General features: G+C 41.7%; 2 protein-coding genes across 2 annotated transcripts in view; one reads left to right on the forward strand and one right to left on the reverse strand.

The window, feature by feature from the left end:
* Nucleotides 1-4,238, forward strand: part of sccpdhb (saccharopine dehydrogenase b) — an 8,322-nt gene extending 4,084 nt beyond the window's left edge. The window contains exons 8-12 of the mRNA XM_085770649.1: nucleotides 1,275-1,394; nucleotides 1,738-1,794; nucleotides 1,979-2,090; nucleotides 3,066-3,147; nucleotides 3,323-4,238. Coding sequence (XP_085626775.1) covers nucleotides 1,275-1,394; nucleotides 1,738-1,794; nucleotides 1,979-2,090; nucleotides 3,066-3,147; nucleotides 3,323-3,416 — 465 coding nt within the window. The 3' untranslated portion in view covers nucleotides 3,417-4,238. The remainder of the gene's footprint in view (nucleotides 1-1,274; nucleotides 1,395-1,737; nucleotides 1,795-1,978; nucleotides 2,091-3,065; nucleotides 3,148-3,322) is intronic.
* Nucleotides 4,239-12,687: 8,449 nt separating this feature from the next.
* On the reverse strand, nucleotides 12,688-48,241 carry snap25a (synaptosome associated protein 25a). Its single transcript, XM_085770101.1, has 8 exons — nucleotides 48,017-48,241; nucleotides 31,857-32,000; nucleotides 30,071-30,112; nucleotides 26,096-26,144; nucleotides 22,804-22,921; nucleotides 17,406-17,525; nucleotides 15,249-15,393; nucleotides 12,688-14,276 (listed from the first exon to the last, which is right to left on the reverse strand). Exons 2-8 carry the CDS (start codon nucleotides 31,926-31,928, stop codon nucleotides 14,208-14,210), a joined length of 615 nt encoding a protein of 204 aa, XP_085626227.1. The 5' UTR covers nucleotides 31,929-32,000; nucleotides 48,017-48,241; the 3' UTR covers nucleotides 12,688-14,207.
* Nucleotides 48,242-62,823: the final 14,582 nt, after the last annotated feature.

The following is a 62,823-nucleotide window of genomic DNA, read 5'->3' on the forward strand; positions in this document are numbered from 1 at the left end:
GTGTAACCGACTCACTGTGTTGAGTCTATGACACTTCAACCACAAAATTCACCAAATTCAAACATTCATGATTTCTATTAAATTCTTTTTTTTTTTTCCAAATGTATTTACTTAAAAGGGACAATGCACAAAAATCAACTGTGTCTGATTTAGCCTAAAAGCTCATTTTCATCAACGGTATCTGATGCTGTTAGGCACCCAAAGAATAGCACACAGTATACAATATTAATATTACTTGTGATTACCACTTGTTCATAAAAGGTTAAACAGTCTGTATCATGTCATATTTTTGTGTGAATAGCTTCACACATCAGTGTGTAATGTGTTCCTGTTGTGGTGCTGATGGGTGATGTAGGTTAAGTGAGCTGTACCTATTGGTCCCACTGAGGTTAGAAACATGACTCTGAAACCTTTTAGTTCAAAGTGGACATAAACGTACACACAATATTTCAAGGTTATGAATAATTTGACAGACCCTGTATGAGCCAGTAAGCAACATGCAGGAGTGTCCCTCAGGAGAGGAGCAGCTATTATCTCAGTACTATCTGTGTCCCTGAGGAACATGGTTTGCTGTGCTGTATTAAGTGACACAAAAAGGTTTAATATTAACAGCGCTGTCCTTCTTATCTCAGGTATGTGGAATGTGGAAGACAGTGCATCCTGGCAGAGAGAGGCGAGACCCTTTTCCCTGCTGTACCTGTAACTAGGTCAGCCGCTCCGGCAGCTGTCACTGTTTTGATCACAGCCAGAGACGCAGGCCTTAATGAAACTATCTCATTATGTTGTTTAGACCGCCATCTACCAGCGGAGTGGAAATATGATGAGTCATCTGTAGTGATTCATCACTTTCTTCCCCGGTGCTCATTACTCCCTTTGACATCTCATCTCGTCTCACTCTCCCTCCCTCCCTCCGTCCTGCTTTTCTCCTGTTTTTTCCCTCTTCCAAATGTTTCTCTTTGTCACCTCTCCCTCCTGCTCTTTCAATCTGATTCCATATTTCTTCCCACCGTAATACTTTCTTCTTCCTCACACCATCTCCTCTCCCTCATCCCCCCAGCTTGCATCTCTTTCCTTTTATCACCTCCCTTTCGTCTCTTATCCCTTCTTCCATGCTATTTCTCCCTCAGCTTACCACTTCCCCTTCATCTCTCCTTTCCCCCCTCACCTGCAACTGTTAACTGCGACCCCTTATCTTTCCCCTGCCTGTCACTGTTAATTTCCCTTTTGTACAACATACACGTACAACATACACGTTCTCCGTTCTCTGTCCACAGGTCCAGTACAGTGCCTTTGTTGGGGTCGGTGGGGTCTTCTCCATAGTCAAGCTCTTCTGTGGCGGCCTACTTTTCTGGTTCATGGTCAAATTCAGCCTGGGCAGGAAGCTCCTCACTACGGTACCTCCATCGTTCTTCAAACAGCAGTTTATTGTTGCTGTGTTGGTCCCTTGGTTGTGGACTTGGAAGCTTAAAGACACTGACATTAACTGGTTATTCCTAACATTTAAGTAGGGAATGAATGTCACAGTTATATGTGGTTGTCGAGCTGAAAGGCTTACTCAGAGCTACAGCAGCAGAGTGTCAGACTATGATGCTTGCAAGTAGAGAAGTGTTACAGAAAACAAGGATTATGCAGTTTAATGCTTTTGTTTGAATCCAAGACAAGGTGTTAAAGAGTCTGTATTGGATATCGTTTGTAGCGTTGAAACTGAACTCTTTGCTTCTTTCTCTTTCCCCAAAGTTCCCGTCATTCTTCTCCTTTGGCTTGTTCAGTAAGGCAGGTCCAACTGTGAAGCAGGTAAGAGTTTATTTTTCTGCCAATTTCATCATCATTTCCATAAACAATGTGGAGTTAATGAAAATGTGGTGGTGTTTTACTGTTCTTGCATTTAGGATCTTCAACATCAAATGTAGTAGTAACCACCACTAATATGAAATTCTCATTGATCGCTCCGTCGCTCACCGGTCTCCCCTCCTCTCAGATTGAAGACACCAGTTTCAGCATGACGTTCTACGGGGAGGGGTACTCAGAGGGCACTGACCCCTCACAGGGCCGACCCGACGCTAAGATCTGCACTCAGGTCATTGGAGCGGGTAAGAACACCATGACGGAGCTCAGTTGCTATGGTTATCGGCCTCCATACTGTAGAGTATCGGCGCTATACAATGTCTGTTATTTTGTAAAACTGCAGGATAAGAGTCTTGAAGCGATAGTTCACTCAAAATTGAAATTTCACTCATTATCTACTCACTCATGTCGACTAAGGGCTGGTAGAAGTTTCAGAGTTATCCGTGGCTTCTCTGAGTTACAGGGGGTCTCGGCGTAGCAGTGCATGTCCACATAACGGTTGCAAATGGATACCAACTGTCTTCGTAACAAAAAGACACACCAAAAAACATCCAAATACCTCCATGCTGTTCGTATGTAATGTCCGTCTTGTATTGAAGCCCCGAAATGCGAAATTGTCCCGAAAAAAATTAAATAAGTCTATATTTCAAGCTTGTTTGTAGCGGAAGCTGTAGTGGAGCTCCTCTTCCCGGCTTGTCAAATTTGGACAAACCAGGGTCTGTCCTCTTCCCAGTTGGTCCAAATTTGACGAACCGGGAAGAGGAGCTTGAAGAAGCTTCCGCTACAAAACAAGCTTGAATATATACTTATTTAATTTTTTTCGGACAATTTTGCATTTTGGGGCTTCAATACAAGACGGACATTACATACAAGCAGCATAGAGGTATTTGGATGTTTTTTGGTATGTCTTTTTGTTACGAAGACAGTTGGTATCCATTTGCAACCGTTGTATGGACATGAACTGCTACGCCGAGACCCCCTGCAGCTCAGAGAAGCCACGGATAACTCTGAAACTTCTCCCAGCCCTTAGTTGACATGAGTATGAGTAGATAATGAGAGATAATGAACTTTAAATTTTGGGTGAACTATCCCTTTAATGCACCATTTACTCCTGTTGCATTTATGGGGACTATTTTCAGCTGTGGATTGCTTGTGCTTTGTGTTGTTTTTGAACAGTTAGAGTTTTTGTCTTTTTTTTCCTCCCTGTTTGTTTTTGACAGAGCCTGGTTATGTAGCCACAGTATCTGCTATGGTACAAGCAGCTGTAACTGTACTGAATGAGCTGCACTCTCTTCCCAGGAGGTCAGTAGTATCTCTCTTTTTGTTGTTGTTGTTGTTGTTACACTTACCCCATCTGTCATAAATGGGAAGATTTGTCATTTTGTCTTTCCTATATCTGTCTCCCTCTTTGATCCAACTGTCATCCCACTCTCGTTCTGCATCTCCCTCCCTCTCTGGTCTGTCTTGTTATTGCCAGGGGAGGTGTGTACACTCCGGGAGCTGCCTTCTATAAAACCAGCCTCATCGACCGCCTGCAGAACCACAGCATCAAGTTCTCAGTCAGAAACTAACAGCGGCCCTTTCAGGGTGACCACCAAAGCTCACACCACCTTCCAGTTAGGTTGATATCAGTATAAACATAACGCACTCTTTCATCCAGGCAACACCATGACTTATTTACAGAGATTGCCACTGTAGAAAGCCTGAACCTGCGTCTGTTGTCTGTCAGTTGAGCAGCTCCCCCGTGAGAGCTGTGATTCATCACATGGTTCAGAGAGTTGTGGCTGCAGCGAACAGATCCACAGGGGCAGGGAGAGGTGTGTTGTGTTGCTCAAGGACACTGGAGAAAATGAACACACACACACACCAAGGCCATGGCTGTGCCTCTGTTGAACTCCTTTGTTTTCCCTCTTTGCAAAGAAGCACCTGTTGTTGTTTTCTAGTTTCAGCATTAGAAACTTCCCTCAGCAGCCCGAGGACTGAGAACACTCATTTTAATCTCTACCTTTTGTAAACACTCAGGTGGTTCACAGATACAGAAATTAACAATGCCTTCCGGAAAGGAAGAAAAAACTTCTTTTTAAAAAAAATCTAACTTTACAAAGATGCACATTTGTACTTTAAATGAAAAACACTAAACTTGAGATTTAACACAATCTATGGCAAAAACTAGAAAATATTGTTTACAGTAATATTTTACTGTGTATTTATAATGTAGTCATGAATCAGATGTCGTACTGCGGTGGAGTAATGTGCTGATTTTAATTTGTGTCACATATGTGATTGTTGTATGATCCCTGTCAACACTCTACGTGTTTGTTGTGCATGTGTGAAACGATGTGTGTTCTCGTGACTCACGTTATTTCAGATTAAAGCACAGCGTCGCTACCTGACACTCTGTCATCTCAGTTGTGTGTGTATATACACTCGTGTACAGATACAGACTCAAACACCAGACTGTGGTCTCTTTTGTCTTCAGTGCTGAGGTGATCACGTTTAGCTTTGGTTAGGTTTGTGGTTTTACATTAACTACATCCACAGAAAAGCCAGTGGTTGCTAGGAGACCATTGTATTGTCAGAACAGATATCATAGGTAAATCACATAATACACAACAAAACAGTGGCAAGAGAACGCAAATACTCTGAATGACCTGGTTTTCTGCTTTAACTGTGATCTGATCTTCATCCAAATCACAAACACAAACAGTTGAAAGTGATCTTTCATGTTTAATCTTAATGGTGACGTCCTGCCATGATTACCTCAAGCCTTTAGTTGTCACTCAGGAGTTGTCTTAGCTTACTGTACCTAAGAAGAGCCACAGAACTAAGTCATCCCATTTATAGCCCCCTTTCTAGCTTAATGCATGTATTTACATTCTCTGTTCAGTCCTTGATTTAGTTTGTTTTCCAAAAGCAGCCTGTGAAACCAGTGGTCCTACAGTAGCCTATGTCTCACTGGCTCTGGAGGCAAAAATAAATCACATATTGACAATGTAAACAACAAGCAACATAAAGCCACATTTACAAGAGAGTCAAGTGAGTTTAAGCTGCCCTGGGAACACATTTAGCCAAAACATGAACATGGTTGTGTCAGGTGATGTGCAGGGATTGTACTGTTCATCAGACAAGAGTCCTCAGATCTTCTCCATCATGTTGTCTGGTGAGCCAGCCTGGCTGCAGTCCTCCCTCCTCCACCACCAGGTGCCACTGTTCACTCTGCTCTTCATTCATGACAAATATTTACACACGAAACACAGCCCGACACGACAGCAGAGGTCATTTGGTGCCTTAGAGGAGACGGAGACGGTGCGTGGCCTTGATTAACAGAGTGTGTGGTGCAGCGGTGGGAGCAGGAGGAAGGAGGTCACGGTCACAGGAAGGAGACGGAGCAGACGGAGGGCGTCAAGGTGAAGGAGGGCTACAGTACTCTCCCTCCTGGTTGTGAGTCATTGTGAGTCCTCCTCTCTGTCTCATGTGCCCCCCTCCCCCCAGCTGTCACCACTGCTCTCACAAAACACAAACACACGCACACACAAAACTGCTTGCAGCTCTGTGTGTGCACTGAAAACACAGTCTGCTGACACAAAATGTCAGTGGGATAGTTTGTATGTTAAATAGCTCCTAAGTACAGTGTGATGAGAAGCAGTTGGAGGGAGCGGTGGGGTGGGGGTTATTTATTTCTGCCCTGTGTGAATGTACAAGAATGAGAGGGGGGGGGGGGGATTGCAGTGGTGTCCCATTGCGTAACAGTGAGCGGCCCCACCCCTCTCGCTCACCCATGCACATCTCCAGTCCGCCATTGTGGCTGTGCAGATATTCATGTCATGTCCCTCACCTCAGACTGCTCCACTCTCTCTCTCTCTCTCTCTCCTCCTCCTCCTCCTCTCTCTTCAGATCTGTCTGTCAGACCAATCTGCTGCTCCTCACTAACTCTCATTAGTTTTATTGACACGGTTTAATTAAGAAGAGCATGTGGTGTCAGCTTTACAGTCAAAGTATAATTAAGTCAGAGCATCAAACAGCAGCCGTCTTTTACCCACCACACCTGTATGAATGTACAGAATAGACAATAGACACGTCCATCCAAGTAATTATGTAATATTAATGTGCTGCTGTTTTGATTTCTTTAAAAGATGGAAACTCATGACGCTGTTTTATGATGCAGCAAAACCTAAGCAAATATTGCAGTTATAAATAAAAGGGAATATTAAAACAGATATGAAAATAAAATACAAAAAAGATAAGAGATGAGACACACAAACATACAACGCTGCTTGCGAACTGATGTTCCAGTGAAATATTTCCCTCATCTATTAGTTTACTGTTTACTTTATGAGCTATTATGCGCCTGATATATAGATAAGGCACTGCCTCCATCTGGTATTGTTGAAACCATATAAAACATCTGCTCTGTAGCCTACGATTAGGCAAAAAAGATTTTTCTGTGTGATCCTAATCTTTATCAATATGGAAACAAAGGAGGAACAAATCTTCAGATCTTCAGTTATTATTTACTCAGAATGTAAAAGTCACTACACAGTGCACAGTCTTACAGCAACAACACAACAGTTCAAGTGACAGAAGAAAACACAGAAAATAGAGTTGAAGACTTGAATTAAAGCCTGGTTAAAGCAGAGACATGGAGCAGCAGTGTGAGATGTGTCAGATGTTGAAGCTGGGTTAAAGTCGTGTGTTGTTCTGCTGCTTCCCCTCAGGCTTTACACACTCTGACATGTTTTCCTGCTACAGTGTCAGTAAATATTGAATTTTGTTTTGGTCTGAGAGTCTGAGACTGTGTCTGTGTCGCACTCATCCTGCGTGGGTTTTTCTTTTTCTTTTTTTGTCTTTTCTCAGTCTGTGTCAGAGGAGCAGGATGTGCTGCCCTCACTCCTCTTGTTCATACAGAAACTGTCTGTTTCCCTCTGAATCTTTCATTATGTTTCTGCTCTGCTCTCTCTCTCCCACTTTGTCTCACTTTGTCTCTGTCTGGCCTCGTCTCCTCTCTCACTCCACTGGGATGATGTGACAAATACACACTCGGAGATCCATGATCCAACTGTTTACATTCACACCGAGCCTTTACTACTCATAATTATAATGATCTAATCCTAACTGCCCATAAAGCAGAATGATGGTACTGTACGAGCTGCAGTGTAAATAAAGTGATGCTGATGCTGCATGTTAGATCGTTATAATGAAAATGATTATAAATCAGCTCTATTGAAATCAGCCAGATTACCATAACAAATAAACAGTATTTTCCTTGTTGTTTTCCCAGTGTCTTTGTAAATGAGATGCATGTGTTGTAAACCTGCAGCTGATAATTGTGGTTCTGCACTCAGTTTGTCTCACATGTCAGTGCCTTCGTCTTGTTGACTGACTGTGGAGAGTGTACACCTTATCTTGTTTAATTAACATCATTAGTTTGTATTGTCCATCACAGATTTGAACATGCAGTCTTTCTGGCTTGTGTAACTGCAGCTGAGGTGACTTCTCTGTGTTTTGGTTTCTAACCCATGATGCACTTTGTTAGATCTCACATGTTCCTGAACCTGTTGTCTGACGCAGGTGAGCAGGAGTGGCTTTTATTCAATATCACAATTGTAATTGTAATTGATACTAATGTACAAGGTATGAAGAGGCGCAGCCTTCTTTAAACTTTGCTCAAAACTTTGTCTATCCTGCTCAAAGATGTAGAAGAGGCAGGATCAGTGAACATTTTTAGACTACAGCTGAAATTCTATTTATTCAACTTGGCTTTTAATGAATTCTCTCAAATTTTGCTTTTAATATTGGTGTCTGTTTTTATTTTCATTTACATGCTTTATCATCCACTGTCCATTTTCATTGTCCCATTCTTCACCCTTATTTTATTTTTGATTGTGAAGGACTTTTTCTTTTATGACAAGTGGTCTATAAATAAAGTGTATTATTATGGTTATGTTATGCAGCTTTCAGACTACAGATGATAGCCTAGTAACATGATAGCCTATACACTGTAGTTACATACATTTTTTCATCTATCAGGCTCACAGCAGAGCTTCCCATCAGGTTTAAAATGGCGTATTAGATTAAACACTGTTATATTGTTGTGGCACACTGTGGGGAGCTGCTGCATCTCAAAGAAAATAACAATAACCCACTTTATCACAAAGTGAACCACTCGGCCCTCTTCAGCTCCACAGCAGGCTTTGTGCAGTGTCTTATTAATGTGTGTGTTTGAAATGTGTCTGTGACAAATCATTTGATTTGAAAATTTGCCCATGCATGAGATGACGAACGTTTCTGTAGCCCTTCTGTTGATTTGTGTGTGTGTGTGTGTGTGTGTGTGTGAGATGAAGTGTTGCTTCTGCAGCCTTTATTTGCTGACTCTGACAAAACTGTATCCCAGACAGTGTCAGCGGCTGAGAGGCTGCAGAGCAGACACCACTCGGCTGAGTTGGGAATAGAGATTGAGGAGAGACAAGTGGAGAAGACACACTGATAAAAAAGAAATGATGGTGCTGGAGATGACACTGAGAGGAGGGAGAGGCTGAGAGTCTGAGGGAATCAGAGGAGAGAGAGAGGAGGGAAGGATGCATCTATCTATCTATCTATCTATCTATCTATCTATCTATCTATCTATCTATCTATCTATCTATCTATCTATCTATCTATCTATCTATCTATCTATCTATCTATCTATCTATCTATCTATCTATCTATCTATCTATCTATCTATCTTTTATGACATGTACTATATGTACTGTACATATAAAATAAGACATACATTCAAATAATACATGGAAATTGGAACAACTTCATATACATATCCCAATAAATATGTATAAGTGATTTTACATTTCCATTACAAACCATATTACTGTAATATGAGCTGATATCATAAACAGGCAGGTCCTAATGTCCGAGACCACTCACCTAGGATGAGTAGATTTGTTTAGAACATTTCTATGTATGTTGGTTTAAGAAACATACAAATGAAATATACTACAGTATATGGTTACTGTAAAATATGGATGCAACTTGTTACCATACATCTACTATGGATATTTAATACATAATTTTGCATGTTCACATGGTACAGTAATATATATCCACTCTTGATATAAAAACACATATGTCATATATTACTGTAATACAGTAGCTACAGATGCTTAACCAGCAGCTAAACACCCTGACAGTTGGCCAGGAGTTGGAGGAGACCAAGCTGAGCCACAGGGAGAGGGAGGTGCTCGGAAACTTGATTCCAAATTATTCTAACCTTAGCTGTTTGCTGACATGAGTTTTGGGGAGATAAAGTGTGCTGTGCTCATTAGTGTCTGTATGAATATGCTGACAGAGCAGGAGTGTTTCTGTGATCTCCCTTTTCTCTCTGTCTCCCCCCTTCACTTTGAGAGACAGACTAGCACAGGTGTTAATGGCTGCATAATACCTTCAATTATATATAAATATATATATTTAATGCATAAAATCCTACAAAAAAGAATCCTTCCTCTTCTTCTTTTCGTAAGCAACATAAGGAAATCTATACTGTTTAAAAGTGAGGACCTTTCATTCTGCAGCTCTGTGATGAAACTGTGGTTTCCCCACAGCAGGTTATTACTGTAAAGTGAAGACTGATGCTCTGTGTTGAACCTCTCAGTCTAGAGTGCTGCATCAACCTGTATCCGTGCCCATGTGTCAGCACTTTGAGACTGGGCTCTGGTCTCATCTCACCTGTGTTTCTCAGGCCTTAGGAGGCTGACGGATTCATGAAAACAGCAAACTAACTAATGAAACAAAGGCAATATGATACGATGAGGCAGAATGTATTACAGCCGCTCCAGAGACCAGAACAGTCCATAATGTTCCAGTACTATCCTCTGGTCTCCTTCAAGGGTATTTTTGTTATCCTGCTGAATAATGGATGAACTACAGACACAGAGAGAGAGATAGTCCTTTGGCGATTGAGCCGTATTGCAGCACTTGTTTTTTACTTTCTTTGCTCAGGAGTTTTCTTAAGTCTCGGCCTCCTCTGAGCCAAAACTCTCCTGTTTGATCTGAAACAAAAGGAAGTGGCCCCAAAAAGGAAGGTTTTTATACTGGAGCTGTGGTAATTAGGATTTCTGCATGAAACTGTCTCAACAATTCTTAATGTTTGAATGGGCTCCTGACAGATGATACCACCATTACCTGGTGTTTTTCCCTCTGAAATACTATAGTTTAATTTTAAACAGCAAAAATATAAGCAAAGACCATAATTCTTCCAATTCCTGCATCAGGTCACAGGCACAGAAAATACTTTTGTGTAGTGGCAGTCTCATTGGCCAGTAGAGGCAGGGTTAACACCAATGTGTATACTGAAAATGGTAAGATGAGAGAAAATGTATCAGCAAAATTAAAAAGTACTTGACTGATTTCACATGCAGAATTTGAGCTAGCTTGACCAGCTGTAATTTATTATCTTTTTCAATAACTCTGTGATCAACCCAACGGTGTCTAAAGTAAATGATGATACCAAGAATCATTGGATATCACAGATAATCCTCACAGATTTGGGGTTTAGGTTTCTGTTTCTGTATGACCTCTGACCCCTCAACAGCCAGGCTTGAGGTGGTGCAGTTACAGTGTCAAAACAACAGTAAGGAACTGTTGCATTCTGGGTGAATATGGACCTACGCAGTGCCTTGATGGAGGATATATTATGAATGATCCATCCACTGTTGACTGCTTATCCGTGCAGTGTCACAGGCCAGAGCCAAACTTAACTGGCATAGGGCGATCATAAAACTTCTCATACATATTGTATATATCATACACTGCACTGATCTGTGTTAATGTGAATCTCAGTGTTGGCTCATATATTATTTGATCCTCAGGAACATGTCAGCTGTGCAGGCAGATACAAGCTATACCTTCACATCTTTGAATACGCTCTCTTCCCCAGCACTTCCACACCCTGCTCTCAGACTGTGGTACTCTGTCACTTTTATCCTGAAGTAAGACCTGAGTACTGCAAATCCATTACAGCTCATCAAAGCCTCATTCACTGAGTCCTCAACTAATCAATCTGAATGACTCACCTAAATGCAACTAATTACACCAAGTGGGTGAAATCATTTTGTAACTTCCTTAATGAAGCAGCACTTTCAAAACATCGTTGTTAAAAGAGAAATGACTTGTTAATGTTAATTTGTTTCACTGGATTTGAACACAACGTAATGAATGAATGAATAAACAGAAAAATGTGCATTTTGTGTGCAGACACAGTAGGCTAGTCAGTGATCCCCTACATGTGCAAATGTCCATACTTATAGTTGTCTGTGGGTGAAAATGTCTTATTCTGTAGATATACTGTAGCGGGGAAGGTGAGAAGGGTGCTGAGGTTTTATGCTGCTACAGTATGTTCAGAGAAACTATATTTACCTCCAGCTGTGAGCAGATGTTATGTGGTTACCTTTATTCATTCGTCCATTCTTCAGTCTCCTGTCCATCTGTGTTTCATTTTTATGACCAACATGCCTTAAAATATAGGCTCACTACACTGGCAATGAATCTCTCTATCCCAACAGAGATTGATTGATTGATTGATTTTGTTGAACATACAGACTTTTACTTTAGTAGCATACTGTACCGACAAACACTTTAATAATTGTTTCTCCTGAGGTCCTTCAGTGGTTTGGATATGGGCCTACTCATGTCATGATGGAAGTAGAACTGAGGTCACAGCGATATAGTCCAAAAAAACTCCCTCTTCTGTATTTGATGTAGTGAAACGTGTTTATTTGTTCTCTTGTCAGAAGTTCGGTGAGATGATTGATGTCACCCTCACAAATGTAGCTACAGTAAAATGTGAAGCTTTAGCAAGCAGCCTTTTAGCTTAGCTGGCTAGACTGCAAGTTCATCTTCACCTTTCTACTCTCTGGTTTTTATTGAACACATTCAACAAACTTTGAATATTTATTTATGTATGTCTTTGTGTTTTTATAACTGTGAGGTGGTCAGTGAACTTTGTTTCCTTTGCACTGTGGTTAGGTTAGCTGGCTGCTAGCATAGCGTGAAGCACAAGCGAGTGTTGATCCTCTCTGATTCTTGTCTGGAAAACAAACGAGTGTATTTCTTTAACAAAGATATAGTCTGTTTCAATCCAGTGAACATTAAAATAGTCCAGAAGTTAAAAGAAATGTTGAAATAAATCAGAAATAAGAGAAGTCAGAGTAGATCAGCAAAGAATGAAGAACAGTAACATCTTTAAAAAAAAATGATATTCCTGATAAATTATTTAAAACAACTATATAAGGGAAATATATACTTAATATAGCCTTATATATCTTTAATGGTCTTTTTTCAGTCAAAAGAATAAAATATGAACCATGCAATGAAACAAACTTTGTTGCTTCTTAAAGGCCCCAGCAAACCTCCTTTTTCAATCAGTCATGTGGTGGGGTTAACTTAGTGCTATAGCTACTGTAGTTTGAGAGATGTCTGTATTTTTCTCAATTAAGGTTTTTTTTCAGGGCCTTTAAGCATCATCTATAACTCACAGTAGAGCTTTAAACCGGCCTAATATTTATTGACTGGATTTCAGGGGATAAGGATGATGAATGACGGTCATTACTTCCTCGTAAATTCGTATACTCTAGCTGCACACGGCCTGTATGAATTTTAAATATATCCTCTATCTTGGTGACTGTCAGTGTATTAATCATGATTTAAGTCACATTCCTGTACTTTGGGTGGACTGTCTGCCACGTCTGTGATAATGTATAAATAAATGCCTAGATTGAGTGGTATAGTCCCTTTACAGAAAGAGAGAAAAGCCTCTCGACTGACAGGAGCAATAAAGACAGACACTGGTGTGACTAGGGTTTATTACTTTTAATCAATTCAGCTAGCTACAAAATGTCCACCACTTCACACACTGACAGGATACAGAGAGGGAGTCTTTAATATTACATGCGTTGAGGACATCAATCTCACAGTTTAACCTATTGTGTCATTCAGGTTTAGGTATTTAATCACCTTACTCTAACTACTCAACATTTTGGCGATTTGGTGTGCATAGCTCTAAAGTACAGAAGCAACAAAAAAACCCTTTTGTATGTATTTTTTTGTTTCAGAGTATAGTTATCATTGTTATTCAATATCATTATTATTTTTACCAATAACAAACCACACGGGGAGAATAAACTTACAGGTACAGTCTTCTTATAAAAGTAAGGTCTCTCAGAAATATGCGTCTTTGCTTTACATTGCAAACGTTTATTTTTTTTTCAGAGCATCCAAAACCTATGATACAGTACACAACCAGTCCTCCTCTTTCAGCACATTATCAACATCTTCATCACTGAACTGCATAATCATTTAGAAAACAGGTCATTTTTTGCAATACAACCCCAAGTCCTCGTATTTTTTTTTCATCTTTTTCTCACTTTTTTGATCCCTTTTGCATTATTGTACAACGAGATGGTCACAGTTGGTAAATATATCGAGACAGAAAGAGTGGCACTATTGCAAACTTGCAGGAGTATGGAACGATCAACTGTGTCCTAATACTGAGCATGCGTTTTGTCAATTTGCTACTGCCATGTTTTTTATATATATTTTTCAGACAAGTTTTATTTATAAGACTAAAATCTACCATTTGTCATGCAGAGAACGCACAATTCACATCACTTGGAATGCAATGTCTAATACAGCTACAGAGAGTCTAGTTGCACATTGTCTAAACAGTAACTCAGTATGAACAGTATGATTGCGATGAAGGAAAATGTACCAACGACTGCCTTTTGATTGTAAGTGCTCTTTGCTATCTCCACTCATCTGCACCATCGCTCAGTAAATCCTCACTCAAGTTTCTCCACCAGTCTTCTGCCTGTTTATTGTGACAACACCAAAATAAGGAGCATGACAGTAGCCTAAATGGAATGACACAGTTTTACTAGGACGATACTGAGATACTGAAAAGGAAAAGGAATAAAAACAAACAGCTTGTATAGCATTCCTATTATATACTTGTCATCCAGAGCAGTGTACTTTTATATATATATATATTATATATGATATATTATAATATATGATATATATATATATTCTGATAAAGAGAATAAAAACTTCACAGGTGAGCTAGAGAGCCATCAAGTCAGCACTATATACAACCTTTGGAAAGAATGATATACGGAGTATAAGAAATCATCTTTTTACGAGGACAATCATCTTGAAAAAGCTGGACAGACAACACACAGAACAACATTTACAATGGGGAGGGGAGGTGATATGTGCATGTGTGCAAACCTAGAAGGTCAATACCATGATGAAAGCAAGTCAGCGCCTGTCGATGTGTGGCGCGGGACGTCGGGATGATCGCGCTCCGGGCGAGGAGCTTAGCCACTGCCCAGCATCTTTGTGGCACGCTGGTTGGCCTCGTCAATCCTGGTCTTGTTGGAGTCGGCCTGGGTGGAAGAGGAGGAGAGAGGAGGAGGAAGTCAGCCTCATGAACTGACTCTTACATATCCAAATAATATCAGATGTAGTTTTCAATGTCTTGTCAGAATCTTGATGTGGAAGAGCGGTAGTGCTTAGTATTTGTGTTTGCTGTAGTCCAGCTATGGGCATGATTAGCAATAACCTTTCCAAAAAAGTGTGTAAACTGTGTATAAATACATATACTACAGATATGTGACATATAGAATAACTGTGTTTGCTGGGCTTGTGGCTGCAGTTTGGTTCCCACTATGGATTACTGATGAACCAATGCAATAAAAAATTCTGCAGTTCAATGATAATATGTGTGTGTATCCTCTCTTATTTAATGTTCTTAAATAATGATCTTACTGCTTACTGTTATCATCATAGAAACACATTTGAGAAAATAAATGTCTGATTGCAGTAATTATTTACATTTCCTAACATAAATGTATTTTTGAAAAGAGGGTTGGTGAATCCTGACCTCGGTTTCCTTCTCTTTGTTTAAATAATATTTGTGTTATTAGTTCCAAATGTCATGCAGACTTTATGCTGCTGATCTTCCTTAACAGGGAATATGACAAAAGGATGGTGTCTTTTAATTCTCCTATCCCACTGCTCTCTGTATGACTATGAAGGGGAACAGTAAAAATATCAATTTTTGCTAAATGGAATAAAAAAATCTCTAGTTTTCAATGGAGTGTTGGAGAATCTACAAAATGATTTTGAAATCTGTCCTCGCTGCCACAAAAGGGTTTGTGACTGAAGAAAAGAGGAACAGGTGAGTGAGAAATGTCTTCACGTCTTCAATAAAACACAGTGATGACAGGTGATTACATGAAATCAGCTGCATGACCTTCATCTTCACAGAGAGCAGTGTCACTTCATGAAGGCTGTAGATATGTAAAATGCTCTGCACAGTTGAAAGCTGTTAAATAAATCTGCTGGTGTGTGTCTACCTTCTCCATGATCCTGTCGATCTGGCGGTTCTGGGTGTCGATCTCGTTGCCCATGTCCAGGGCCATGTGGCGCAGGTTACCGATGATGCCGCCCACCTGCTCCAGGTTCTCGTCCATCTCATTTTCCCGGGCATCGTCTGTTACCCTAAACACACACACACACACACACTCCAGGTTAGAAGTCTTGTCTGCAGGAACAGCAGGTCACACACCACATATTGTCTGGATGACCAGGTTGAGAGAGGTGCTGCCCGCTCCCTCTGTGACCAGCTCGCACAGGTTTCACCTCTGATCCTTAGTTTTTTGTCTCTGGAGCAGAGTTTGACCTCTGACCTCACACCAGGCATCTGGACACAAGGAAATTCCTCTGCACAACAGTTTATATGCTGTTTTACGGCTGCACTCTTTCAGCTTAAATCTTACGATGCTATTCCTTAAAATAAGCCGTGTGTGAAACTGGGAGCATTAAATATAATATCTGATACCTAGTCCAAGTCAGTTTATGATGTTAACGACAAGGAAGATGAATATTATAGAATAATTTGGTCAAACCTTTTCATGCCGTGTATTAAATTCTGATTAACTGAATGTTTTAGCAGCTTGTTGAAAATGTTCCCTTCACTCGTCTCTGTCCGTTTGCACTGAATCCGCTTCTCACCGCAGTGACAGGTTTCCTGAGGGGAAACGCTGATGTAGAACTAAGATGAGAGGAATTAATTAATCTCTTCACCTCCTCTTCGCCTCTCCTCATTTCCACTTAGCTGGGCCTTCTGCGGTGTCCTTTTCACACATTGTGCACTGGCTGTTCTGACCTCCACAGGACTTCTGCTTAATGTAAAACACTTGCCAATTATTTTACATGGAAAACATATCTCTTAGGTGTAGATTGTTTTATTAAATCATTTCTTTTCACACCTCCAAATCGGCTTAAAGGGTCACTGCAGGGACGTACAGCTGGACTTCTATACACACTGTGGACTTCTGGACACAGGTTAGAGTCCAGAACATGCTAGCAGCTCAATCACAGGTTTTGTACACCTTAACGTTCAAAACTTTTTTTTACACAACAGTTTGACCTTTTTAGAAAAATACTTTGCTCTCCTGACGGTTGAAGAAATTTGATTCCACGCTCATGGAACCATGAGACCGTTAGCTTAACTCAGCTAGAGGACTGACAATAAGGGGAAAGCTTAGCATGACCTCTTGTTAACTTAAAGGTTATAGCAAAAACTTTTTCATCAAAACGATTAATTTAAAAAAATAAGAAAAAACATCCAAGAACGTCTAGAGGGGTGCAGAATAAAATTATTTTTTTTATAGTATAGAAATAATTGTTTTATACATTTTGACGGGTCCAAAATATATAAATATTTACAACTGGTTACGTTGGCAACATCGGCATGAAATGATCTCTGCGCCAACAGCATTAGTGAGTTGATGTCAAGCGAGGCGGAGCTCGGGGGGGGGGGGGGGGGTTGGGGGGCAGATCCTGATAGCCCTGTGGAGAAAATGGCATCGTGCTAGTGCTAAGCTAACAAACGGTGAGCCGGTACTGTAATGTTTCCGGTGCAGACGTGATGCTGTTGGTTTGTCGGGTTCGTCTGCAGGTGAGTTAGTGTGAAATGATTCAGATGTGTTTCAGTCCGCTATCAACACCAGAGCTGCTGTTTGTTAAACACGTTTAGCGTGTTTAGCAAAAGGCGTACCTGGCAACCAGTACAATAGGCTTTATGCACAGCTCCACTACTTCCTGAACTTAAGCCAGCTCCTTTATTTCCTGTCTTACATCACTGGACAAACTGATCAATCCAGGTGTGTCTGACCTCACAACAATGGTTAGACACACCTGGATTCATCAGTTTGTCCAATTATGTAAGACAGGAAATAAAGGAGCTGGCTAAAGTTCAGGAAGTAGTGGAGCTGTGCATAAAGCCTATTGAAGGTTGGAGCGAGAGCAGGCGAGTGTGAGTGCGACATTTACTGCCCGGGAGGAATTAAACTTGTAGCTAACACCTTAAAGTGTGGACAGGATGGGAAGTAGTTTCAATGGGGGGGAGGGTTTATTGCTTTTCCATATAAATGTTATCCATCTCCATCTTCTCCTGTCTTGTACATCCATTTTACTGTGCTTCGGAAACCTAAATCCTCTCCTCTTACCTGCGGATGAAGCCTCCACTGATGGCCATCTGTTCACGCTCGTCCACCACGCGGGCGGGCTGGCTAGCCACAACCCCGTCCTGGTTGTTCCCCCAGGCCTTGCTGGCTCCGCTCTTCATCCTGACCACCGGCAGTGATTGGGAACGAGGATGAGGAGGGACAGTTACTCAACAGTTTAAACCGAGTGATGTATCATTTACCTCAACCAGGCTGGCTTCCCATTAGTCATATCTACAAAGAGAGCCTTGGATTTGAGGTACTTGATCAGCATATACGTATGTTATTTATAGAAATATCAATATGTAGCGTGATCAGCTGACACAAAGGTGTTATTTGGTTTCATGCATTCAGCACATATATATATGGTGGGGACTAGACTAAGTCAAGCAAAGCATAGCAGGCATGGACTGGTTGGTAGTTGGGTTTGGTACAGGCTCATTCTGTTGCTACACAGTAGTAATGTGTGTGATGTTATATCTCATATATAACATACTGCTCAGAATCAGGCAAGCCTTGTGTGCTAAGTCACATCTCTGTGTAATCTAGGCATGCATAGTTGCAACATTTAGGAATCCTTTTCTTTTTTTAGTTTCTAACCATCCTACTGGCACTTCTTGTATTGTTGCATTGATGAACCCCACCCCACTCCCACAGTCGAATGTCCCCCGTGTGACAGAAAACAGACAAGAGACAGGCTGTTTGGCAGACACACAACAGAGAGTGTACAGGACTGTCACATTGTTGGGAGGGACGACGATTAATGTGGAGAACAAACTGCGAAACGACTAAAGGAAACAAAACAAAGCAAGAAACTGGAGGGAGTCAACAGAGAATAACATCATGCTTTTACTGTTCCTATGTCTACTGTTACCCCCCCACCCCACACCCCACACCCCCCTCCAGCACGGGCCTTGGATTTGTGTCTGTAAATGTCACTGCTTTTCCTCCAGGTTCAGATCTGTGTCAGGTAGCGTTGAGGCAGAGGAGCGAAGAGCGTGATAGAGATTTTGACTCTTCTGTTTCAAGAGTATAAGGAGAAGTGTGCTGATGCTGACAGCTGTGCTAACAATCACGGCTCGGCTGCAACACTTGACAAACGCTGGATCTCACACCATCAGATTCAGCACCTGCTTTGGCACAAAACCAGTCGGGACTGAGAGGAAAAAAGGTGATATATCTTTTTTTTTTTTATCTCCAGGGCTTTTAATGTGCCAACCCTCCTTTTACCCCTGGACATTTTTGTCCACCTCTCACACTTTCCCAACTCCCCACGGTCAAATGAAAGGTCACTGGGGCCTGATTTTTGGCAAGGAGGTGTATCTTTGGGTTAACTCTGGATGTCCCGAATTTCAGAATGAAAGTCCATTTTTTGGACCAGTAATGAATTTTAACCACACCCATGACCCTTCGCTGGACATAAATGTCCACCTCCACCTATGGGGTTTTTTATGTATTTTAAAGTACACACATTAAGACAAATATTTTTAGTATTACAAGTTTTGTCAAATTGTATGTTTAAATATGTAAATGAGGCAATATCTAATGAAATATGTGCTAATTTCCAGAACCGAAATCTGAACAATGGATAAAGCCCCTTTCAAAATTCTTGTTTTATTTTGTTGACATATTTGAGTCAGAAGTTTTCACCGAAGGGATTTTGGATATCTCTTTTTATCACTAAAATACTGTCACCAGCCCATTGAAACCCATGTCAAAAGTGATTTTCATGTTTAGTCAAGACCCACAAATATTTTGGGAGTAATTGATATCTAAATTTTGTCCAGGGGTTATGGATGTGGTACAAATTGAAGGATCATCCGAGCGGTGGTTCAGCCAGTTTAACTCCTGAGTAATTGATCACATATCTGTACATTTTCTATCTGATCATCCTCTGTCACTTCCTAATCCTGTGTGGTGGGGTCAGTTGCTGAATCCTGTATAACCTTGGTGAGCTGTGTGGATGTACTGTAGCTGTATCAGGGATGCTGATGGCTCGGCCTCCTACACTGCCTTTATTAATAGAAATAGACTGAAGTAAGGCTTCGCTTAGCTTCCTGCCCATGCTGACATAAACACACACACCACCCTTGTCTGAGTCCTCTTTATCTTGTTCCTTAGCATTCTACAAATGGTTGTGTCTTTTCCTCTCACTTTCCTCTCCTTTGATACTCAGTTTGTTCTCCTGTGTAGTTTGCTTCCCCACAGTCTCAGAATGGATATAATGCACTTCCCTAATCAGCTTTGCTGTGATTGAACCGAGATGATCTGATTAGATCATATGAGTATTGCCGATCCTGTGGTAAAGCTGAACTCATTCTATCTAATTCATTCCCTGAGTGACCTGCGAGTTGAGCTACAGTGTCTACCAATCAAAATCCACTCCCAGCAGCACGCAGACAGCCAGAATCCGAAGACATTAAGCACCAAAAAAAACCAACAACCAGCTAATTCTGACAGACAGCCTGCACCACGCTGAAGGGATTAAAGAAACATCCCAGTGTGCACCAAGGAATAAAAAGAGTCACTTTCTGGGAAGTGGGGGGAAAAAATCCAAGAAAAATAATGTCCCTTTTTTCCTTTCCAGCATCCATCTATATGTGCATTCAGTGTGAGTCAACTTCCCAGCAGGCTCTCATGCCACTATCTGATATGCTGACCTACATGTAAGCGAGTTCCCCTCGGGAGAGGGAGCTTAGCGAACAGTCATTTTGAACAGCCAGTGCAGGATGAAGGCTAATTTAGCACAGCGCTCTGCAGGAGAGGTGGCACTGCAGAGAAACTACAGCACAACCAGAGGGGGGAAAAACAAGGCAGCAGTGGGCTGGATCAGCACACAGAGCCATGTAAAGACAAGGGCACCACGCAGTGCATGCTCAGTGGCATGATGTACCCATTTTACAGAACAAACACAGCTACATCCCCCAAAATATCTCACTGCGCATGTGTCCTAACCCAGTTTCCAGCTCCCAGGAACAACACAGAAAGATCACTCCTGTTTTTCTCTTTTCCTCTGAATGTGTCATGCTGTCATTTTTGCATCCTTGTGATGTGTTTGCTGCATCCCTTCCAGCACTGGACAATGTTCATGTAGCATTCTCCTTTTTGTCTCCTGTTTAAAACCATGATTTCTTTGTTTCTTCTCATGCGACAAACATCTGTTCTGTCTGTTTGATTTTGGATTCGGTCCAGTCTGTGAAATTATTATTATTGGCACTATTTTTCAGTGCTCAGAAGGACAAATGTTTTGAAAGTATTGCTTGGATATGTTGGCTTAATTTTCAAGTCCAACATTTTTTGCTGGACAGAAATACAAATTTGACCTATTATTCTATTTTTTTTCAATCACTGTATGTGTTTTATGCTGAATCGGTTTCTTCTTTTGTCGATGATGTTCATCCTCCTTTCATACCATTTCAAAATAAGACAAGGCTTTGTACTTTTCTCACGGTAAATAAAACATAGAAAGATTTGTTCATCATCACCATCAACATCATCAACACCATCTTCACTGTTAATATCTCCATGTGCAGCATTGCTGTTATGAGTTGCATCGTCATGCATGCATGAGCATTCAAAGGGTCATGCTCGCCAGTCATTCCATGTCATTGGCACTTGGTGGTTTCAAAGAAATGGCGGTGGGGGGAGGGGGGGGGGGGTGTTCAGAAGGGGGTGTGGGGGTTAGGAACAAGGTCTTGTTGCCTGTAAAAAGGTGAGGATCTAGTGGATGTTAGAACGGTGTGGTGGTGGTATAGCGATCATGCAGATGAGGAGAAGTGTCAAACAGTCCTGGACCAGGCTGACCGAAGGCATTTTGAAACCAAGATCACTGAATTACCCATGTGGGTCAACACATGAAATGATCCGAGTGTCAAGATGCTTCGGGAGCCCCAGCCCTGCTCTTTTAGTTGAATCTAAGTTGAATTACAGTTGGATAGGGTTGGACAGCTAAAGAGATATGGTGTGTAGAAGTCCCCTTGTTCCATCACTTTGCATTAATACTATAAAAAAAATTACTCTTCAGGACGAATCAGTACGAATGTTAGAAGAGGGACCTCTACAGTGGCTACACCTGCATGTATATGACTCCCATTATAAAGGTGTTTGGAGAAGTGGAAGCTTAGAGAATAGGGCACTTGGAGAAGGGCACTTGGTAGAAGGGTGTTAAGAGAGGCACTTATTGATGAACCATGGCCTTGGCTGAGTGCAGGAGAGCTTACGTGGAGGACTGGACTTTTTGAGCTCGTCTTTGCAGGAATTGGGTTTTGCCAGTTTATCTGCATGTTCTGGTTCCTCTGCACAACAGCAGCAGGAAAGTGTTACATACATTTGAGTAGATGTTTACATGGTTAATATACAGGTTTAGAGGCCAATCAGGTAGCGATGGCTCAGACTAATGGATTGTGGGATGGTTGCCAGTTGAGGAGTTATGGACTCTGGGATACTGTTGTGTATCTCTGGAGGTTATAGTTTCTATAAGAACCCAAGGCTGCTGCATGTGCCCGCAATCTACAATCTGCATTAAAGTCGAACTGAAACTGCTCAGTGATCAGTATCCTACTGACTTGTGACTTATTTGGTCAAAATGTTGATTTCCTGCCTTGACTGCATCCTCTACAGTGTGTGGTACAGCACGGATATCTTTATCCATCTAACAGTGTAAATCCTTATCATTTGATTACTGCATTATCTGTTTGGGCAGATACTACAAATGGTTTGTTATATCACTTCAGTTACATCAGATACACAGGCGGTTAACCAGCTTGGGGCCTACGTTTGCCATCTGTGATCTGAGCTCTCCTACCATACGTTGTTCTGTGACTCTGCAAGTCACACACACTTGTTACTGTTTTGACAGTGAGATCACATCTGACCAATGGAAGAGAGAATGCTAGCTAGACTCCTCCCGAAAGACATTGATGTTACACCAATAAAAGCAATGTTTACTCGAAATTGATGCTAATGTTTTCAGCTTAGGCGAAATAGTTTCCAGTTCTCAAATAGGAGCCAGTTAGTTTAGCTTGCTAGCTTTCCAAATAGTATTATTAGTCCTTAAAAATGTATGATGTCGTAAGCCACAGGATCATTGAGTTTTTCCTGTCATGAAAGGTGAAGAGAATACAAATTTCAGTTCGACTTTAAGTATAATATGTGTGTGTGGATGTGGGTGTGTGCAAGAGCGTATTTTAAAACGTTTCTTATCCTCCTGTGTCCACCTTCTATAGCTGTAAAAAGGGCGGAGTCAGTGTTTATTTGGACAGGAGCTGGAGCAGAGCGGACTATTGGCCGATGGCCATCATGATGTCACTTCTACCTCGGTTACTTTATTTGATTCTTTCTTTCTTAGATATTTACTCTTGTTTCTGAATGGCAGGCAGGCAGGCAGGCAAGCAGCACCTACTTGTTACATGGACAGGAGCAAAGACCACAGAATTTCCCTAGATCGTTCAAATTCTTTTCTGCATCCTTCATGTCCTTATTGATTTGGTCCATTCCCTCCTCGATGCGCTCCAGTTGCTCTGATTAAACACAAGTCATTTATCCCCCATAGAACGAAGCACGAGAAGAGAGAGAGAGGGAGGAAGAGGAGAGGAAGAGAGAGATAAAGAGAGGACAAAGGAGAGAAGACAACAACTTCAGACACTCACTGTGACAAGTGAAAGTAAAAAAAAAGAAAAATTAAAAAAAAAAAAAAAAAGAGGAAAACTGGACGCCACCACATATGTAAAGAACCTTTGGGGCACGTTGTCAGTACCTACTTGTTACATGGACATATGAAAAGCCCACAGCATTTCCCTAAATCTTTTAAATTTTTCTCGGCTTCCTTCATGTCTTGGTTGATATGGTTCATGCCATCTTCAACACGATCGAGTTGCTCTGGTCAGGACAAAGGGATGACAGTAGTGGAATGAATTTCATTGACTGATTGACAGAAATATGAGTAATGATGAGCAGCAACTGTGTGTGTGTGTACAGTAAGTGAGTGTGTGTGTGTGTGTGTGCCCTAGTGTGTGCGTGCATGCGTCAGGGCATGAGATTAAAGACTTCACTCAGTTTCTACTGAATGCATTGATTTGCTGGGATAAAACACAAGTTTGGACAAATTGAATTTTCGGTCCAGAAAATGATACAAAAAGCACAGTAAATGTGAGCAGTGATTATAATTTGCTGATGTGATTGGAGAATTTGATTGAAAGTTAAAACCTTTCAATGCTTCATATTTAGCACAGAGAAAGGAAGCTCCTTTGAGAGCCTGCGGTGACAGTGTGTGTTGTCTGACAGGCTTTTCTTCCTCTGATTTGTGAAACATTTTCCACATCTGATGGTAAGTCAAATTTGCAATTTTAAACATTAAGGACGCTGAACTCTTTCCTTTTTTTGCTTTTCACACATCCACCTTATTTATGGAAAAAATAATGTTACTAATGGTGAAATGATGATAGCAGATGGGAATATATGAGCATCGTTACATCTGCTCTGGTCTGACTGGTCTGGCCTTGGAGCTACTACATGAACCATAACAGTTACTGAAGTAGATCTGAGAGGCTTTGAGCCCTTAAGGGCTGTGGATGAAGGCAAGAGCATGGTGGACATACTGTCTTTTAGTGAGGGGACCCTTTAAGAGGCTAATTACCATTTTCTGATTGTAATATTTCGCTGTCACACTGGAGTGAATAAAACTGGCTCATTTGAACCTGCCTGTGTTGCTTTTGTCTGGTTTTGCACATTGTCAAAGGATTTAAAATATGACTGTGTTGTGGTTTATGGGCGTCAGGCCTTTGTCATGCTGATGTGGTGAATGGTGGGTCGGTGACTGTTCCACTGCACAAAGGATTTCCATCCTGATTAAAGGAAATACAGTGCAGGCAGAGTGTGAAAGGGTGAGGCACAGTTAAATATGGAGCGGACTGAGAACTAGTTCATTGACTTTTTCAGATTTGTAAAATCCCTGTTTGCCATGCATTCATTTAAATAAATTCAATGAAGACAGGATCCATGTTGAGTTTGTGTTGCTAGGGAGAAGTGGGGTAAGAGGACTGAGCCTGCTGCACTCGTTGAAGACTGGTACTGTATGAAAATATGGTGGCTCAATTGAATTTTGATTTCATCTAAAGCAAAACCTCTGCACCCATTAATAACAGTCTCCAGTGTCAAGTGTTCCACAGCACTGCCTGCACAAAAGTCAATAACACAGGGGTCAGAGGTCAGCTCAGACTCACAGCCTCCTGTGTGTCCAGTGAGCCGTTGCAATTGGTTTGTGAGGAGTGACCCTGTGGGTACTGAACAGTGCTGGGAACACTGACTGCGGATGAGGGAATAAATGGATAGTCGGTGGAGGGATGAGGCTTTTATCCCCCTGAGTGAACAACCATGCTGCTACAATTAAGGCTCCCTCTTACAGGGTTGGTGAACTGGTTTACATGCCCCCTAGCCAACAGGAGAGCTGAGGGCCTGTGCCCCCCCCCCCCCACGAGAGCCCAGTGAAGCTCAGGTTACCTTATTATACCAACTTTCACAGTATCATTAACTATTTGATGTTACACACTATAAACCATATCAATTCATGTGAGGTTGCTCTTTACCAAAGTGCATGTAACCAGGGATTGTACAAAGCAGTGTATGAGCTGACAGAGAAAGTGAGTATTTTGTCGTTACCAGCTAAATCGATCGGTTTTCTGATCCACCTCTTGTCTTTCTACAGCTCTGGACTGTCAGCAGGGTGGCAGGGTCTGATCAGCTGTTCTCTGCTCTGTTTGGACATTTCGTGCTCCAGGGGTATTTAGAAGATAAAGGTTAAAGACATGTTGCCCAAACTAATAATTATTAAGTGACCTGTGGAGCATATTCATGGAGAGGTGTTATTATTTTGCAGCCACTGGTATTGGGGCAAATTTTCTGTGAATTATGCCATGAAATATAAAATCTGTCGTCACTGAATTCAAAAGTTATTAAGTCCATGACAGCAGCATGGCTTCAAGTCAATAATTTTGACATGCTAATAATGTTTCTCAGTAATTTTGGAGGTTGTAACACAAACAGATCTAAGATCAGCCCAGAAATCATCCTGCCACTGGCTGCCACAGATACAAACACATTAACCCAACCTGATTATGGAGAAGAATTAATTTATCTTGATGTTGAGCTGTAGGGTTTTGGCACTGCAGTGGATGGCATTAAATATTCTTCAATGGATCTGTTAATGATTTGGCACTTTCAAGCTCTCCTTTCGCTGCCGGTGTTAGCTAATGAAAAAAACAACAAAAAAACAAGCTGCTGGCAAATCAAACGCAGTTTGGCAAATCAAAGGGAAAAATGTTAGCCAAAGGAAACAAAGGTTAAAGGAAGCTGAAAGAAAGAAAATTTCCCCAAAGTTAAGCTGGTATCTTGACCAATAATAAAAGAAAATGTGTGTGTCAAATCAAAACCAAAATCAGAAATTATTACTTAAAAAAAAGGCTGGAAAATATGAATTAGTTTGGAAATGCATTTAAATGAGAACAAGCATCTGCATATGAAACAATTTATCAATTCAGGTGTTTAATTCATTAAAATAACAGCAACAGTATCACTTATGGAGCTGCTGGTTTGCAAATATAATCATAATCTAATGCTAAATCATTATGGCACATCTGTGGAATGTGACTCATTGATCCTTAATACCTGTGTGTTGAACTGAACTCTCTCAGACTTACCTCCCTGCTCGTCCAGCATAACCAAAGTCCTGATACCGGCATCTTTGCTCTACTCCCCAGAGGCAGGGGGGAGGGAGGGGTGAAGGGGAGGGAAGAAGGGAAGACAAAATGAAGTAGAGGTCAGTAATCAGGCCAAAACAGCTTAGGAAAACAATGGCTGGTGAATAGAATGTGCTATCATGAGCCATTTCCAATTTCTCTGTTATCACTTTTCACCAGCGTTAGAAAACTGTCCCATTGTTCCCTGACTTCTCTATCTGTTTTATATTTTTAACATTCTTCTAATGCAATAAAACACACTGACTGAAGACAATTAAAGGTGCAGTTAGCAGAGGGACGGCAGCTGCTCTGCTCACCTTAAAACAACAGTGCTGACAAGGCTAAAAACTCAGTCGGCCATGTGCTGACGAGCTACGTGACATTGACAGAGGGATATTTTGGAGGCTTATTTGCTTTTTTTCTGTTGAGAGTTATATGAGAGGGCTAATGGTTTAAGAAACTACAGCTAGTGGCTGGTCAGCTAGCTTACAGTAGCTTATTAGCCGGGCTGAGAAACATCAACTCCCTGCAAAACCACAAATTGTTCATTTTACATTTTAGAAGTTGGAGGTATTTGACATTAATATGTTATCAGTTAGCTTTAGATATCATGATGGGATCTTATTGTTTCCATGGGAGAGAGGTTTGTAGAGGTAATGTAGGCTACAGACATAAGAGTGGTATGTCTGTTGATGACAATTACTCCCCTTGAGAACTATTTCATTTCATATTACAGCATACAGTAAAATCAAAGATGCTAAACAGCATCTGATTTTATCACCTGTGATGCCTTTGCTGATGTTTCTATCTTTCTGGAGGAATAAATAAAAATATTTTGCTCACACAACATCAGCATGTTGCCTTCTATTGATTAGAAGGAGCAAAGGTCATTTGGCTATTACACCTTAACAGGAAACATGGAAATAGCTCCCAGGAGATTAGCAATTTATTGCTGACAGCAAAGGGGAGTTCTCATTAAAATGAAAGCCCTGTCACTGGATTTCCTTCTACAAATGATGCAATTATGCCAGATAAATGAATTTCCCTTTGGGAATGAATAAAGTAATTCTTATTCTCATTCTTATTCATATTCTTATTCGTACTAATAACACAGGATCTCAACACCCGCTCTGACTAAGAGTCAGCAGCTGTTAGACCTTTGGACCGTGCATTAGTGTTGCTTGTAAACTTTAAGTGAGACCATCTTTGTTGCTCCAAATACAAAATGGAGGTTGTCTGTTTTCCTTGAGCTTTATGAGTTTTATTGGAAACATCTGAGCCTACATGAGCATTCAACAGTGAAGCTATTAGTCACTGATGATAGGCTCGCTTCGCTCAAGGTTTTGATGCTGGCAGAAATGGAGGAGGAGGAAGATAGTGACACTTGGGAAAATGAAACTCTCCCTCCTCAGTAATGCACCACTAAGATGTGGCACCTGGCTCGGCTTGATAGGCATAAATAAGATTATGGTGTGTCAGTATGCAAGCGTGCACTTACACGCCATTACACGCCATTACACACACACACATCCCCCCCCCCTGCCTCCTCAGCAGTTTGGGAGGAAAGCTGCACATTGACGTTTCAGGAGGCGAGGGGGGAGCAATTATTCTGTAATCCAGCAAGTCTCTGTCCAAGAGAAATTCCACAGAAGTGAAAAACGTGTCCCTGGGGAAACATGGAATCTCCCATGATCCCATACAGGAGCGAAGCTGGTTCAATGGAGCTTCTCCCTTTAAACCCAGTACTGGTATTTATACAAATTCATACATGGTAGAAGAGCAAATGTAGACAAATAAGACCTCATTTCCACTGAAAATACAGAGAAAACAACTGATGTTGCCATGCCATCCTGACAAGATATCATGAATGTGACTGCATGTTATCTACAGAGTAATGGATCGCAGCTACACATTAGCTATTTGTGCGGTAATGGCATCCAAAGCATTCTGTTAATGAAGCCATTCCTCCTGTGTTCATTCTCATCAAAGCAGGAGGAATGACTTATGCAATCATTTAATTGATGACTGTCCTTCTCATTTCCTCCATTTTCTCACTCAGTGATGCTTTTCAGTAGTGGCGAGATATGGCTGTCTCCGCTCACATTTCTTTTTTTAATAAAGACGCCATCCACTCTGCATATCTCTCAGCCCCTCAGGCTGCTTCTCTCTGACCGACTACTGAACTGAAAGAGCTGCAAACTTTCTCCTCCTCTCTCTCTCTCTCTCCCTCCTTCAGTACCTCCACACCCGCAGTACAGTCGGAGGGGTGGAGCTGTTCACTGATGATCAATATGACCTTGAGATGTCAGACAACCCCGCCCCTTCTCCCTTCTCCCCCCTCCATCCTTCACTCTTCTCTTTTATTCCCTCCCTCTGCCCGCTCGCCGGCGTGTCGCTCTCATCCTTCTCTGTTTCTCTTTATCCCCCGTCTTTCACCCTCAGTTTATTGTAGTCGCATTTATTGCTGTAAATGTTACAGGAGCAAATAAAAAAACGTGTGTGTATGCTCTGTCTCTGACGTTAGTTGATTTCCTAGCATGTGTCATTCGGGCCATCACTCAGCTGACTCATGCTTCACTCAGCCCTGCCCGACGGGACTAATGGATTCAGGCACTTAGACCAGAACAATAGTGTGCGTGTTAAAGCCAGCTCTCGATTTTAGATTCAGTAGAGCCAGAAATAAATAAGCCAGCACCTCGGCACCTGGACAAAGAGCTGTCAGGCAGTACGTCATCTGCAAAAGCTTGATCTGTCTAGAAAATGCAGTTGTGGATTGATCCTAAAAAACTATTTAAAATAACAATGTTTAAGAAATTGTTTGCCACTCTCAGAAATATGCCAATAGTTAGCTTATCTCAAGAAAAATCAGCTAAACAGAAACTGTGCCCAGCAAAGACATACTCTGGTACTTCACTTCCATCAAACAAAACATAAGTTTAACTCTTCTGTGCAGATTAAACATAATAGGTCATGCTGTGTTAATCACTGAGATTTAAAATGTGCTGGTAGGTATATTTGTATCAACTTAAGGATAGAGAAGGTGAGAGGCTTCCAGTCCTCATACTTGCTAATGGTTTCCTGGCTGGAGCTTAACTTCACTTCATTTAAATGTATCTCCCAAACTACTGACCTTAGTGTGTATTCATCTTAATGTTCTGAGAAGAGATGTCTCATTCTTTCCAAAGTTATTACATGTTCACAGAGAACTGGTTGGTACCATGTGTCTGGAGGTAAAACAAGGAGACTCTTATTGTCCTCACTGTACCAGTCTGCTCTGGTCCTGTAGGACACACTACAGCACTGTCTCCTCTTGCATGCTTCATGTGTGCTGCTTCAGTGTTGTATTCTGCTCCTCTATCAAACAGTTAATGCTGTGGTGTCCTTTGTTGAAAACAGGCTATAATGTGGACTTAAAAAAAAAAAAGATTGTTGAAGAAAGCCTAAATAATTTATCATAATTTGTAAATTGCAAAGACTCCTGTCTCTACATGTAAGAATTCCTTTAAAATACCAACTATGATGCACAAAATGTCGACATTTGTTGTTAATCATAATTCAGTGTCAGAGTGAAATGAAATGAAAATGTCCAGAGCAGTAACAACATTAGGAGACAGTAACTAGATTAAATATCCTCATAGCTGTAATGTTCACGCTCAAGAACTCAACACGCTGCTGTTTGTCCTTAACTCCCTGATTAAACCCTTGCTAAGTAAATTCTTTCTTTTTGATAGAATAACCACTGAACCAGTTTGTCCTGTGCAGAAGAACTTTGCCCTAAATGTATCAGAGATGACGACTTTCAGTGTCATGACATTTATTTTCTATTCTTGTCTTGTCTTGTGTGATATATTTTGTCTTGATGATGACAAACAGTAAATGATGAAAGTTTTACACCAAGGCGGAGCCATGAGTCAGAGTATTATGGGCTTTTCTTACCTCTTCCACCAGCTGCAGCATACGACGAGTGCTCTCCAGTGACTGTGGACAAATAAAAGATATGATTAGTTTCCCTCAGAGACACAGCCATCACCAAACAATGATATGATAAAGCCCATAAACCTTCACAATCATGTGCGTTTGTGTGTCTGTTTGTGTGTATGCTCACTGAATTGAGCATAAGCGAGAATGTATCGCAACAAAGCGGAGTCAATCTGAACAATCAGCAGGACACAGACAGGATCAATATCTGACGTTTATCGACATGAACTCAACGTGAACTCACAGAGACGGACCGTCTGCACTTTGACTACTGAAGATGTTCGACCTTGTGACGGGAAATTTGAAAGTAGCGGCGACGAGTTTAATTCCTAAGAAGTTCATTTGCACGTTAGGAGTCGACTGAATAATCACTGTGAGCTCAAGTTGAAGTGCTGTTTGACACGTTTGAGATCTTCTAACTCAGCAGAGATTTACTTTAGAACGCAGCAGCTTTGCCAATAAAAATAATTACACTAAAAAAAAAGCCTTGTTTGATTCCCCCCTCTGCATCCCCTCCTCCCTGACTGCTGGATGTCTATTATTAGTCTGTGCGCTGATAGATATGTAGCTGTACGTTTCAATTCCCTCTCTAACAAGCATGAGGCTGCAGAGCAGGGCTTGCTGGTTGGAGCCGCTCGGCAGGGACGCAGCTCTGTGATATCTCGTCCTTCTCACAATGACACAGCCTCGCCTCGCTGTGCTTGCTGTGAGCACAGCGAGGCGAGGCTGGAGCAGTGGGGGTTGGAGAAAGAGGGGGTTGGGGTGGTTAAGGAATCAAACTGGGCTCAGGCTTCAGACTGAACGGCCATTTTTGATGTAGCCGTTCTTCTTTCTTTCGCCCTTTTTCAGCTCATCTCGTCTCTTTCCTAATTTCTCCCATCTTTTAGTTTCACAGTTGTCATCTGAAGTCGATCCTCAGTAACACAGTCCCACTGCTGAATAAGAGCTTGTCTTTGCTCTGACAGGAGCATTTGATGCTGCCGTCCTCTCCGTGGATCAGAGAGCTCGTGTTATTCGGTGAAACAGAGGCAAAAACTGTTATTCTGACACCGCCATTTTGTGCATGCCCCGTGTTCACGCATGTGTGCGTGAGTGTTTAATATTCTGCTCAGCTGTGCCAGTGTGAGTCATATGTGAAGCTGGAGGGGTGTGGGCCGATCTGCTCCGGGCCAGGAGTGAGACTGTCTCTCCCTCTCTCTCTCGCTCTCTCTGTCTGACTTCTCAGGAAGACACACACACACACTCACAAATACACAAAAATACACACACACATGCACATTCCTACACATGAACGCAGATACACTTGCACAGTCCATTTTGTACATTTACACACAAATCAGATATACACACATAAACACACATACTCAAGATGTTACCATGCACACAGCCCAGAGCTCACAATAACATGGTGCTGTATCATTTCTATTGTTATGAATTATTAGAGGATCTGTAACTGATTCAAAATCATTTCCAGGTTATAGTATAAAACATCCCTCCTATTATTGTGGCTGAGGCTTTTATTTTCTTAAAATAATGTTTAGCTTTAGAAAATTGATTTATAAAAAATGGTGTTTTTGCTAAAATGTTGTTTATTTATTACTCTGTATGTTCTTCATTCAACTTCTTCAAATAAGTCTGGCTGAACTCAGATCAGGTCTCTGTGAGTCAGTATGTGCGCATGCCGTCATGTCTGTATGCCGTCATAAGTCAAAGCATGGTGTTGCAGCGAGCGAGCCGCTCTCACCTCATCGGCGAGCTGGTCAGCACGTTGCTGCATGTCTGACAACTCATTGCGCATGTCCGCGTCATCTGCCATGGCTGCTGGATGTGGGGGGTGGAGAAGGTCTCCAACAAGGAAGAAAAGATCCTAGTGGGAATCCGGGGAGGGCTGGAAGAGAGACAAAAACACAAGGCGACACCGTCAGGATGGCTCGGATGATTTTGATGAGCGACCGCTGTTGTATCAAAGAACAAACAGGTACAGGCGATCAGTCACATGCATGTTTCACTCCCGCAACATCACAGGCGACATGAATGCTCCTCGCTCTGAAGCTTCTCTGAACAGTTGGTAGCAGTAAGTGGGGGATTACAGAGAAGCACCAAAGGCGGCATTTGAGTGGAGGCTGCGACGGCCCAGTGTTGACGGAAAAATTTAAAGGATTAGCCACAAAGGCTTACTTAGGGTTGTTAATTGCTTTATGACTTATTCAAGACAAACTCAGACTAATTCAAAAGCAATTCACTCCTGTTTATCTTTGTAGGGTTACGTAGCGTCCGTCATCAGGCGCGTGTCCTGTCAAGATGTGGCTCGAAATGTGAAACAAATTCTGCAAAAAACATGATAATAAGAAAGCGTGGCATGCAACAAAAATACCAAATGAAATTGGATCATATTTATAAGTCATACAATAAAACAAATGAAACCAAGGGGGTTGGCCATTTGGGAACTGCTGTCTCCCAAGTCTCTGTGCTGCTGTTGCGGGCGGTATAATGGAGGATTAGGATGTGAATGGGAAGGGAAAAGGCGGCCGATGTTTGCGGAGGAATGCCGGTCTCAGACACACAGGGTTGACTGGGATTTGGGAGGATTAGCCACAGAGAGACACAAACAGCCTGTTAGCCCCGTAGCTCTGCCATCCTTTCCTATACCCTCCGCGGGTCATGAGACTCTGGTATCACCAGACAAACAAACAGTGGGGGCATTTGCAGAAGTATAGGATTACTGGGGGCGAACACTAAAGATGAAGTTGAAACAATTTGTCATGTGTCAGATGAGTTAGACATCATCAGTGGATGTGGCTACGAGACATCCTCACAAACTACCGTCCGAGTTTAACTTGACAAATTATTTAAACTTTATACGAATCAAAATGAATTCCCTATTTATGGCTGAGAGGCGCTCCTGTTAAAATAATGACTTTTAGAGCCCAGGGGGACGTAATGATGAATGATGGGTTGGAAGGAGGGAGCAGCATATGTTTCATGACTATCTTCAGGGAGCTAAAAGGACTATGTGTATAAATAAAGCTTCATGAAGAGATATTTTTGATATTGATACTAAATTGAATGAATATATATATAGCACCACAAATCCCACTCAGAATCAACACCAAACTGCAGCTTTACAACTCTCTTGTTTCTGAGGGTCATGGCTCTTGGCTCTGCAGATGAAACCACAGGAACCGACTTCAAATGTCTTCTGGCTCCCCGTCAGGAAAGACAAACATCTGCGACTTAGATATCTAAAGTGAATATGATTGTTAGTCATCATTGGATTCACATTTGAAAGGGAAATGCAACATTTTCACCACTGATCACTTGATCAACAAGCTGTATCAGGAATGTCTCTGTTGTTTTATCTCTGCTCTTTGGACCTTTAGGTTTAATAGGATTTGTACAAAAAATACACACCACATTGGACTCAAAGTGGGCTATTTTGGGGTTCTAATGTATGCAAAAGGCATCACTTATAACATGGAGTGGTTGTTTAATTTCAGTGTGTTTAAAACTGCTAGTTTTGTTTCTCAAGCCTGGAAAAGAAGACAGGAAAATTTGTTTAATTAATTTTTGATGATTTCTCTTGAACCTTGGCATTGTTTTCCTTTTCTTTTCTTTTTTTCAGATAATGGTTTTGAACCTGTTTGTTTTCTTATTTCTGTGCTGATGATGCGCTCTGGATCCGGTCTGTTTTCTTGGTGTCTTATAAGCCCATGCAGGCTGGGCATACAGAACTATGCATGACACAATAATAAAAGTCATTCATTCATTCATTCATTCATATAATAAATTCAGGCGGACCAAACTAGAAACTCTTTCAGCTGCATATTTTCCACGTGTTGTGTATCTGTTATACGAGTAAATGTGAACCTTGTCAACTTGATAAAGCCACAGTCAGTGCTGTGTTTACAGCTTGTTTCTGCCCCCTCCAGCCTAATTTAGCAGTGGTGGTGGGCGTGAAGACATCTTGACTTTGTCACAACCCTCTTGGATCTCCACCGTCTAGAGTGCAAGAGTGGGAGTTAACAACAGCACGGCATTGTGGGAGGAAAACAGGTAACAGACAGCTTTCCTCAGCATGGCCTTATGAAATGCACTGCTTCCAACAAACAACACATATGTCTTGTCACTGAAAAGTATTAAACTCATACAACAGTCAACCACAGTGACGTTACTCTCCATCACCACCACCAGCAGAAAATATTAGAGGTGGAAACTAATCCGATTCTTCAGCAAGATGTCAGGTAAACACTGATGGAGTACAGGGAAAGAGTCTGCGCTCGGTGTGGGACAGACGGCTTCGTCCACCTGGACGTGTCTCATCCTGGTGACTGAGCCATCAATCTGGATGACATTCTGCCTCCAAGGTCCCCATGTCCCCTCTGTTGTCTGCTCCATCCGCTCGTCTGCCCGGATACCTTCACAACAACATCTGCTGGCCCGCACACAATCACACGCAGCATATGAGGCAGTATCACACAGCACGTCATGGGCTGAATCATTAAAGCCTCACTGGGTGGTGATATAGATCCTCCTGCATTCAACTCTGTGGACGCATTCAGTCGTGTTTACGTGTGTAGATCGATTGGCTGTGTCGTTAAGTCCTGAACTGACTGCAGGGCTGCTAGAGGGAAGTTTATATAGATCCTTCAGCGAGTTTGCAGATACAATTTGTATGTTGCATCAGAAACATTTATATTTATGCATCGTATTTATTCGATCTCTCCGCGCCCTGATCCCGCTCCCTCTCTCTCTTCCCTCTCTCTTCTCTCCCCTCCTGCGATGGCTTCACAAAAGCAGCGGCCATGTTGGGTTACATAAACCTCAGACTGGACTGCACAGAGCTGAATGTCTGAACCGAGCTGAAAACACTTCAGAAAGAGTCACTGAAGGAAGAGGGGGCATCGTCGCCTGCCTGTCCGCTTACGTAACCGAATTCAGGCAATTAAGTTTTACCAGGCCGCGCTGACCTTTTACTTTATACGTCTCAATTACAAGCTTCACATTTCACATCTTAGCTGGCCTCAGCACTGCCTGCCTCAGCACTGGACCGGGTTCACCAAGAGGTTAGATGCAATACTGGTGGAGTAGCTGTTATGTCAGCAAATGTTTTTGTAATCAATGCATTTATCTGTGTAACATGATATTGTGGTCAGATTATATTTATGATAACATTCAACAGAGCATTGTTGACAATTTGATTTGAATTGATTTCTGGGATTCATAGATACTACTTAGTTGTTTTTTTTATCTATTATTTATACAACTATTTTTTAATTCACTACGCCTGTATTTTGAAGTAAATGCAAAGCAGTTGAAAATCTGTCCATTTGTTAATTTTGTCAAGTATATGATATCTACTGTAAAGCTGGAGCTGTGATAAAGTTGTATGAATTGTCTCTCCAGTAAATTTGTTCATGTGAACTATTTCTATGCACTGACAGAAAGCGCAGTGCACAATCACAACCTATTTCAAAGTTCTCTCACTAATTCAACTGTTGGTGTCAATGGAAAAAAACTAAAAAAATCATCAATAGGCACCTGAGCTTGTTAGCTCTGGCTGATCATCACCCAAAAGGTACGAGATGAGGGATTGGACCAATTCTGACCATTTCTTTAGATCAACTGTTTCAACACTGATAATGACTAACCCTGTAAAACAGTAACATGGTATTCACACACTGATCCTGAGACAGAACAGACTCAGATCACATTAAAGAGTTAAATAAATGCCTTTAAGAGTCAGTTACCAAACTATGGTGACCTTTGAGTGATGAGTATCCTGTCAGCTGTGAAACGCTCCGTCTCAAAGGAAACTCATTTGTCTGGAGATTCCCATCTGATTAAATGTTGGGCGGCTCATCTCAGAAATACTTAATTTTTTATCACATGTGGAAAGTCCTGCTGTCTGTCAGCCGTTTGGGTGAGGATAATAAACTTCTGACTGGACAAATCAAGACTCAAGGTTCTCTCATACCATATTCATCACCAACACCTGATATAACCTGTTTAACTCACTAAGGCTGCAACAGATGAAAGTTTGTACAATTACTCCAATGTGATGTGCAACAAACTGGAAGACCACTGCCCACTCAAATAATTCCTTTGCTGATGAAACTACATCTCTAATCTTCAATAGCAATGGCAATTTATTTTGTAATCAGGCTACAGTAATCCGGTGCATATTGCTCTCCATCTGTCAGTGTAAGGAATACTACAGACACCGACTGAAACCTTTAGGTAATTAACACAGTGTAACATCACCAAACATCTGGCACACAGCTGCCTCAAAGAGTCCTAGTTCCATCCGTTAACATGTGTGATTTGGGGAAAATGTGACGGAAATCAACACGGTATCCTGCACATCTCCTTGGATTTATTTGAAACAACTCCACCTTTGTGTGTCGCTGACGCTGCGTGTTGACACACACACACACACACACACCCACATACCCTTTGCCCCTGAGTTTCTGTCACCTTGTCATTGTGCGTTACTCTGATGCTGACATTTATGGCAGGATATGGTAAGCACCGTGACCTTCTGTCCTGAATTAAACAGGAAGGTAATAAAGAACGGGAACAGGAAAGCTCAAAGGAAAAAAAAATGCTCAAAGTTATTAAAATCACACAACTAGGCTGCAGTAGAGTGCACTAAACACACAAACCCATCTACCTACCTCCTGCCCTGTACATGCAGGCATATACACACACTTTATTACATCCATGTTGCAGCGAGGACTGTGGCAGGGTGAGGTTTGCAGATTAGCAGCGTGATTTAATTTATGGCACTAGAAAAGGTGCTGTGATATATAACCTGCATGGTATTTAGCACAGGTTTCAAGGCAATTACTGGAAAAAAGGCTGAACGCTGCACATCCATCAGCAGTATTGAGAATAATTGGTTGAGCAATAAAACATGGATACTTGAATTTATGTATTGTATTACACTCTGTGGCAAAAATGAATGTTTAGCAGAACATCCATCCATCCATCCATCCATCCATCCATCCATCCATCCATCCATCCATCCATCCATCCATCCATCATCCATCCATCCATCCATCCATCCATCCATCCATCCATCCATCCATCCATCCATCCATCCAGTTTACTACCGCAGGAGTGACACCTTGGTGTAACCACCATGGGAACAATAACCGAAGATACGAAGATGCCCTTATTTCCATTCCCCCCACACACACTCCCTCCTGAAGGATAGATAGCATATTTCATACCCTGTCCAATCACGTTCTACCTGGAGAATATTACCAGCCCCCCACCAGCTGCTCCACCTCAACACTCCCTCATTTCTTTTCCTCTCTATCGCCTCTAATAACTCTCATCTCCTCATCTTGGCTTTTCCGCTGTAAAACTTGAATTGTGCAACACCTGCGACCACCAGCTAACCTGTATCCATAAATATCTGACTGAATCTCACATTGATGTTGCTAAATACTGTATTGTGATACAATATATGATCCAGAGTTAAAACACATGACTTTCTATGAATAAATGGATTAGATGGTTCTAGAACTGTGAATATTGTTCCATCAGTGCTACATCAGGCCTATTTTAGTCTGACCAACATATTGATATGAGACAGAACTGTTATGTGGGCGAGATACTGCAGAGCTTTGTTGAGAAAGACACAATAGATCTTTGTTTTTCTCTGTTTCATGCATATTGAGTTAGATGTGTTTCTTTTTTCTCTGTCTCTTGTGTGTGAATGTGTGTTGTTGGCTGCCATTTTGTTTGCTTTCCAGTTTCAGTTTCATGCGCTCCCTATCACACTTTTTTTTTTCTTTGAGATCTTCTACATTTTAATGTGTCTTTGATGGAACTGTAGCATTGTATGTCACACAGCGCATTGATGTGATTGATACAGGTGAGTTTAAAAATAGCTCTCAAGCTGAGAAGGATTTACTGTACATATTTTGCTTGCTTTCTACTTCCTCAGTTCATGATAGTGACTTGATCAACATTAACACTGTGTTCAACCACTAAAGTTAAAGTGGTGTTCAGTCTTGGCTGATTAGAATTAGCCATGTTGCTGCAGTTAGCACAGTAACAGATGAAAGACTGATATGAATTACCCCAGTATAAACACATCTTGTTACGTAAAGTGACTTAATTGTGGAGGATAGTCCTTCATTTGGTATGACTGTTATCGCTCCTTACAGAGGACTGTAACAAAAGCACTCAACAGAAATGGATCAAGTGGGCGTTCCTTTTACTGGCATAGCTTTACCTATAGTTACACTTTTACTGTAAAAAGATCTAATGCTGTACAATTTTCAGCAACAATAAATAATTCAACACCTTTAAACTTCATGTATCTAAAAGTCTTTTTTGTTTGGATGTTTTTAAAAACATGACAACTGTGATGAAAAGATGATGCTACACTTCTAGGAACCACAGGAAGTCTGAATAATACCAGCAAGATTACTCAACAAGCCCAAGTGTCACTACAGCAGCTGCAGCTCTCTCTCCACAGGGGAGCTAGCATTAAGTGCTGAAGCGACATCCCAGCGGCCTGCCCTGCATTATTGACCTGAGGAGTCCAGAACCCCCATCACTTATTCATCTGGCCCCAGTGTAACCATTTACATCTTGAGAACACGTGGCTACAGAGCTTGGGCTGAAGGATCATAACAGTGTGAGCTAACTGTCTCAGAGGATAGTGCTTATAAACCTCCCGTGCTGTCACTTTACAGAGACAAAGTGAAAGTGAGATACAGAAGGAAAAGAAGGTTGAAGAGTTCAGGGTGTAAACTGGTTGATTAGTGCAACATTAGTCAGGAAGTATTTGATTTTTTATTTTTTTTGGCCACTTTTAGTCGTGTTAGCCAAACTAGCAACGTAGCTTCAAAGTTACACAAATGATACACTGGTCTGCTAAAAATCAGGAGGTTAGCACTGTTACTGTGACCATGTTAGCACACCTATATTTAAGACAAATAAAGGTAATGAACCTACTGCTATGACTATAGAGATTATGACAATTAATGCAAATTTGCCAAAATGCTGAACTATTCCTTTAAAGCAAACATATGGTTGTGTAGACAGTACTTTAATACATTTTGATTATTTGCAGGTGTTCCTTTGAACTGAGAGTTTAGAAAATATTAATTACAAAAATAGCTCTAGTTTTTTTGTATCTGAATATTCATTCATTCTAAAAACTGAATAGGATTTTGCACCAACAGACAAAACGATATTTAAAAACTCGACCACTGTTTACACTGACGACTATGGAATCACATACCATTTGCACACAAATCTTAAAATCTGCATAACTGAGTTACAGCAACTGAGAAATAATAGCTGCTACCTGGTTAGAGTAATGGACATTTTTAATGTCTTTTACAATGACTCCATTTAAACTGTAGGAAGCGGCTCAGGCTGAGCAGCAGCGTAGAGTCCTTGCTGTGAGGCTGCAGACCACGTTGTCCTGACAGTGTGAATACAGAATAAGAACATTGGCCTGAAACGTTATCTTATTAGTGATGTTTAGTTAGAATATCATCAACTCTGGGAAATGGGAGGAAATGCCAAAGCAGTCTGTTTTACACCCAGCAGCAATAACAGTGTTAGAATATAGGAATGTATTGATATATTCCCTTATGTATGACTTTCGTTCACCATATAAGCCAATAACTACTGGGTTGGTGAAAATCCCTTTTACTGTCTTCTCTATGTACAGAAATACTAACATTCAAACATAATCTGTTCACAATTTCCCACAAGGCATGTTATACAACATACATTTAAACCCAACAAGACATATCTGATCCATGCCCACGGCACTTTGCTGAGCTATTTACAGTAGAGAAAAGCAGACAAAGGATGTTACTTTGGGAAATTACTGCTGGAACTGAGTGTTGTGGTTTTAAAAGTGTTTAAGGAGCTGCTGACAGTCAAGTTGGTGCTTGGATTTATTAGTTTCTAATTATTATGGGGAGTGAGAGTCGTTCTGGGGTGCTGTTACAGTTTACAGCTTTCTGGAAGTGTTGGCCCCAAATTACACGAAGAGATGTTGACGGGCAGCGGTTACTCATTTGGTATTCTAGTCACACACCTACTCTCATAAACACTCTCTTTCCAAAGTGACCACTCGCTCTAAACAGCTTGAGGGATAGCCACGCAATGACCTGTGTGTATGTTAATGTGAAAACTGCCGTAAACAATGTCATCATCCCATTTATTGTCTCTTGGAGGAGGCGCTGCGGCCGCATTTGCTAAACGAGAGCAGATAGTCTGAGGGTGAAGACAAGGGCAAGTGTGTTGATTTACCCCCTCTGTCCCGCTCTCCTCACTGGGGCTGGGCTGCATGGCTCCTTATCAGCCAGCTCCTGCTCCTCGGGAACAAGTGGAGAGCGGAGCAGGAAAGGACAACACATGGGTGGAGAAGACAAGAGCATCTCCGTAGCTGCAGACTGACGTGTTTATCTGCAGCTACTGGAGGAAGATGAGAGGAGCAGAAAGCTCACACCAACAAGGACGAAGGAGTAGAATGAAAAAAGGTTCAGGTTCAATTCAGTAGGCACAGCCAGGGCCGTTGCAAGGAATTCTGGGCCCCCTGAAAGAATACTAAAGTGGGCCCCAGCCCCCTGACTTTTCCACTTTTTTTCTTAGACTACGTATGTATTATCACATTTTATTAACTTTGTTTTGATGCTAATTTACTATGAGTATTAGTAACCCTAACCCTTATGCAGAATAATTCAGTACAAAGATTAGACTACTGGGGTTTTTGTGGGCCCTACTGGGCGCTGGGCCCCTGGAATTATCATCACCTTTAACGGCCCTGGGCACAGCGCACCACAGCGCTCCCAGCCCCCCTGCACACAATCAATCACCTTTGTGATTTCTCTATGAGAGGGATCTCATTATGTGTCCACACATGGGAGCACCCACAGCCACAGTTATTAGCGTGTAGCTATGACGTTGTGGCTGCTAGACGCCCGTGGAGAGATCTGACATGTAAAACATGACAGTGTTGTTGTGAGGGGGGTTCAGATGAGGCAGGGTGGGGCGGGGCGGGGGGGTTGTTGGTGCAGATGAACATCAGATCAATCAACCAAGCAATTTCTGTGCAGGCCCGCCACAGCCTGGGCTGGAATTGGAGGCAACAACCTCTCGTGTTTTACAGCGTAATAAAAGTCAGGGGAGAGAGATGTGAAGGCTCCTCGGGTGAAAGACGCAGCAGATGTCCCTTTTTATATCTGAGTAGTCTCAGAGCAGGGGACGTTCAAGGAATTTGCAGAATTGAAAGGTGCAATTCCTGATGTTTTAGTGATGCAACAGGAACTGTTAAGCCCTGATGAATATTAATGATTTTCATTACTGCCGTGGTCACAGCTTTTTTAACATGGAGCATATTTGTCCACTTGAAGCTAGTGACATAAAAAAAGACCAATTAGTGAACCCCAGTTCAACAGGACACATTAAGGTTTTTTAAAAAACCTCAATGTGTCTAATCTACTTTCATGGTCATGGACCCCTAGTACCCAGGTCACTCCATAGAAATAAAGACATTAAAAAGCAATTAGTTGCACTCAGTGGATGAGACACAACTTCTAACAGAATACACAAAATATCAAATTAGCAATCAACCTCTTTTTGATTTTTTTTGTCAGTATCTTTATCTCATATTTTTAATGAAGATTCATACTCAGCAAAAAAAGATCAATGCTGAATATTCAGTTAATTGTTTGGTTCCAAGTCTGAGAATGATCCAGAACAGGGCCCAGGAGGAGGAGGAGCAGGTTTTGTCCACTGATGGGAGGGTTGGCAGTTTGATCCCCAGCTCCTTCAGCCTCTGTGTCGTAGTGTCTTTTCCACAAGTAACAGAACTCTATAAGCTGCCCCCAATGATACACCATTAATGCATATGTTAGATAGAAGTTCTATGTATAGACGAGTGCTGTAAAGCACTTTGAGTGGCTGTTAAGACGAGAAAAGCTTTCTATAATTGCATTGCATTTACCATTTAACCCCAGGATATTCAGTGTACTATCACAGCAGTGGAGTATCAGTAGAGTACTGTCATATTTCTATTCAGTATTCTGTTCGGTAAACGCTGCAATGTTGACCTCCAAAAAAAAAAAAAAATCAATACTACTGATACCCTTAAGACATTATCTACACAGTGTGGATATTAATGTTAGCACAGTGTGGATTCACTCTAGCCAGCATGAAAAAAATATGTTCATATCAACTGTGAAACATGAGAAACAGTGATAACAGGTAGACTGCGTAGCTGAAAACAAATGCATTACTACTAAGTCAAACCTGAGGGAGCTCCTCATACCATGCATGCCATTTTTCCCTAAAACGCACAGTGCATGTGTTCAGTTTGATAGAGAGAGAAATCAAACATTCTCTGACACATAACACATACACATTACAGTCTGTTAAAGGTTTCTGTAAAAGCATTGCAGATGCAGAGGCTGACCTGCACCAGCAACTCTGGCCAGCTGCACTGCAGCATCATAAATTACCCAGCCCAACCGACAGACCTACAGCAACAATATCACCAAAAAAACCACATCCACCACCACACCGATTCCACTGATCCTTGAATTACAACTGTCTCCACACTGAGCCGTGTTTGCAGAAGACTGATACACGGTCATATTGTCCTCGCACCTGAGCACACAAACCTGACCCATGTAATGTGGAGCACAGAGGGCGTATTCATGTTGCCCCGAGCAGATAAAGTGATGACTTTATGCTCCACTGATGCAGAGATAAGTTGTCTATATATGCTTTTATTCTGGAAATTGAATCTTTAGTTGTGCAAGCAAGGCTTACAATACAAGACTACTGAAGCTGCGGCTAATGCTGCAGCTGAAAATGATATGAGTGAAGCTACAGATCAATGTGAAACTGATGCAGGTGGAACATGTGCACACACACACATAAGTAATTGTATAGATCAGCTTGCCATAACAAAATCTGAGACCCAGAGTTTACTTTTGGACATATGTTAGTGAAGCTACTTCATATGGCTTTCAATATTTATTCTGGATCACTCTAGTGGCAGCAATGATCTATATATGAGATAATTATGCAGATTTTTTTCATAGGGAGGACGCATACTTCCCTCAAATGAATGAACCTGGCATTTATTCACTCTGGCAGTTCTGTGTTTCCATCTTCTGTCCCTCCACCTCACTCTTTCTAATCACTTTCTCTCCCAAAAATTCATTTCATGAATCAAAAGAATAATAATCTAACCCTGGGAGAGTGGGAGAGAGGACAGATGGCAGAACGAGGACAGTGCCTGACAGTGTGGTGGATCAGCCCCACTAGTGGCTGTCTCTAAATGTGACTTTAAAAGGTAAAATCATGGAGGATTGCTTTTGATTTTCAGTTCCCAGAAAAAAATCTTCAAAAAGCAAGAGTGAGTGCAGTAAGATGAATAAAACTAAATTTAGAGAAGTCAGGCTTTTGTGTGAGCATGAAAAGATCGATGACAGGTGCACTGTTTCTATCAGCAACCTATTTCTATTAATAACTTTTTAGCCACCATGCAAAGTCTGACTAGTTTCAGTAAACACACAAGATCATTTCTGAAGGACGAAATCTCACATTCTGAAAATGCTGCATAGCTGAATGAAAACAAAGCCGACACGCATCTCTCTGCTAAAAGGCAGGAAATTAGCCTCGTGATGCAGTGATAGTTTTTATGGTGTGGTTTGGTGAGAGCAGAAATGCGCCGCTGCGTTTTCTCTCTGCACTGCCACGGTCTCCAGGCCTCGGGAGCGGCCATTTTGTTTCTCTGTTTTTGTTTACATGCAGAGTGCCTCCGAGAAAGTGAGAGGTCGTCCCATGTGGGCTGACTGGACACTAAAAAAAAACAACAAACCTCTCAACACTGCCTTTCAGCCTGACTTGCCATTTTTACTGCTGCTTAGCTATTGCTGTCAAGTAGGTCACACTCACTAGCAAGAAAACACTCCTCTTCTCCCCCCCTCCTGTTTCTTTTGCAGCACTTTTGGGAAATGGGACATTTCTTTATTCACTTTCTTACTTAGGGTTAAATGAGGAGACTGATACCACTCCCAGGGCTTTACGCTTATTAGCAACTTAGCTTAGCTTAGCTTACCTTAGCAGGAAACAGGGCAACCAGCACTGTCCAATGTCAAAGAAGCTACCTACTAGCACCTTTAAAGCTCATTAAATCAACTCATTATATCTCATTTGTTTAATCTTTATTAAAACTGAACCATGAATTATCAAATGGTCTGTGAACTAGAGGTGCTGGTTGGTTTGTTTCCCTGTTTTCACTCTTTCGGGTAACTGGTTGGTGGTTGTTACCTCAGGTTAATTATCTAAATAGTGGTTTCCATCTTCTTAACACTACATTAACACTTGGTATGACAAGAATCCCACTTCCCAAAATGCCTCACATTACCTTTAAAGATGCAGTGTTGATTAACGTTAACATCTATTTCACTTTATCTCTATTTAACATTCTTTTTTTGACCTTTGTGAAACATTATCTTATCATCTCTGAGTCTAACAACCATTTCCTTTCACAGTTAAAACCATGAAGTAGACTTGAAATGAAAATAAGTTTTTGATTATATAATTGTCTTTGCTAGGACACAGTGTCATTGCTCTGTGCAAAATAAAATATCCTGGAAAGTAAACAACCACCATTCACGGTGTGTCATGTTGTAACCTCAGACAGAGAGGTCAGTCTCCTCTGGCCCACAACAGGCTTCACTTTTCAGAGAAAGGAGACAAAGAGCAGCGTATTTGACCGGCACAGGGAATCTTTCAGGACGTCTCGGAGTTGCTCAATGCGACAGCAGCATAACAAGCTCTGCTGAATCCATGAGGAGGATTTTGTTTGTCATGCAGCTAAATCCTGAACTGAGGGAAACAACTGCAGTAGGCTTTCAGCTCACATCCGCAATCCAGACCACGATTCTAAGGAGGGAGCGGGGGCCTACTTCTTTTGCTCAAGGGCACTCTATAAATGCCCTTGAGTTAAGAAGTATAAATGTTCCTCTATCTGTTCCTCAAGCGGGATACAGTGTCAGAACCTAAACTGCGTTTGTGATGCTGCACCTGTCCTTGATGGGATGTCATTCATTTGTTGAATGAAACAAATATGTATCCACCACGTGACGCACAAGCACCTTCTCTTCAAAATACAGGTGCTATTGTGAAAAATGCAACAATCCACTATTAACACTGTCTCATATTGTTAGTGAAGCTCATTTGGAGGATCCTCAGACAATCAGATATGTCAGATTCCATGTAAGATCAAAATGAGACTTTACGTGACTGTAGCATGAGGACAATGTGAACAACAGCGGCTCGCACATGGGCAGACATGAGGAGAATGTTTGGGCCTGTTTAATACATCTCAAACCATAAAAGCTCTTTGGACTTTATTCGGGAGCTGTGAGCCTGAGTCTGTGAGAAACAAAATATACCTGCACCAAAACCACGCAATGCGCAGCCAGCCGGCCCGAGTCTTCACCAGCATCGATCACGTTGGGGCTTTAGCTCCATTTCAGAACAGCACAATACAGACGCGTGTATGAAAGTGCCCCCCCACCAACACCACCACCACCACCACCCTCCCACCTCCTCCATCAAATGAACAACAGCCAGGGTGTTTCTGAGAAACAATCAGTGGCTGGTGATGGTGTTGTGAGTCACCATTTATCCACAAGAGCAGCCCTCTTTTCAAAGTGTGTGCAGCACAGGCCTGACACCCCCTCCCACCACCACCTCCACCCCCTCCCTGTCTCTCCCTCTCTCTCTCTCTCTCTCTCTGCAGTCCAAACAGTGCGAGCCGCATAATGCGATATGGTATAGCGGTCATGGCAACTGGAGCATCCTTTGGGGGCTCGTCTTTGCTCTCTATGTGCTGTAGGCTATAATCTGCCATTGTCATGAACACGCAGCTGTCAGTGCCCAAACACTGCAGGGGCTTCCTTTCTTCTACATGAGCTTATACCTCTGTTTGCTTCTGCCTTTGAAATAAAAAAAAACCTCCTTCTATTAAGGTCATTAAATCATCACAGACCCACTAAGGGACGCCATCTGAAAGCATCTTGCGGTTAAATTTAATAATCTATTCATGCTGTGCCCATTACAAGATTCCCAGCGATGTGGCAGACATTCAATCAGCCCTTCGAGTGAAGGCATCTGTCAGTGACCATCGGCCATGCAGGCAGCCAGTCCCACCGCCCCATGTGGTGCTATAAAACAATTCCAGATGCGCCAGAGATCAACATGACTTCAGCATCTGATCTGCCGCATCGTCAAAAAAAAACCCCCAGATGACCAACAATCAAGTCTCTATGTGTGAAATCAGGAGGCTCGGACACCGCTCACAGCAGAACCATGGCAATGTGCGCCATGCGTGACATGCAGGCAGCACAGGGCGTCAATCCATCGCACAAAAAACCCACACACACACACTGACTATTGTGTTTGTCACCTGCAAGATACTGACCACTTCACCCTCAGCCTGGACTACTCACACTTTTTAATAACACACAGCTAATGATCTCACATTTGGAAGCAACACAATACTCTTTAAACGCGCTTCATATTGTGGTGTGTGTGTGTGTGTGTGTGTGTGTGTGTGTGTGTGTGTGTTGCTTCTAATGCCCTGCATCATGAATCCAGCTCGGGGAGGAGAGCTCAGTCATTGTGCCTCCAATGCGCGTCGACATATAGGCTATACAGCGCGTGCGGAGCTCATTGACAGTTATGCGCGTCGCTACGGAGACGGCTGGATGGATGGGGATGCTGAGGAAGAGGAGGAGGAGGAGGAGGAGGAGGAGGAGGAGAGGAGTGGGGGCGGGGAGGGGAGGTGAGGGGGGGTTGGGTGTCATAGTGCGGGTTTCACCGCGGTCCTCCCCGGCGCTCTTCACCCCCGTCTCACGCCTGTAAACCCCCCCTCACCCCGCCCACCTTCACATCACCGGGATGTCTTCGTGCCTCCAACACGGATGTGACTCGGGACTCAGCCGCTCGTGATGTAGTTAGAGCTACTGCGTAAAAAAATAAAATAATAAAATAATAAAATAAAAGGCAGAGGCGCATTGATGGAGCTGGATCATGCTTCATGCTTCACCCCCCCCTCCACTCCCCCTCCCTCCTGTTTATATCAGCTTCCCTCCTCCCACCGACCAACCTCACCATGGCGCAGTTTACTATTAACATGACATCCCCTCTATCTGATCTCAAATCAACAATGATGCTGTTTTTGTTAAGGTTATTTCCCCCCGCCAACCCCCCCTCTCTGGCTGACATGTGAGCGGCAGACTGATGCATGTTTCACCGTGTTGCTGCGACATCAGCAGTCTACTTGCTGCTGCTGCTGCTGCTGCTGCGGCTCGGAGGAGATGAGGCTCTCACTCAGCCACGACTCTGCTTTGTACGAGACTTAAGCCTTCTAAAACAGATGGAAGGACTATGGTTTTAAAAACACAAACAAACACACAATGCGGTGTGTGATCGCGGATCACCTCCTCTGTGTTGTTTCCCCCTCTCTGCCGCTGTCCACGGTGCTGAAACCACCGAAAACGCCCACATTGAACATACGCATTATAGCGCAGCGCATCCGTCCTCTCAGTCCACAGCGCGTTTCACATTCATCACCCGGGAGGTCACACATCGCCTCCACTACATCCTTCCTTCCATCCTTTACCCAGCTGAGAAAAAGATCCCAAACGAGACGAGATTCAAAAGCATCTAACGGGGCGACTGCATCAAAAAAAAAAAAAAATCTGAGAGAGAAAACACACATCTGCCGCTAAGGTTTCACAAAATAACCAAACATCTGCTGCTGCTTCAATCTGTGGAAAGAATAAGAAGCGAGAAATAGAAGTGGTAAAAAACGAAGAAGGAAAGCTCCTCCGGTCTTACCTGTGCCTGTTGTCGGTGCCCCGCAGTCAGTAGTATGGGAGGAAATGTCTGCGTATATCAACAGCAACCGATACCAGTCTGTCTCTGTATATGAGTGCGATGCTGCAAAGGCACTGCGCGTCGGCTGAGTCCTCCTCACTTCTTCTTCAATGGGGGTAAAGCGGTGCAGCTCTCGTCAAAGATGGCGGACACTTTTGACGTCAGCAGCAGCAGCTTTTAATAGATATCTGTCAGAGAGAGAGAGAGAGAGAGGGAAAGAGAGAGAGAGAGACTTCAAAAAGTCTTTGTTATAGTGGGCAGCTGCACGGATGGCAACACAACAACTGAATATTTTAGATGTTGTTGAAATGCTGCTGTTGTGTGTGTGTGTGTGTGTGTGTGTGTTTCACATGCCACCAAGGGCCTAGTGGGTAGTTTACATACAGACTGGATGTTCAGCCACATTTGGACCTGTATAATGTATATTATTCATGATAGTTTTGGACAGGCTACATTAAAACAGGCTAAGTCTGCTGGGTCAGGCTCATTATAAAACGAAACATTTGGCACTACTTTAAACACACCTTCTTCACAGTATAGTTATTTAGCAGTTCATGATGCAGCAGAAAAAAAGTGCCCGTAGTGGCACGTCTGTGGTCTCCCATTCAGCTCAATGGAGACACTGAAATAAAAGCCTAGTCACTGAGGTTTTCCACTAGTATGGATCATCATAGTTCACCCAGTGATGTGACAGTGTCTGTGGAAACCAAGGATGGATTACTAATCAGGCAAAGTGGTCAACTGTCATCGAACTTCAGACCTCCCAGCAGGACCCAAAGGACTGGTGTGGTGATGGATATTGGGTAATTTGATTCATTGTTTGGGAACATGAACAACTAAAGCACAATATAAACTGACATAATAAAGTGTAGATTGAAAAGTAATTGTGAGGCAGAGTCCCTCAGCTGAAATCTGGTTTCTTTATGCGCTTCAGTATCATAGTTGTTATTTATTTATTGTGTTTTAGTTTATTTGAAAAGGGACAGTGTTGTAAAAGCAAATGTAAATGTACCCAAGTTAGCTACAAGGCTAATTTTCATTGGTAGTCCCTCTGCCTGCAGCTGTTAAAGGGCATCCTATAAAAAAGACAGCAACAATAAAATACCACATATAAAAAAGGTAACATATTCTATACCTACACATATTATTATATATACAATTGGAAGACAATAACACGCATCCACGATTGCATCATGCTCTTATATAGCCTACCCTAAAAAAATCTGTATCAATGTTCACATTTTTGTTACTGGGCTTGAATGTTTAAAATTAACTCTTTGGGTTATATCAAGTTAACAGAGTAAACCTGGAGGTATTTATTGCTCCAGTATAGAGAATATGTAACACTGCTCAGAACTGGGAAAGGGAAAGGCTCGTTCTTGCCTTTTGAAGCATCAATCTGACTGTAGTGGTACCTATAAAACACAGTAGCTTGAAGGAAATCATACAGCATGGATCTTGTATTCCAATTCCCTAATGACCTTAAAGGACATTTTTTAAGATTCTAGACTAAGGTGAACAGAAACTGAGCCTGTTGTCCAGTCACTCATTCATTAGCTTTACAGCTAATCCTTACAAAGTCATGGGGGCTGGAGGCAATCCCAGTTTACACTGGGTGAGGGAGGGGTACACCCTGGACAGGTTGCCAGTCTAGAGTCACCAATTAAGCTAATGGGCATGTGTTTAGATTGTGGGAGAAAGCCAGAGCACCTGAAGAAAACCCACACAGGCCTTTTGTGAAGTACAGATACTTCCAAGAGTAGATGTAGAATACAGACGGTGATATTTAGCTCATACAAGTTCTGTCATTGATTAAAAGTACTAGTTTGCAGTGTCTCTTTAATCAAAGTATATATTTATTAAAAGTATTGAGAGCTGGATTAATACATGTGATTTGATGATAGAATATCATAGATAATATTAGCAGCCGTATCCCTTATGGTTTTCCTTCTCGTTTGGGCATAAACCTTTTAAAATCAAGATTTGTGTGTGGCTCAGTGTCATAAACAATGTTGAAATTGGCTTTATACTGTAGACCCACATATCAGCAAAACACACATCATTCCTCACATTTTCCCTCCGGCTTATTCAGAACAGACAGACAGACAGCCTGACCTCATGCAGAACGCTGTTCCTTTCTGAAACATCTAAAATGGGATCGATTGATGTCCTCTCAGCACGTCCACACTGGGTCATGTGTGCTCTCTGCATCGTGGGAATGTCCCCTCTCTCTTCTCCTCCAGCAGCTGCCTCTGCTTGGCACCGTAACAAATGTGTCTTCAATTGCTCTGAAGCGAACCTGTCTCCTAAATTAATGATAATGATAACTCTGCATGAAAAATCCATTTGGTGAGGGAAGCCAGAGGAGAAGAAAAGAGAGTGTGAGCGTGTGTGTGTGTGTGCACTCCATGTATGTCTGTGGGGAAAGCATATGTGTGTGTGTGTGTATTGAATTCTCGTTGTGATCAGACCTGTGTGTGTGGGGGGAAAGTGAGGAGAATTAATCTACAGGTCCTTCATTCATTCACTCTCCTCTAAAACAATATTAGAGGAGTATAACAAACCAAATTAGAAATAGATGGAAGTGGAGAATTGTGCTTCTCTTTGAAGGGAGGCAGAAGAAACCAAGCATGATCAGGCTAGAGTAGAAAGGGTTTCTGAAATTGAGGTCCATGGGCTCCTTTGGGTCCTTGAACCAGCTGCATGGGTAGCTGCAATATATAAATATTATAATTATTTTATGTTTCTGTTAAGAGAGAGTGCTATTATAACTGTACTAATCATGGGCAATGACGGTGGATTTCAGGGTGAACATGACAGGTTTAGATAAGGTAAAATATTCATGAATGGGGTAAATTGGGTCTAATATAACACCGTGTGGGCTACCTAATTGTTATGCACGACAAGGCATTACCAGGAGAAAAAGCTTACATGTACAATCACCATACACAGGAACACAGGTTCACCTGTTTATTCATGCAGTTATCCAATGGGCCAATCATATGGCTGCAGAACTCCGACTGGGGATAAAATGTGATTTGGACTGTTGCATTATTGTTGGTGTCAGGCTGGTTTGTGTGTTTCTGAAACTGCTGATGGTTTTCACTCACAATGGTCTGTAGAGGTTTTACTCAGAATAGAGCCAAAACAGACTGGTTGGAGCTCACAGGTCACGGGTAAGTCAAGTTCTACTTCCTGTCACCAAGAACTGAAACCTGAGCCTGCAGTGGACACAGACTGACCAACACTGGACAGATGAGATCTGACCATATACATCCTCCCATGGCCACCGTTTAACCATCTCCTGATGGCTGCTTCTGGCAGGTCAAGGCTCCATGTTACAAAGTTAAAGTCCTGTAGAACCGATTTCATGAACGTGACACTGACATCCGTGAACTTCAGTGACCTCCTCAGTCTCCAGACCTGAATCCAGTAGATCACCTTAGTGACAGAACAGGAGATACCCAGTTTGAATGTGCAGCTGATGAATCATCAAAAATGATGTGATGCAGTCCTGTTGATGTGGTGGAAAGTCTCAAAGACAAGTTTCCAACATCCTTGAACATCAATCACATTAAGAAGTGAAACTAGACTAAAGGGTCCATCTCTTACCAACCACCCACTGTGTAGTGTGTACATACCAAATTGCTCCTGGCTGCAGCTAGATTAACTAGCCCCAAGGTTTCTGTGAGCTACTTAGAGTGTATTGTTATTGTGTTATGATTAAATATGATTATACTACTACCCCAATAATGTCGATACTGTACTATCATGCTTTTGTTGTTTACCATCCGGGGTCGAAATATAAATACAACACTGACATACTATCACATCAAGGATCTATGTATGTTTTGCTGTTGCTGCATAGCCAATGTTGGCAGTTCCTGGCAAACAACCATGTGTCACAATCAGACAAAACTTATATATAGCCGTTTAAAGTAAATATAAAGGAAACTTGCTAACAAACAGTTGCTTACTTCCATATTCAGCCCATAGAAGGCAGTATAATCCAATCATTTATTGGAGTCACCTTCATCTCACCTGGTCATTGCAGTCCCACATCCAACTTCCTTTAATGGGGACATATTATGGAAATATAACTTTTTGAAGGCTCTTTAACATATATTTGGGTGTTTGTCTTGCCTTTCGGCCCACAAAATGTGAGAACTGACAAAAAATCTGTAATGTGCAGACTCCCTAGGTTGAAATCCACGTGGTTTTACGAGCTGTCAGCCCTCAGTTGTCTTCCAGTGATGTAACTAGGTTTTGAATTTGCATAATACCACCCCTACCTGGTACCGGTAGAAGGGGCGGGGCAAGCAGTGGTTCATTTGCATTTAAAGGGACAGGCACTGAAACCAGCTGTTTTGAACAGGGCCGTTTTGAGAAAATGAAAAGAGTGCTATGATGTTTGATCCTTGGGGGATTTTGACCGAAGCATGTCACAGACATGTCTTTAAGACACCTGGGAACTATTAGAATTTGTGGAAAGGGGGCATAATATGTTTCCTTTAATGTCTGTTTTGATCTCCAACAACTGCTAAGAAAAAAAGCTACAAATCACTGTGAAATGCTTTGTTCTGGAAACATTATATTCCCAAGTCTCAGAGTTTGAAGATTTAACATATTCAAACAACCTCTTTCTGTAAACATGTCATAAACAGTACCGCAAACTTACTATTGGCTCTCAGTGTTCTACTTAACTAAACCATTATATCATGCAGTTGTTTGTTACAGCATATGGATCCTTCACAGTCATGCTACAGTATATTTGCTGCCATCCTCCACTAGAAATAGTTGAATACGTCTTCCAGTGACTCAGCATATACATCCAGTAATACCTGCGTTGCTTTTCTCCCAGAGTGCCAGATTTATGAAAGAATATTACTCAGACTTGATTCGGGTTAATCCCATTTATTCAACAATGACAATTTTAAATTAATATTATTTTTTTGCCTGACAAGGTTATCAGCTGTGTGAACTGGGCATTGTCATCTTATTGCTGGTAACATCCCCCTGGCACTTCTGCTGCTTATCTTTCACATTTCATCCTTCACGGAGCAGCGCCAGACTGAGCAATGTGACCAAGTCTTAATGCTGCAGGTTCCTAGTTCTGTGGCTTGTGTTTTGAGTTTGTTACTGTCATTTTTACAATGGTGAGATGCTGATTATTCAAATGAGTAGTAACAAACAGAACATTGTCATTGAGAAAATGAAACCCTCTACCATACCACTCATCCTTTCTTCACTTTTCTTTTTCTTTTCATCCATTAAAGCTTTCAGTATTTTCACTTTTTGCAGAGATTAAAGGGAATGTCTAACTTTTCAGAGGAGGCCTTTGAAGTCAGAGTGATGTTTGCAGGGAGGCTGTGTGTAGTGTGTGTGTGTGAAGTGTCTGGGGATCTCAGGGGATGGAGAGCTTGGCTTTAGCGGTGCTTCATCTCACGGTCAAAGAGCAAAACACAGCAAGTGGAGGAGAAGATTAGCAGCAGCATTATCAGCCCTGTAGCAGACAAGCTCGCGCACTCTGATCTCTCTCCCCCTCTCTGACTGATTTCATTCTTAATTAAACTTCACAGGGAAGGTGAGAGGCTGGAGGAAGCGAGGGTGGAGGTGGCGGAGGAGAAGGAAGGGATGGGGGGGTCGGGTTGTGAAAGAGTGACGAGGCGAAAAAAAAAAACAATAGGCACAGGCTAAAAACAGAAAAAGAAGTGTGAAAGAATCTCAAAGGACAAAATAGACAGAGACAATACCATGGTATTAAAGATTAGGAGAGGAGCGGATGGCAGACACATCATGGGATGTAAAGAGGGGGGACTGTGCGTGTATATGTGTGCGTACGTGAAGAGAAAGAGGGCAAGATGAGAGATGAATCCAGTCAGCCAGGCTGTGTGGTTCAGTGTGGGGGAGGGTGCCACTGCAGCAGCAGTAGCAGCCTTGCTGTGACTCAGCACTAAAATCTGCCTCTCTCTCTCTCGTCTCCCTCAAATATCAGTCCTTAGTCATTGTACCAAACACACTATTAGGCCTCTTTCTCATCAGTCTTTGGAGAGCTTGTCACGACTGTGCATCTATTGTGGTGAAATGTTATATCTGATTAAGGCTGTGCTTATTTCTCAGGGCAGATTTAAAATGTGTGAGTATGTGAGTGCATACAGTATACTGTATATATAGATTTCTGTATTTGTTCTAAAGTTTTGTCTGGAGGTAGAAAGAACTGTGTTTAATGACATTTTTTATGTATCCATACTGAATTTGAGTTCATGACAGGTACATTTTACTGCCCCAATATATTTTCTGTGACAGTTTAATTAACTGGTTGTAAAATAGTTTCTAAAGATTGAATATTTATCCCTTGTGGTTTATTACATTTATATATTTACTTGAATTAATCTTCTGAATATTAATTTCAAATAACATGAGTATTGGATGAGTGCAGAGAGAATGTATCAAAAGTAAAATGCACAATAAAAAAGAGGAATGTCAAGTTCTATTATTAATGAATATTATATATTTATACTATAGATTATATATCTTTGGAATTTTATCAATGATGAATTGATATTTCTTCTTAATTCTTAATTGTACTACTACAAAGTTTTTGACCACTTGTGTTAGTATGAAGCAATGATTTTTCAAGTTGTCCCCACTTTTGTATCATGTACTGTACAGTAGAACATGGATGCTGAGCTATAGGTGCCTGCTGTATGAATGAGAGAATAAGAACTAGCTAAAATGTCCACAATTTAAGAATCCACTATAATATTTACAGTAACTATTACATATAAATTATATCTATTAATATTTTCATTAATTTTTTTATGAGGTAGGAAATGCTATTAAAAAAAAATAGTAGCTACAGTGTATGCAATTTTAAGTTAATATAGTATGCTGTTTGGTAGTTTTATTTTCCATATAAAAATGCAAATATTTAATAGGCTCACAGGTTTTTAATGTCCTAATGTGCAGTTTTACTAGCTGTTAAATACATCAAACATACTATTATGTGCAATTATTCCCTCCCAGATGAAGAGGCCAAATGTTTTACTGCACAACATAGCTGTCTAGAGTTTTGCATTCTCACCATCCAATTCTGGTTCATTTTCTGTTGCATCTACCTGCAGGCCTGTTGTTTAGTGCTGTCCTTACAGAGGCACTGAGCAGTGAGCGAATACACATCAACACAGACGTGTATGAGGAATAGCTCTCTGTCTCATCAAGCCCACTGGGGAGAGTGATATTCAATCTGATAATTGAGGTATTGATAGATCGGGAGTGAGTGGCGACATTGATAAGTGTGGGACTGAAGGTCTTGTATCCGATGGTGAGGATGGTTGTCAGAGGGAGGATCGATCCACATCGATCTGCAGCTCTACACCTCACTGGCCTATTTTGTCTTGTCTTTTCTATCCTTGGCTTTTCTGTTTTCTATCGTCTTTCTTTTCTCTCTTCCATTTCCTTCATAATCCTCACCGCCTCTCCTCTTTCTGTACTGTATTTATCTGTTGCTTTTTGCTTTTTCTTGTTAGTGTGTAGCACATTTATCAGATTTCAGGTGGTCCCTACTATTTGTGAATCAACGGGAAAAAGCAAAAGTCTGTGTTTGGAGGTTTGTGTGTAAACAGGCAGGCACAATACAGCAGAGAACAGAAGAGAACAGAGCGGAGCGAAGCAGTCGGACAGAGAAGAAAAACAGAGCACCACATGATGCAACATGCTGTTACATAACTTATCAAGTATCTGGATCTCATACAATAAAACATGCAGAAACCCTACAAAGAGTGACATAAATTAACACAAGATAAGGTAGTGTGACACAATGCAGTGCAATGTAATCTAATAGTATAACAGAGGGAAAGGAACAAACAGAAGTTGTTAGGGTGCACTGGCCCAGAATCTAACATCCCTCCTGGCAAGCTCACAGGAAGTGGCACAGCACTGCTGACTGAACTCAAAATGTGTCTTCTCTCAATCTCCCATATGTGCGTATGTAAAATTGCACCTAACTGTGTGTGTGGGAATGTTGAAACAGCTGAGATTGTCCTGCTGCATGACTGGGGCTGAAATGCCCAGTGAGCAGAGAAATGTACTGAGCTACTGTGTGTATCCGGATCAGGGAAGGAAGACATTTCTGTGGGTTTATCAGGGAACTACTGGAGGGACTATTGCACATGGTGATAATTGATGGATTCAGGTTGGTTTTTTTAAAGATATTTTTGGGACATGTTTTGCCTTTATTTGACAGGACAGTGTAGAAAGACAGGAAAGGGGAATGACATGGGCAAAGGATCGTCTCAGTCGAGAGTCAAACCAGCGATCAGCATCTCAGGCATATGCCAACATGGAACATGCTCTCTAACCACTCACTCATGTTAGTTAATATTCCTCATCTTAATGTCTCTTTGTTTGAAACTGTGATATGAGTCTAAAAACGATGACATCAATATTGATGAACACTGTGCTTTAAAAACTATGTTCCTCTGTCTAATGGAAAAGAAATGATGTAAACTAACCCTAACCCTTAACCCTGTTTGTAGAGAGATCCAAAATTCCTGACAGTAGCACCCACAAGTGGTTGTATCAATAAAAGACAGTCTGGAGGAGGCTGATCCACACAGACCAAATGAGAATGACTGGGCTGAAAGCGTAAGGCATGAAATGCACCAATTTCCATCAGGATAGTTTCATTTTGTGCCAATGACAGTCTTAGATTTATGGTTTGTAGTGAGGCTGCTGCAACTATTGGATGAACTACCATGAAATTTAATTTAGTTGAATTCATTTCACACACACATTCACACATGAACAATCACTTTGTCCACTACTTAAGTTTAAGACTTAATACTGGCTAAACTAATGACATTCCCCCCACTTAAAGGGTAACTATGCAAGTCTGGTCGCTTTTCCACTGTTTTGCTAACCCTCCTCCTGGCCATGTGCAATTTGTGTAAATAAAGCTGTTGAATACATCAATCAACACAGCAGTAGATAACGTAGGGGTGACCTTGAATAGTCGACGATTCGATTCGACAACCCCGAATCAAATTGAAGATCGTACCATTCTGAATATATAGGGGTGTTCCCTGCTGATGAACATCTGATTTTACATAGAATCTATTTGTTTTCTTATATAGGCAAGCCTGTTTTGATACAAATCACAGTGAGTGCCCGAGCACCGGCGGACCCGGCTCCCTCTCTCTCCCACCACTTGATGTTGTTTTCCTTCAATGGAGGGAAAAATAAATTTGGGCCTAAAGTTTTATTTACAAGATTTCTGTAAACCATCTATCGATCGTGCAGCACTTATACACACACATACACACTACACACACAAAACAGCGCTGTCTGATCAGATTTGACCATGAAAATCAAGACAACGTTATACAGTATATCATATACTCATTATAATGTGTATAATTGTGTAGTCTTATCTGTCATAAACAAGAGATTATGGGTTACAGGGCACGTTTGAGTCGTGGTACCGCCAAGACGAGAGCTGGGACACCGTGTCGGACGCTCTGAGTTTGCAAGGTTGGTTTTTGGCCAAGAGACGCTACATGGCAGCCTCCATTCTCCCTGTAACAAGTTACAAGACATTTATTAAACCATCACAATTCCTCTTTACCTCAGCTCAACAACCACCACTAATTACTTTAAGCAGGTGAAAGATAGTTCAAGTTAATCTGCCAAACATTAGCATTAAAATTGTTGTTCTGCATATATTAGCATCTAGTTTAAAGTGCTGGTGTCCTTAAACGCAGCATCACACAGCTGCTGGCAGGGCAGTAAACTCAGTGATCCTTAGCAAAGTCAGATAATGTAATGTTGGGTCCGTGTCTGACAATTTCTGAACTTCCTGACACTGACGATCTGATATTCATGCTCCATTTGCTCCAGTGTTTAGCCAGGTGTGTGGAGGTGAGAGTAATGGCAGTGTTTGAACTCACCTACACATTCTTTTCATTTTTCACTCAACTGACCCAATAATATTTCACATGTAGAAATGAGTACAGAAGTCTGATGCCTCCCAGGAACGACTCTCAATTTGTGCATCCTACAGTATACTTATATTTAGTGGGTTATCTTGTACGGTACAAATGTGTTTTTTTCAAGCAGGCTTTAGTATAGTATCGATCTACACTCAAAACATTCTTCCATCAGAATCATATGAATGCGATAATGCGATAATCACATGGTGATGCAGTGTCAAAGGTTGTTGTTTTAGCCTTTTCTTAAAGGTACACTGTGTAGGAATTACTCCCATCTAGCATTGCGGTTGTATGTTGCAAGCAACTCAATTGCTGCATTCATGGCAGACGGACACAACCGCTTCACGTAACGGCATAAACAAGCCTCTATGTAAACAAGTGGTCCGTCAGCACGAGGCAAAATAATACACGTGACAATATGTTGTCATGGCGATGTCGACCCACGTTTTACCGTCTTTCTCTCCACTTCTGTGACTAAAATGACATCTGGTTTGTTACCGACGGCCGTCTGCCCGACTGCACGTGAATGCAGCATCACTGTAACGCTCCGTTCCTCCTCCCTGCGTTACCGTGGTGACTTTTCACAGACGCCACCTCGACCTGAGCCGACAGCTCCGGTGTCTCCGCTGAGTTTCTGTGGTTTCCTACCGTCACGCTGCCACTGAACGTAAAAACATGGCGACACGACATGGCAGCCAGCACCGAGCTTACCCGCTCCATGTAGATATGAATGATATGAACGGCTAATTCAGAGCTGAAAGGAACACTTCAGTTTGTTGATGGGGGGATTACTGATTAATGAAAAACAGACTTTTGAACGAATAATCCATTTTCATGAATAGATAACAGGAGAAGTTACACAATGTCCCTTTAAAAAAAGGAGAATATTTTTGGATCCAATACCATGGCTGGCTTCACTTTCCCCAAACTTTTCCACCCCCTCTCATCACTTCCCTCTAACTGCTTCTTTTTTCTTTCACTCCCTCCTCAACATGCAACAACCCCCTTCCTTACTCTTCCTCTCCAACATGTCTCACACCCCCAGGGTACAGATCAACACTCCTTTCCCTTAGCTCCCCTTCCCCTTTAATCTCACTCTCCTGCCTCATCCTTCTCCTCCTCTCCCCTTCTTGTCAACCCTCTTTCATCCTCCTCCCTTCCCCCTTCAATGCGTCAGGCGTTTCCCAGTATGTGTGTGTGTGTGGGGTCATCAAGGTCAGGGTCCTGGTTGGCCAGTCATGTCTTCTCAATGACTGGTTCCATGTTAACATGCCTTTCAGTCTAGTAGTTTTAGTAGGTTTTTGCTTTCCTTTCACCTTTTATTTCTGTTTCTCTCATGTATGTGTGTTTGTGTTGCTTATTTTCCTTTAAGATTTACAAAGCTCTGCCTTTGTGTTAGTGTACATGGTGTGTGTGTGTGTGTGTGTGTGTGTGTGTGTGTGTGTGTGTGTGTGTGTGTGTGTGTGCGCGTGAATTGGGCTACTCACACTGCAGTGTGCATGCAAATGTTTCACCTCAGCAGATCGAAAGCTAGATTAGCTCCCAGTGTCTTGCACCTGCCTGTTGCTATGGAAACTGGGTATCCTCTGTGCGTCACCTGTGCCCATGTTTGGTCTGGTTTCCTGCTCCCTTCTATCAGCTTCCCTCTCTCCCACTCTCTCTCTCTTTCTCTCTCTCTCGCGTCCTTATTTACAGTCTATGTCTCTCTGCTTCTCTCTGTAGTTCAAACCACGCAACAGAAGCACACACACACACACACACACACACACACACACACACACACACACACACACACACACACACACACACACACACACCACCGCAGATCAAGTACTGGACACAAACCACAGCCTTCTGTTAACCAAAATGAATTAATAAGAGAATTTGCATAAGCTATAGAATAAGCACAATTCAAGCTGTACACACACAACCACGTCATACACAGACACAAACAAAACATGAAATGCACTGAGAACACAAGGATCATAGTGGGAAAAACAACATGTTAGTGACTCATATGAGCAGTAGGTGTGACCTGGTACAAATACACACTGGGATTATATACAACTCTGAAAGTAACAACAACACATGTGACCACAATAGTGTAACGTAACTGATTCCAAACTCAGGTTATCAGCTGATATGGAGTATCAATCTGATATTATTAAGACTGATACAATATCTAAACAATAAATATGAAGCTATGACCAGCAGCCACTTAGCTATTAGCTTAGCTTAGCTTAGTTTAGCATGGATACAGGGGGAAACAGTTACCTTCACCGTCTGTTCCTTCCAACACAATCACACTTCAGTGTCTCACTCATTCATGAGGTTACTAATCATGATCATATGATCATAATTTTTTAATACAGGCATATGCAATTATAAGTAAGTTGTTATGGTACCTAGTGCATATATTGATGACAATGTATCCTCTGATTGAAACCTTTTGCAATTAATTGATTTTTTTATTTTTATTTTGTTATTACATTGTCTGATCATTCTGTTTTATGTTATACCGTATTTTGTTTGGTAGTTGTTTTTTTATGTTATAAAATCTTCACAAATAGAGAAAGAGAAAGAAAATCTTAAGATCATCACATATTTCACCCATGTAATATTTTAAGACAAAATTTGAAATTTGAAATCTACTTTAAAACTACATAATTAAGATAAGAGCTATTTCCTAATTAAAGTTATGACTAGCTTTGCTACTACAAAGCCTAGACTGACTAAAGACTAGACTGGTAAGTAAACAACTACTGATGCTGACTATGTAGCAGTAGCAAAATATACCAATACTGTCATTAAGGGACATCTTGGTGAGTAAAGGTTTTAATGTCACTTTTAACCCCATTCACATTAAAACATTTAGGTAAAACTTCATAATAAGTACACACTATTAAGCATTAGTTAAGCCTAAAATAGTGAATTCATCATTTATAACACATGAATACTCATTAGTATGTAGTTTATAAACACAACTATATTTATAAACTACATACTAATGAGTATTCATGCGTTATAAATGAAGAAATCAGTATTTATAAATACTTAATAGTGTGTACTTATACAGTGTTACCAACATTTATTGTGAAGCATCCTCAGGAATTGGTTTGGTATTAAAATTACAGCAAACCCTGTGTTGTGGTTGTTTGTCAAGTTGTTTGACCATGCCCTCTAAAACAACACATAGCTTCTGTACAGGCTATAGGCTATATTCATGTCTGTGCTTTCCAAAGCAATCACACTAATCGAAAGTTTGTTTAGTTTGAGCGAAAGGTTGTGATTTGGGTTTCTTTGTCGTCATGGTTAGAGTTATACTATAATCAACATGTAGCTAAGATTTGGATCACAGTGGTGCCTTAAAAAAATAGTTGACCTTCTGTTGGAAACACCCCTAGAGGGCGCTTTTATTTGGATGTAAGCATATTATGGGGCACTTTCTGGAACAACTGTTGTTAACTATATTTAACGTCACATCACATCTCACTGATACCCAGAATGCCTCTGTCAGCATCTGTGCCCAGGCCAATCCGACAGACTGGATCAGTGCATTCCTTCTGAAGGACTGCCACCCCTCACACACACACACACACACACACACACACACACACACCACACACACACACACACACACACACACACACACACACACACACACACACACACACACACACACACACACACAACAGCTGTGTGTGAAACCGCCTCATAGACAAACTCTAGAAGAAGAAGAAGAAGTTTGTGCCATTGTGCTAAGTTTCTATTTGGCAGACGCTGATGCAGCTAATAAGGAAAAGTGTACGTCTTGGCGAGCTGTGTGATGCCCACACAGGGCAAGACTGCGAGACAACTTCACCTAGAGGTTGCCAGATTAGTTTTGGACAGGAGGGCGCCAGGTATCAGAAAGCAGAGTCCCGCCTGGAGGAAAAGGAAGGTAAGGACAGAAAGAGAGAGAGAGAGAGAGTCAAGCAAAGACAGACAGATGAGACTCAAATGAGAAGGACGGATGAAATGACAGAGAGAGAGAGAGAGGATGGAGTCTATCAAAGTGAAGCAAGTGGGGGAGGACAAAAAGCCTCCACTGCAGTGAAACAACCCTGATCAGGCTGACCCTCCTCCTCCCCCTTTCTCCCCTTCCCTCCTCTCCTCATCGATTCAGTGGTGCAGCAGCAGCAGCAGCATAACAAAACTCTATCCAAAAAAAAAAAAAAAAAAAGCCCTCCTCTGCTACAGGCTCTGCAGTGGCTGCCCAGCTTTGGGAAAATACCCCTCTCTTTTTTTTTTAATTACTGCCTACGCTCGTCTTCTTCCACAGGACCGCACCCCCACCTCCTCTCCACATTTCAAAAAATCAATGACAAAAGGCCAATTTTTCAGACACCTCTTTGCCACTTTATCCCACAAAGCCACACCTCTGAATCCAGTTAAGTCTCACCTCAGCTTCTATTGTGTCTGACTTGGAAAAACAAAGTGTTCCTCTTTCCTGACCTACAATAACCCCCATGCAGATCCTTCCTTCTCAGGCACCTCACTCGCCTCCTTCTCCTCTGTTGCTCACTGAAACTCCTCTTTATCCCTCTCAGGCTGCCAGGGAACGAACCCACACCCACTGTGACTCTCATCCGCCCCGCAGCACAGTTCTTTATCTTTACGCGATAAGATCAGGAACACATGAATATTCAGCCTGTTTGGTGTTGTTGGTTTAATTGTTTTCTCTTAGCTTTAGTTTCTTCACTCTTCCGGAAGCGGCAAGCTGGATGCAGCATCATTACC

The sequence above is a fragment of the Trachurus japonicus genome, chromosome 24 (genome assembly GCF_045865225.1).
Source record: "Trachurus japonicus isolate A0001 chromosome 24, Traja_1.0".
Taxonomy (NCBI): domain Eukaryota; kingdom Metazoa; phylum Chordata; class Actinopteri; order Carangiformes; family Carangidae; genus Trachurus; species Trachurus japonicus.

Excerpts from the sequence above, each read along its gene's own strand:
- snap25a (XM_085770101.1), bottom strand. The coding sequence starts at position 31,928 with ATGGCAGATGACGCGGACATGCGCAATGAGTTGTCAGACATGCAGCAA. Across the intron at positions 22,922-26,095 it reads TATGCTGGACGAGCAGGGAG|AGCAACTGGAGCGCATCGAG; the intron begins GTAAGTCTGAGA and ends GTGTTTAATCAG. Across the intron at positions 17,526-22,803 it reads TGCTCCTGTCCATGTAACAA|GATGAAGAGCGGAGCCAGCA; the intron begins GTAGGTGCTGCT and ends GCCGGTGGTCAG.